At 39.7% G+C, this 72,089-nt stretch overlaps 1 long non-coding RNA gene across 3 annotated transcripts; it reads left to right on the top strand.

Annotated features, from left to right (window-relative positions):
- The first annotated feature begins 14,262 nt into the window (after nt 1-14,262).
- Nucleotides 14,263-38,457, top strand: LOC111098440. Of its 3 annotated transcripts, none has more exons than XR_005368281.1 (6): nt 14,263-14,463; nt 23,249-23,401; nt 24,162-24,347; nt 25,528-25,622; nt 36,665-36,857; nt 38,325-38,457. It is a non-coding gene; the product is annotated as an uncharacterized LOC111098440 (long non-coding RNA). The 3 variants fall into 3 exon arrangements; XR_005368279.1 differs by having other exon boundaries at nt 23,244-23,401; XR_005368280.1 differs by having other exon boundaries at nt 23,244-23,493.
- Nucleotides 38,458-72,089: the final 33,632 nt, after the last annotated feature.

The following is a 72,089-nucleotide window of genomic DNA, read 5'->3' as shown; positions in this document are numbered from 1 at the left end:
GTTATTTTAGGCCCTAGAGAAAAACTACCTAAATGCATTTTAGAAATAGATATTTTGTCTTACCATTCAGAATCCAAGTCTAGATATTGGATATTAACTTATTAGATCTTAGTTTTAAATTGTTTATTAATAATTTAGTTCTTAATTTATCTTTATTCTTCATCTATAATAAAGTTGGGGGGGAGCAGGTAACTAATTAATTGTATGAGGACTATGTGCCAGGAAGTTTGTCCTTATTATTTTATCTTCACAAAAGGCCTACAAGTACATCTTATTACAGGGGAGAGCATCAAAGCTTAGAGAAACTAACTAATTTGTGTAAGGTCATAGAATCAGGTAGTTACTGAGCTAGGATTGAAATTGAGGTCTTTCTGCTTCCCCAAATGTTTTTCTTTGCTCAACATTATGCTGCTTTAACCCCCTTTGTCTCTGGGTCATTAATCTTGAATCTGCTTTTGTTGTTGTTGTTGTTGTTGTTCCTTAAAATCAACGTGACCAGCGTAATAGGTACCTTGAGTAATGTAAATCTATTTGGGCATAGAAAAACCAGTTACTGGTGGGATTGCCAGATGAATACTTCAAGAGCACCTAGAGACAGTTGGAGAACAAAAGGAGACATGAGATAGCTAGGAGTTGAACAGTGGTAGCTTTGGCCAGTTGTTCCTAACTTTTGTGCAGGGACCTTTGAGAATCTCTTGGGAATTCTAGATCCTCTCCCTGGAAAATTCCATACATATAAAAATTTTAGTAATTTGCAGACTGGCTAAAGCTGCTCAGATTGATAGATCCTATGCTGAGTCTTTGGCATCTGTCCTTGCTATTCTAGACCATTGTTCATAGACTAGCAGCATCAGTAATCTCTGAAAGCACATCTCAGAACCACCAAATTAGAATCTACATTTCATAAAATCTCCTGATGATTCCTAAACACGTTAAGGTTTGAGAAACATTGGTCAAGGTAAGCAACAGTCAAGTAAGAATGAGGGTAGGATCTTTTTTATGACATGTATTGAAGAGGTAGAGAGTAAGTGTAGGGAATACTGTGGTTGAGTAGGAAGACAGATTTATCAGAAAATGAGGTGATGGCTGGAGACTGGCCATAGGATTGTTAACTGTAGACATGTCTCATTTTCGGTCATGATGTGGGGAATAACTGGCATGGGTTGTCTGATTCTTCTGATCGATAACCTATACTTACTGGGTTTCAAAGAATTTTTTTTTAAATTTTATTTATTCTTGAGAGACAGAGAGAGAGAGAGAGAGAGAGAAAGAGAGAGAGACAGAGACATAGGCAGAGAGAGAAGCAGGCTCCATGCAGGGAGCCCAATGCGGAACTTGATCCCAGGACCCCAGGATCATGCTCTGGGCTGAAGGCAGATGCTCAACCGCTGAGCCACCCAGGTGTCCCTGGGTTTCAAAGGATTAAAGCAGTTGCACACAGCAGTTGTTACAGAAGTCATAGTTCAAAAAACGACAGTAGATGGGAAATGATGAAATTATAGATTTGACTGTTACTTAGTCACTTAAACTATTCAATATTCAGTTTGTTTTTTCCCTCTTAAATTATTAAGGTTAATGGATAGGTTTCACATCATGTTGAAAAGTGGTTTGAACTATCTTCTTTTAATTAGGCGTCTTCGATTGATGTCCAAACACTCATCACAGTTTCTGATTTATGCCCATTAGCCCTGGTAGGCAGTTGTAGGAAGTAGCTGAGCAAGATGTCTTGTACATCACAGTCATTCAGTGTTCTCTCACTGGATTGGAACATTCGTAGATTTACTTGTGGGGACTGGCCTAGGCAAGATTCTCCCTGGGACTGGCTTCATCAGAATTCTTAATTAGAACTCAGTTTGCCCCACCCAAAATGAGAATGGTGGCCTTACAGTTTTGCTGTAAGTGGATTTATTCACTTTTTTTAGTAGCTTTTAAACTATTAATCAACTGCTGTATTAATTAACGTATTAATTAACTGCTGTAGCCTGAAGACCGTTTGTGATATGATAGCATATAAGTATCATAAGTTCTCTTAAGATCACTCCTTGGGTAGGAAAAAGATTTGAGACCCATAAAATAGTATAACTAAGCAAGGTAAAGTATCTCTGGTTCAATTATTTCTAGGTGCAATGGATTTCTGGAGGACACAGCATGCTTTTTAATAGCAATGTAATTTAGTCATTTCACATACATTCATTGAAGACTGGCTCTGCTGCAGGTCTTGTGTGGTAAGAGACCTGCAATTATGACAAAGACATGTTCCCTACCCTTAAAGAAATACAGTTGGGTAGAACAAGTGTGATGAGAGGGGAGGTATCGAGTACCCTAAAAGAAAAATACACTGACCCAAATTTGTTGGGACAGCAAAGCCTTCCTAGGAGTAAGTAAAGGAAGAAGGAAGTGACTCAGAGACTCATATTTGAGCTTGGAAGGGTAGAAGGGTGCCCAGGCAGAGGGAATGGGAGGTACAAAGGCTCAGAGGTGAGAAGAAGAATAGCATTTTCAGACAACAGGAACCATACCAACCCCAGTATAGTGCCTTGCCTAGGGGTCTGGAATAAAATCTTGGAGCTTGGATAAATCTTTCAGGTCATCTAATCTAAGCCACCCAAGATGCCCTACAACTCATTGTCTCTGGAGCACCTCCTGTGATGGAAAGCTTCCCAAGAAAGCCTATTCTTCTTTTAGCACCTCTAATGTAGTCCTTCCATAGGAGGCAAAGGAATCCACATTCTGCTTCTCATCACTGGTCCTTGTTCTGGCCCTTTTGGTCACCAGGACAATTCAAAGCTTCTCCAGTGGTTAACGGTCACTGGCCAGTGACCCAGCCCCATCCTTTTGGGGACAAAATTCTGAAAGAGACAAGATAGAGTCAAATTGGACAAGCCATACATGCCGCAAATACTTGTACTTCATACATTTAAAAACTTACAATATCCCTAAACTGCAGTTTTATATAAGCTCTCATTCAGTCATATTTCATGGGGGAGGTGTGGAGACCAAATATTTGGCTTAAGGAGCTCACGTTATTAAGATCATATTAAGGATTCAATTTTGTGCAAGCCTTCCTGTAAATTTCCCCTTCTCATCCACTCAGTCTCATACCATGCCACTGTTGAGTTGGCTTGAATTGTCAGCACACCTGTACGTTTTTAATGATTATGGCTAACCCTCAGTGCCAGCTGGAGAGAAAGGTCACATTTCATGGTGGTGTAATTGGAGAACTGTTTCTTAGGAATAGACGAAGCAAAGCCTTGCTGGAAAGTTTGAGAACATAGATGTATTCAGAAGCCACTACCTTTGGTAGTGAATCATTTCTTAAATAACTGATTGGACCTCATTTTTTTTTTTTTATTGTGGCTGCTCCCTTATATAGCTAGAGGATTAAGTTAACAGTCAGAATTAGATATGTATAGAAACCCAAGAAGAACGTGGCTTGTAAGAGAGGAAAGAGTTGAAGGTAATTGGGTCCGGTGTGAAATATGGGATCCATAATACACTTTCACACCTCCACATATGATTGAAAGGATGATTTTCCTCAGCAAGTGGCCCTGAATCATCTCTGTTAGTTAAAGCCATGTTTACTGGTCTAATAATAAAAAGGTAACTTTTATTTATTTCTATAGTCAGTCTGTTCCCTAACATGGTCTGTTGATGGAATGCAGACACGGGTAAGCATTGTTCCAGTGCCTTTTAGACTTAAAGTCCCTAAAAGATTCTATATATTCACATTATAATATTCACATTGCTTAAGTTATAGAAATGAACTTGGTTTGAGAAGAGATGAAATGACATCTACAAGATGAAAAATGAACAGCGTCCGAGTTTAGAAAATTCTGGTTTCATTTGCGGCAACACAGTGAAAAAATCCGAGATCTAATCTTAAAATAAAACTTGGCTCTAAGAGACACGAGTAATAAATCAGCAGATTAAAGTTGTTTACACCTTTGGCGTTTTTAATCTCATATTTCTGCTTTAAATAGCTTTCCTGGCAATTATATACTAGTTTTTTTCACCATGTAATTCTAAAAGTTGCATATTGGACACATTTTTGATATTTATTTTACCATTTCTTTCTCAGTCTCTGACTCTAAGATGATTATTGGTTAATGAAAATTAATAAAATACTGTTTGATTTACTCTTTATATGAATATAGTAGGTGTTTCTTTGATACTTTGAAGTAATAAATATTTAAATTAATTCAACACATTTAAAGAAATATTATTTGGGTCTCCAGTGTGTTAGACATGGTGCTACATCATATAGAGGGTATCAAACCGAAGGGAACATTCTCCAGGCTCTTAGGGGCCTTCCAGTCTTGTAGACAATTTAGGACAGATACTCAGAGGCATGTGATGGAGAAGCCATGAAGGAAATTCAAAGAGAGCACTGTGAATTCAAAGGAGGGAAGGGTAATATCATTATTGCTAAAAATATATTTTTTTCATATTGTGACATCCCCATCAGATACTTTCTTAAAGAGACTTTTTTTTGACCTCTCTTAAAATGGATCTGATTTCCCTGCTGTTAAAGATCCCAATATGCTTCCTTTAAGAGGAAGCTATATTTCACACACCATAACATCCGCCCATGTAAGCGTACACCCATCTCTGTGTTTCCTTGTATGTGTGTATTTGTGTGTGCAAGAGGTGTATGTACAGGTATGTGTGCATGTGTGCACCGGACTACCCTACACCTGGACTTCCCTGAGCACCCTGCTCTCCCTGCAGCCCCCTCTGGTGGGAGCTCTACTCCTCCCACACCTCCTGTGCCTGGGGCTAGAGACACAGCTGGTGTCTTCCTAGGTCACCACTTCCATTTCTAGGCCATTCATTCTCCCTTCCTCTTCCCTAAAATCCTGCACCTTTGACTCTCTTGTCATCAGACAATCCCACCCACCGCTATCTTTGTTGTAGTCTTCTGTAGATGCCCTGGATCATCCCTGTCCACTTGTTGAAGACTTTCACTCTGCCTCACTGTTATTCTCTCTTTTCTTAATCCTCCCTTGTTTTAATATCCAGATGGTACTTCCTGTATCCTGGCCCCTCAGCTCCCTGAACTCCTTTCCTCCAGGGATCTCATTCCAGCACAATTCCCCTGACCCACTCCCTCAGTCACTCCCTCCCAGGGTTATGGTCTGGAGTCTAGACATGTAACACACCCATAATTTCAGTTTCAAGCATCCCACCATCTGATTCCTACTTCTAATCTTTCTAGTTTTCCTCCTCTAACAGCCTGACACCATCACTCCGAACTCTCTTGGACCTGCAACCTATTGATCCTACTACTTTTTCTCTCCTCCTCCCTTCTATTCCTGACTCATCCTAAAACCCATCCATCCTATCACCTTATTCTTCACCCTTCCTTTTAATCACACACCTCCCTTCCCAACTCAAATACCGCACCCAGTCGTTATAATCATTATCTTCCACATACTCTCAATTCTCTTGCCCTTCTTACTTCCATGTACTGATGGGGCAAAACCCTAATCTTGGTTAAACAGAACTCTCTGCCTATTCTATGCGTGTACCTGTCTGTGCATTGATGTGGCTGGAAAACACACATGCAGACATAATGGCCATGAACCTTATGTGAGTATCTAATACTTTCCAGAATTCATGCTACATTTCTTCATTTATTCATCCTGCTTTTCTGGACAGCTGTATTCTATCTTTCCTTTTCTTTTCAAACCTCTAGCTTGTCTGTATCACCAGAGATGGCTTTGATTCCTTTTTACTGAAAACATAGAAACAGAAGGTAACTTCGCACAGATCACCAGCACATTTACCTGCCTCCCCGCACCTGTAGCGACATTTCTCCCTTTGCTCCTGTTACTGTACAGAGAAAATGCCCATTCTCCCATCTAAGGACAGCTGCTCCATGTGTATGCTGAATTCTGTTTCCTCTCATACTGCTCAAGGACATGCTTCAGCAATGCTATTTCTCATATCAATCATTTCTCTGCTCTCTTGGGTTATTCTCTCCAGCATATAAATATACTGTCAAAGAAACTGTTTTCCTCAAGGATGCCAATGACCTCACATCACGAAATTCATTGGTCAACTTTCAGTGGCTACGCTTGACCCATCAGAAACGTTAGAGCGATCACTTTCTTCTTGAAATTTTTTTTTTCCACTTGGCTTCCAGGATCTTCATATTCTGGGTCTTTTCTTGTCATTACTTTCACCTCCTCCTGTTTCCTTTGCAGATTCCTCTGCATCTTCCCAACATCTAATGGGCTTAGCTCTTGGTTCTCTTATCTCTGTCACCTGCACCCATTCTCTTGGTGCTCTCACCTAGTTTCATGACTCTACATATTGCCAGTATGTTGACATATTGAGATACCCCTACGTCTCTGGACATGCAGTGCTTAAATTTATACTTGCAACTTGAACCCGTTTACAGACTCCAAATTTGTCTATCCACATGCCTCTTGGGCATCTCTCCTTGGATGTCTAATAGGCATCTCAAAGGGAACATCCCTACAAGTGTACTTCTGATCCTTCCTCACCAAAGTGCTGCATGTCCAGTTTCTCTCATCTTGGTTAATGACATTTCTATCCTCCCAGTTGCTCAGGCCAAGATGCTGGGAGTTCTCTTCAACTATCTCATGCCCCACACCCATTTTGTCAGCAAATATCATTGGCTCTTTCTGCAAAATATATTGAGACTCCTGATACCTTTTCCAGCTTCCTCTCTGAAAGTTATGGGCCAGGCCATGACCATCTTTTACAAAGATTGTTGGAATAAACTTCTAAGTGAACTCTCCACTGCCACTTTGGCCTCCCATTAGTCTATGCTTGAAGACATCGTTCAGATCCCTTTAAATTTTAAGTTGATGTTACTCCTGTTCTAAAAGCTTCCAGTGTCTCTGCCTCTGTTGCAGAAGGAAAGCCAAGGTCTTATAGTGGTCACAAGACCCTACACAACCTGTCTGCTCCTGTTACACATTGACCTCTGACTGCTATTTTTCTGCCCTTCAGAAAAAATCTCTCTCTCTTCTTCAACTACACCTCAATGCTCTAGATATCCTTCTGGCTCAAGACCTTTATTCTTGTATTCCATCTGCCTAGGAATATTACTTTCCTTCACTTGCTTCCTCACTTCTTTCAGATTGTTTGAACATAATCTTCTAAATGAAGTCTTCTTTGACTGCTAAGACAAAGCCTACAGGGTCCCTTGGAAGACTTATTATCTTGCAGATGCCCTCTCCAAAGACCTGATTGTCAAAGCTGGCCTCTCCTGTGAAACTTCTCCTTCCCCATCATGTCGCAGGGGATTATTCAAAGGAAACCAGATAGAACTGAAAGACTGACTTGAATTGCGGGAAAGCAGATATGGGGTTCCACAGGAGGAGGACAAAAGGTTAAAGTGACTGAGGTGGGCATAGGGTGAGAGGGGAAGGCAGGTCCAGAAGGAGAGACTCTACTTCCCTAGAGATTGGATAACATATGTGAGTGGGCTCCTGTTCCAAAGATCAACCCAAGTCCTCCTTTCAACTCATAGCATACCCCTACATCTCTGGGCATGCAAGATTTGTCATGCTTTCATGAGCCTTCCCTTGCAGTTATAAAATAAAGCTTCTTCAGGGATGGTGGGGGAAGGGAAGGCAGTGTAATTCATTTTACAAAACACTCTGAAATTCTTGCATGAAAGGTGCTAAGCATGCAAACTGTTAGATTTTATTTTTAAATTGTGCAAGCTATATATTCTCCCCATTAAATGTTCACTTGCCGGTTTTTCCCTTTCTGCCTGAAAATAATTAAACTAAATCTTGCATTATCCAATTACTAAGATAAATTTGAAATGTAAAAATAATTATTTCTTGTTTATATGAAATATTTCCAATCATTTAGAGGATAATATTATTCCTAACGGCTTCCATATCTTTGTTTCTAATGTAAGTATCACTCAGTTATAGACTGCTATTTCTGAATCAATAACAGAACAAAGTTGTAGGGTGCGATGGTGTCCTCTCTCTCCCCCAACCTGTCCTGCTTAGTTGCTCAACATTTATCTAAAGTTAGAATGTCTCTGCCTTTACGTTCTTTGTATCATCTTAATATATTTGAATTAAAAAGGATACTCTTCCATTGGTGGGAAAATTATCTCCCCTTTCCAATACTTCTGATACTTTTTCCCTATTAAGAAGTCCCCATGGAATCCACCCTGTCACTTCTTGACAATTGTCTCTTGCTTAGTCATACATTGGACTATAACCAAAGTGTGATCACTCTTTAAGACCAGGATGAAATTGGGGCATTTATGAACCTGGGCTTTGCAGTGTGGACAAACCTGATTTCAAGCCTATTTTTTTTTCATTTGTTATGTGGAGGATCTTGGGCATGCCATCTAATTGTTTTGAACCTCAGTTTCCTTTGCTGTTGAATAGAGATACAGGCCTTAGAGGGTTGTTTAAGGATTAATGCCCTTCAGCTGAAGATCCTGGGAAAACACCCGTAGTTAAACAGGTTGAATTTATTATTCGTTGCAGTAGAGGAGAACATATAGCAACTGTAGGAATGTCTCATAAGAGGGCATTAGAAAGAACCTGCTAGAGAATTTGGACTTTGGGTGGGTGACTTGGGGAAAGGTTTGCTCTAGATTAGATACTGTCAGAAAGCAGAGGCAGTTCTATGGTTGTGTATCTCAAGAAAACTTATCTATAGAGAGTATAAAGCTGTAACTGGTAAACGCGTAGCAGTCATTCATGTGGGGAGGGAGGAGGTGTGGGGATTTTAGCGCGGCACAGTGGCTTTGCTTGTGTCTGTGCTTGGACAGGGTTATAAAGTGACTTTGCTTTGTGTCGTTTTATCATGGTCTCAGAGCAAACTTGTCTGAGGTCAGTATTTTGTGAGATGGTTTATGCCTAACAGGAGACTAACAAGGCCTAGCTGGGAGTGCTAGGCTAGCTTCTGAATGTCGGGGGCTGTGTTTTTTGCTTTTTTAAAAACATAAACCCTTGGCATGGCCTCTAGCCCCTGAGGATTCAATACATTGTGGCAATTTTCATCGTAAAAATCTAAATTACACACTCAGCCTTCTCAATTCCAGAATAAATAATTCCAATTCCTTCACCTGCGCCCCAGGGTACTGGAGGGTAGTAAAGATAACTGATATTTCTTTAAACCTTATGCAAACATCATGCTAAACAGTTTAATAGATGATCCTATGTACTTTTTACTGTAGCCTGATGAGAGAGGTATTATTATTTTTCATATTCCACAGATGAAGAGATTGGCGTTTAGGGAAATGAAGAGATTCCCCCAAGGTTGTGCACACATGAGAACACAGAGGGAAGGACAGACCCACTCCCAGAAGTTATTCTTTAGAACCTCGATTCTTAAGTATTATGTGACGATACCTTCTATTTTCTGATTCATTGTCAATGCCCTAATCCAGGGCTTCACCAGCACCACTTACACTTCTTATCCCTCATCTGAATGACAATTAATATGTATTCTTTGCACTTATTTTACAACAAACCCTTTCTAGTATCCATTAGCTGATAGCAGCAAAGCATGCAGCTTTAATTCAAGACAGCCGGATTGTGCCTTCAGCATTAATTGCAAGACAAATCTGGTATAGTTTTAAATTGGAAATTTTTTTAATCTTCTCTTTGGACCGGAGGAGAATGGTGATCCTAGATTGTGAATTCAAAACACATTATGGTCCCTGTGCTACTTTTTTTAAAAAACGAGTTTACAGTGTTCCAGCATAATAGTTTTTGGACTTCTAACAAAATGGCAACACAAGGCAATATGTACCAGGCTTAAATTGGCATTTGCTCGGCCTTATTATAATGTTGCTGTATCAACATTCAGTTGATGAGAATTCAAATCTCTGGCATTCCCAGTTCCATGCATTATGTCTGTTTCTTAGAGGTCTTTGTGGAAATAGTCTCTGCTACAGAAAATAGTTGAAAGAAGAGAATGAAAATATTTTTAGTTAGCATCTCCTCTGTGCAAGGAATTGTCCCAGGTGCATTTATGTTCTCTCATTTATTCTTTGCAGAAACCTAGAGAAGGAAAGAATTGTTTGTGGTTGAAGCCATCATCATCTCACTCTTGGTTACTGAATTATTAGCTTTCTAATTGTGTTTCTTTGCTTTCACTTTTGCCCTCTTCTGGTTAAGTCTAAAGCTTAAATTATCTTTTAAAATTGTGATTCAAAGCTCATCACTTTCCTGCTTCAACACTCCCAAAAGCTTTCCACCACATTTGGAATAAAACCCAAATTCAGTAGCCTACTCCACTGGTCTTCTTTTCTGCTCCTCTAACTTGATCTCAGTCACTGTTTCTCTTGCTCACTTTTCCTGTAGTCACACTGATATTCCTTCCTGTCTTTAACACTACAAGTTTGTTCCTACTGCAGGATATTTGCATTTGCTGTTCTCTCAGGCTTGAACCCTCTGCTTCCAAGGGTTCTTTGGAAGAACTCCTTCTTAGGCTGAATCCTTCTTGCTGTCCAGTTTTCAGCACAAATGCTTATTTTTCTTTCTTTCTTTCTTTCTTTCTTTCTTTCTTTCTTTCTTTCTTTCTTTCTTTCTTTCCTTCTTTCTTTCTTTTCTTTTTCTTTTTTTGTTGTAGTGAAACTGCCTCTGATTATAGAATTTATAGTAGTTTCCAATTCCCAACCAGTCATTCTACAATTCACTGCCATGTTTTTCTTCATAGCACTTCCCTCTCTTTAAAATTATGTTGCTCGTTTACCTGATTATTGTGTTTCTCTACTGTTGGGAGAGTTTCCAAGACAGCAAGAGCCTCATCTGTCTTGTTCACCATTGTATCCCTGGAGTGTAGTTTGGTGTTGATTGAATGATCAAACGTGCAGTTTTACAGATAAGGAAACTGAACAACTACAGTAATAACCATCATAATAGCAACTACAATCACCATTTATTGAATGCCTTCATAGTGCCAGACATTAAGTGAGGAACTTGAAAAATATCATTTTACTTCTTTATTTAATCTTCAGAGCAAACCTCTGAGGTAGTTCCATTTTTGTATACTTCACAGAGAAAAATGCTGCAATGTGGTCAAGCTCATTCATTCCTAGAGGGAAACTTGCTTGTCTAATTTTTACTGTTCTTTACACTGTAGAGAATGAGAGAGCAAGGCTACATCAGAAGCACATGTAATGTAGGAATGGAAAGAGAGGCAAAATCTACTTTTGGTATGACAGAAATGTTGTAGCACATAGAAATGGTAAGTCTCAGAAAGTGTTTCATGCAAAGAGACCAAATGTGCTCCAAGCCAAGTTAGCAGAGGAGCAGGGCCTTGTGTGTGAAGCCTGGAGTGAACAGGTTCTACATCAATGATAGATGAGTTGGTGCAAGACTATGGTGAAACAAAGCCCTGCTGAGCCATGTGTGTGGGTAGTTGAGAGCAATGGAAACCCATCCACTGCTTCATCAAGGGCTAGCCACTATCTCTTGATTAGCAGAACAACATGCTCAGACTCGCGTAGGAGAACTCTTTCCAAAGTTATTCAGGAGCAATTCCCACATGTTCCAGTTTCCTTTCCTCAGGAAAGTGGGATGATTTCAAGGTTCTCAGAAAAAAAGTCAGCTCTTGACCTGTTGGGTCCTGGTGTGGCCTAGCATTCTCACCATGTTGGCTCTTGCCAGATCTTTAGGCACCGTAAACCTCATTCTCAGCCCCAGAACCCAATCCCATCTCTGCTCTTTGGTCTCAGGCTGACCTGGGCTTGACTCTGTCCAGAGAGTTCTGTGCTCATCCTGGTTGTCTTTAGGGCCACTCTGGTGGATCCTTTAAAGATTCAGATCTCCTTGTGGGAGGTTGTTGGGAAGTTTGACCCCTTGGTCGCATAAAGACATGTTGTGTGGCAATGGGAGGAAGGGAAAAGGTAGGAAGGAGAAGGAGAAAGTGTAGGCTTTCAGTGTGCCCATTACAACTGTCAGGATGTTGCCCACTTTTTAAATCACTGGGGCTTCATGGGATTGTACAACTTAGGAATTGTGTAGTAGTTTAAATAGAGAAGTTAGTGTCCAAGTCTAAATGGTTGGGTGGCTTATCAATAGCTCTGGAAGCTGGAGAGTCAAAGAGCAGGGGACTGGCACATTCAGTGTCTGGTGAAGACCTGCTTCCTGGCTCACAGAGGGCTGTTCCCTCATCTATTCTCATGCAGTGAGAGGGGTTGAGGGAGTTCTCTGGGGTCTCTTATAAGGGCACCAATCCCATTAATAAGGGCTCCACCCTCATGGCCTAATCACTTACCCACCTCCAAATGCTATACCATTGAGAATTAGGTTTTAAGAAATGAATCTGGGGGAGGGGCCCACAAGCATCCAGTCTATAGCAATTATTTACCAAGAACATGAAGAAGCCAAAGGCATTGGTGAGAAAGCCAGAATCTTGACTCTTATTCTGGGTTTGTCCAAGAATGTAATGGCTTATGCAATAACCAGCTTGAGAGACTAAGTAGTGACTTGTTATGTTATTGAAATAGTTGAAATAACCACATTATAGTAACCCCAGTCCAACTATTTTAGGCACTTCGATACCTGTAACTTCAAAAAGTAAAACCTTTCAGGATGGTTATCACTTCTTTTAGGGCAGCAGGGACAACTTATGCTTCATTTCAATTGTTATAATATTCCTGTAAAGTCAGTATTTTTATTTCCATTTTAAGATGAGGACATTGCAATTCTGCCTCTTATATGATTTGTTAAGGGCAGATTTGGGATTAAGTACTGGTTTGTCCAATGGAAAGCTTGTATTCTAGACCTTGCACTCCAAAGCTTTTCTCTTTGAACCATTCTCCACAATCTCCAACCTTTTTCTTCCTTTCAGTGCCTTAGCATAATTGTACATTATTGATTTTGATTTTAATTTTCTATGGGTTGTCTTATCTATGTCCATGTTTCTTAACATTAGCACTATTGACATCTTGCAGCAGATAAATCTTTGTTGTGGAGGGACACCCTCTATATTGCAGGATGTTTACTAGCATCTTTGGATTCAACCTACCAGATCCAAGTAGCATTTCCTCCTACCCCAATTGTGCAAATAAAAATTGGTTTTAGGCATTGCTGAATGTTCCTTTGGAGGCAAGATCTCCCCATTTGGGAACCACTGCTCTACACAATTAAGCCGAAAGCTTCTTGGAGGACAAAATATCTATCCATATCTCAAAAATAACCACACAAAACCCCACAAAAAACCCAAACAAAGAAAACCCCCAAAACCAAACAAAAACAAACCTTGTGTATGTCTCTGTCAGTGAGGTCACTCAGTAAACTCCAGAAAACCCATTCTGACTCAACGTGTCCCAGCTTCCATTACTACATGGTTATGGGACTTGGAGCAAATTACTTAACTTGGTAAGACTCTGTTTCCTCATCTGTAAGCCAGGGGTAATAACAGTTTCAAGCTCCCTGTTTTGAGACTTAAATGAAACGATGTCTGAAAAGCACTTAGCATAGTACCTGGACCCTGGAAGGCACTCAAGTAAGAAAGATATTTTTATTTAAAAAATTAATATTCAGTTTCTTGCTCAGTGCCTGGCACAGAGGAAGTGCTTACCAGTTCCTAATACATGAATGACCGAAATGTTTAGTTGTCATAGCTGCCTGCGAGAGTTATGAAATACAAAGGGTCAAGGAAACACATTGCCAGCAGTGTTACTCATTCATTCAGGAAAACCCAATATCGCGGTGGTACTCTTGCTTTAAAATCACTTATGCCTGTGCTGGCTCCCATGATCAGTAATGAATTTTAAGTATGGTAGCAAATGCCTATTTTATTGGGGCTCACAGGAAGGGAGCACGCACAGAAATCTACCAGATGACTCCATCTTCAAGACTGCCAGGGCTGTTTACTGCGAATTTGATCACAGAAGTGCTCTCTGCAAGTCGGGGGTGCAGGAGGATATGCTGTTGATTCTTCGAGAGGGAGCTCTTCTGAAATGAAACCAAAATGGCCAGGAGAAAAGTGAAAACTTCGGGCAATCCTCTTGTTGCTTCATTTTCTCCCAAATCAAATTTTTAAACATCATGCTTAACACAGGCTGATCAAGTTGACTCCAAAAGTACTGTTGTGTAGACATAGCTTAAATTCCCTGGCAGGGACGTCAGACTTCTGGAAAATGTGCCTTGAGTCTTTTATGAATCAGAGATGGAGTTTCATATTCTGAAAGGAAAAGAAGGACATCAATTAGGGCCTCTGGAACAATATGAGAGCAGGACTTCAGTTGATGGAATGGGGAATCATGTTGCCTGGGTTACAAATCAGAAGGGTAATAGAGCTAAAGCTTTGAAATCATACAAACCTGGTTAAAATCCACTTGCACTTACTGGCATTAAGACTTTGGCCAATTTATTTAATCTGTGCATGTGTGTATAATGGTAATGATAACAATGCTTAATTCAGGAGGCTATTGAGAAGATTAAGGTAATATAGGTAAACTGCTCAGCATGGTACCTGCTGTATAGTTAGTGCTCAGTAAGTACTGGCTATTCTTTTTGGATATTCCATACACATCAGACAAATACCTTCTTTATTCTGGACCTGTTTATGCTGTTGACATGTGAGAAAATTAGACTTTATAAATCTTTTCCAAAGAGTTTTAGAGTCTTGCTGGGTGATTGTAAGAGAAATTAAGACATAGGGTGCTTGTTGGGCTAGCATAGTGTGTGCATGCATATGTGTGTGCATGCATGCTTGCAGGTGTGGGCACATGCACATGTGTGTGGGTGAGGGAAAATGGGCTTTCTAACCTTTAGATTTAGCCAGAGAACCCATACTTTGGGATTTTCCCATGTATTGGAATAAGGAATTCTGCTGCTAATAAACACGTTAGAATCACAGGATTATATGATTTTTTATATCTTAGTTTAAACATTTTAATAAACATATATGTATACACATATTCATTTAGTGTGTGTGTATAGTGTATATATTTGATTTTTTTATACTTCAGTTTAAAAATTATATTAAACATATATGTACACATATATCCACTTACTGAGTACATATATAGTATATATGTATATATAGCATGTGTGTATTTATATATGTACACATAAAGTGTGTGTATATGCAGCTAACATTTACTGAATGCTCTCTATGTGCCTCAAATTGTATAGGAACTTTCTATAGAATATCTTATTTTATCTACACAATACCCCATGACACCATAAATACTGTTACTGTCTTCATTTTACAACTGGACTGAGGCTTAGCAAGATTAAGTCAGTTGTCGTCCAATGTTACACAGCTAATAAGGAATTTCAGGCCAAATTTGACAGACTTCAGAGTCTTACTTTCCTCTCTTAACTAATTGTTCATCTGCTGTAACATTGCCTCTCATCTTAAAATTCTGAGTGGACTTGGTCATTTAAAAAAATAAATGAAATCTACTAAATCCTTATCCTTAGCTATCTTATCTATTCTGGTACAATATTTAAATCCAGAGCGGCTTGTACCGGTTCAGTTTGGATGGAGCTGATTTCCTCATTAGCTATGTTTGTGCGCTTACCCCAGTTTTCCGGTGTAATCCAGCTACCTAGCAAATAGTCATGGAGTAAGTATCATGGAGCAGGTATTGAGCTGGATACTGAAAGTATGGGAGTATGGAAACCATGTGCTAGTTATAAAAAAATGGTTTTCAGAGATTTCAAACTTTTTTTTTTAAGCAGTAGGACTTTAAAAAAATAATAAATTCTGACCTGGGTTCCGGCATATAAAAATCAACAAAAGTGGAGGTGCAGAGGTAGTCAGAGCACAGGCAGGATTCTGGAGGACTGCTCTCAGCGCCTGGGCCAGTTAGAGTCCCCAGGCTTCCCTGTGAAACCCTGGGGCAATCTGGAACAGAACTTGAAACCACAGACCTACAGCTAAGCTTTGGCTTGCCATGCTCAGATACCGGCTGTCATCAGACACTTCCTGGGTCTCCTCATACTTGTCTGGTGAGCACTGCTCTGGTGACCAGGAATATGCAGATGATGGCCATATGCAGCCCTTACTGTTGATGGGTTTGCTCCTTTTTTTTTTTTTTTTTTTTTTTTTAACTAACGAAAAATAATCACCTCCACGGTTATACCTGTGTCCCAATGCATAGTATTTTTCAACATGCTGATCTGAGGTCAGTTAGGCTTTAAGATGATTATGAAATTGCCTTCAAAACTCTTTTTAAACTCTGCCTTTTTATTTTATGTTCACACCTTAAATTAAAAACATTTCCATAGTGCTGGATATTTGCCAAATGAGATCCATACTCACATCAGTGTTCTTTTAAAGCAATAGGATTGTATGGGTAGCGTTACTTCTTTATTTTTAAGGAATATGTCATCAAGAGTAATGTCTCTTACATTAATTAACACTTGTACATGTACATTACATTTATAAGTGACATAGCAGACTCCTATCTGAGTAGAGACTCATCAGGATTGCTCTCATGTAACCCCCAAAGCAGTCCTACGTGGTGAGTGGCCATAATGTCTCTAGCTTAATGGACCAAAAAGTTGTGTAACATGCTGAAAGTTACAAGCTGGTAGCGGAGCCATCAGAACATGACTGTAGAAAGGGTGAGACACAAATTCATGTTTGTCCACTCTGCATTCTCTGCAATGGCCAAGAACTATCCAAACCACAACCCAAGAACCCAAGTTTTTGGTCATTAGATGTGTCATAAGTCACCAGCTAGGGCAAAATTAATATGCAAATAATAGGACAGTTGATGAATACTATCAAGTTGATTCTGACGGTGTATCTCCCAGAAATGAAATGATGTGATTCCTTACAACAATCCTGAAAGGCAAATATCAATGAAATAATCAAACGCAACTGAAATACCAAAGAAATATTTTAAGTTTCCGTCTCAGCGAGGCCTTCTCTGTCCATGCTGCTGAAAATTTGCCCCCCTTCCAACTTGTGGCATTTCATCCCTCTTCCCTAATTCATGTTTTATGTTTTCTCCTTAGTACTTAATGCACACTAACATCTCTACACTTGACTTTTCGCATCTTGTTTGTTGACTGTAACTGACAGTAGATATAAACTCTTCGAGGGCAGGGAATTTTGTTTCTTTTAATCCCAGCTGGATCTTTGGCACCTAAAAGAAGTCCTGGTGCACAGTAGTTTCTCAATTAATATTTGTTGAAAGAATGAGTAAGTGAGTCACGACAGTTCCATATAGGGCTCAGCCATAGCATGTTTCATTTTAGCCTAACCTCTATAGATGTCTGATCAGATTTATGGTGAGATGCTGTGACATAGAATGGGACATCGAGTAGAGAATTGCAGGAGCCAAGTGCAAATTCTGCTTCTGTCCCTTAGGCTGTGTGACCTTCAGGGACCAGTCAGTCCCTCAGGTTCAGTTTCCACCAATGTGAGGTGAAGACGATTAATAGCTGATTGCTATGGGAACGAAGTTATTTAAGAGTCTTGCCAAAAGTATGTGCTTAATTAATATAAGCTGGATCTGAAGCAATATTCTTATAAGAGTATTAAAAGCTTCTCTCCTTTAGAAAACATTGATTTTAGCTGAGGGATAAAAGCTAAAGGCAGTGTGACATTTTTATTCTCCTGAGGGGGCCCTAAAACATTTTAGCAATTTCCCTTCTGGCAAATGCCGGAATAAAAACCGGCTGCTTGGCACACCCGCCTGCCCGGTTTACTCAGGCCCACATGAGCCTGGAGAGCCCTGGGGAATCAGGGTAGTTTCGCAGATGCTAGGCAAGTGCAGGTGCCCTGTGGGGGCTTCCATAGCCAGTGGAGGCCAGAAGGACACGGAGCTGAATGTCAGGTAGTGCCCTAGATTGAGTCAGCTGTGAGTGGGTTGGGCACTTAGCAAGTGCAGATTAATGCTGCATTTAACGGCAGATTTTTATGCCTCCGGTACATGCAATGCTAGTATTAAAAATGGAAACCCAAGTGAAATCAATCCAGAATGTTGATGATGTTCAAGGTACAGAAATATAATGGTTCATATTATCCGTGTTTTCAAATGAATCTTTATATTTCATTCCTTTGTACAATGCCAGTGATTAGTTATGAGTTGTGGAGAATAATTAAAGAGTACTGTTCTTGGTGAAAGACTCTATGAACCAAGAAACGACAGTGGTAGGGAGCTGGATCAGGGCTGAGGTGAAGTTGAGAGAGTGGTTTTGTTGTCTGTGCTGGGGGGACCCATCATGAGTCTTTCCAGTTGTGATAAGATGAATGAGGGGACTCCATTAACCCCCACAGGCTGGATTAATAGAATAAATTCGATTTCCTTTGGTTCTAGAGGAATAGATGGCTTTAAACTGTCTCTCAGGATTGTTTGTTACATTACTTTGAGGAGGGTCTTTCAAAGGTGACAATGGGAAGGCTGACATAATTATGGATGATGTAAAGAAGTGTTCTATTTTAAAGAAAATGCTTATAAAGACATTTAAGAATAAACTTAGCAGCATGTCTTTAAGATGTCTTTACATAACGTGATGTAAAGGAGCCAGGAGTGAAATTGCAAATGAACTGAGACAGTTTTTCAAAGATTGTTTTGCCCCATAGCATTTCTCTTGTAAATGTTGTAAGAACAATAGCTGAATGAGGAAGGCACAGTTCCAAACCTCCATGAGAGGGCTGTAGGTTGATGACTATCACCGGTTTGATGATACGGGCCTGGAGCAGGTAGAGAAGAGGGTAGAAAGAAAAAGAATTCTACAGGAGTTGGAAAGTCTAGATCCTACCTACTCTTGTCACCATGTGACCTTGGTCAAATGTCTTCACCGCCCTGAGCTTTGGTTTTGTCTCCTATAAAATGCCTACATTGTTCACATCCATGTGTCACAAAGACCTTTGTGAACCTCAAATAATGTACTGAAAAGTTGTAAAGTGAGATTCAAATACAGAGGAGAACAATATTGTTCATAAGGTTTTTAAAAAAAGATTTTATTTATTTATACATGAGAGACAGAGAGAGAGAGAGGCAGAGACATAGGCAGAGGGAGAAGCAGGCTCCATGCAGGAGCCTGATGTGGGACTTGATCCTGGGACCCTGGGATCATGCCCTGAGTCAAAGGCAGACACTCAACTGATGAGCCACCCAGGTGTCCCTGTTCATATGGTTTAAGTTGCTGTCAGCTCTTGCCTCTTGCTACAAGTCTCAGGTACTATTTATCCAAGTAGAACCATAGACAGAAAGAGAGACAAGAGAGGACAGACAGACACCCAAGCCGCTGGAGCCTCAGATGGCCACTGGAGCCTGGCCAGGACTGAGCTGACAGTGTCCAAGAAGAAAAGAACTAGGATGAAGAGTGGTGTGGTATCACTCCACAGTGGATTATTCTTTCTTTAAGCATTTGTTTATATCATTTGGAACACTTCTGCTTTTGCAGGTGATCGGTTATTATATTTTTAAATTGTAAGATTCAATACTAGTATGCATGGAGGCACCTTTCTAGAGCAGTAATATAAAAAGGGGGCAGGGAGGAAGTAATATGGACTGAGTATGACACTATAGACCAAGCATTTGCATGGCATATATAAGTTTATTTAGCCCTCATTAACAGTCATCCACCTGAGGGGTGCCTGGCTGGCTCAGTTGGAAGAGGATGCAACTCTTGATCTCAGGGTCATGAGTTTGAGCCTCACATTGGGTGCAGAGATTACTTAAATAAATAAACTTAAAAAAAAAGTCATCCACCTAAGAGGACTAGCAATGACAAAACAAAGGGAAGTGTGCTTTTTGCGAGAGATGCAGGCTCCCATCATGCTCCTGGGCATGTGAAGCTGTGGCATCGGGACAAGGGGCCAGCCAAAATGCAGACTGGTTTTATTCTCCCCAGGCTTGAAGCCTTCACCCAGAGATTGCTGAACCATGCCTATGCGCCATGCATACATCGACTAAAGCTCCTATGTATCTCTTTAAAACAAAATCACTGCTATTTTATGACATGGAAACATTAATAGAAGTACTTTTGAGTAGATAACAATGAAGATATTCTTTAGAATGCATAAATTGTGATAAAACTAAAAAAAATAAGAGGTTAATAAATTCTGGGTAATTTCCTCACATGGGAGAGAAGGGAAACAAAATAGGGAGGGAATACTTAGATAGAAGTCATTGTCAATATTCTAGTTCTGTAGTTGGGTGTTGGGATCAAGGGAATTCATGTATTGTTAGAACAAACCAACAATTAAAGGAGATGAAATAGAGCCTTGCATGAAACACGGGTGATGACATGTGTGAACTGAAGATTAGGATTACTGCAATTCTGTGTATCTGATTATTAGAAAAATAAATTAGGAAACAAAGAAAGGAACAAATAAAAGAATAATCAACAGAATGAATGAGTGAGCAGATGGATATGCTCCGTACGTTGCACTTTCTTGTAGCATAGTTTTTTATAGGTTGATCTCACGACAAGGCTCTTTCCTGGTGTAATTTACTTAGGTAGGTAAAACTGAATTTATGGAGATAGTAGGATGAGGAAGGATGTTGCAATTAACTAATAGGGGAGTTTCTACTCTTCCAAAAATGTGTTAATCAGTGTTGAAATGATGACCAACCCTCGGTGTGCCTTTCAGTGTCCTAGGACTGCAACTACTAACGGCAATGGCTGATGGCAGTGAACTATGCCATCTGAAGACGTAGATGTCAGCTGTATTTCCAGTTTTTTTCCAGTATGAATTTCTGAATGCTCTGGCAAAGGAGGCAGGCACTCTTTTAAGTCTTTTTATAAAGCTGACCTGATTCAGATTTTACCTATACTCTTAGTCCCGTTGGAGTAGCATATGCACAAACAATTTACATCTGTGAAGATGCGCAACATAGTAAACCAGCTGAAAGTGTGTGATGAAAGTCTGGAGAGGAAAGATGAGCAGCAGGGGCCGGGCAAGTTTTCAAGGGATGTTGTGTGGGGATGAATGACTTTTCTGGGGATTTAATTGATCTAGTCTCATTTTCAAGATTTATATTACCAGCTGGGTATTAGTTCCTTCAGATAAGATTTGTGTAAGGAAGTTGGGAGAACTTTAGAGAAACAGAAAAATCTGGTCCCCACTTCTCTGATCAAAGAGGAGAATCATGATTATTTAGGAGTGATTTCCTTCTACTGTAAATTGGCACTGATTAGGGGCGCCTGGGTGGCTTAGTTGGTTAAGTGGCTGCCTTCAGCTCAGGTCATGATCCCTGGGGTCCTGGGATCCAGCCCTGCATTGGCAGGCTCCTTGCTTAGTGGGGAATCTGCTTTTCCCTCATCCTCTGTGCCTTCCCCCACCTCTTGTGTGCTCTCTCTCCCTCTCCCTCTCTATCCGAAATGAATAAAATCTTTTAACAAATTGGCACTGATTAGTTTCTACTTCTTTCTTCTGTGGCTCATTTTCCTCCCCTCCCCACCTGCTTTCTTTTCTTTTTTTTTTTTTTAATTTATTTATGATAGTCAGAGAGAGAGAGGCAGAGACACAGGCAGAGGGAGAAGCAGGCTCCATGCACCAGGAGCCCGACGTGGGATTCGATCCCGGGTCTCCAGGATCGTGCCCTGGGCCAAAGGCAGGCGCCAAACCGCTGCGCCACCCAGGGATCCCCCCACCCGCTTTCTTTTCCTCCACCTCCAACTCTTCCTCCTCCACCTCTTTTTCTTCTTGTATTCTTGAGGATCAAATAGATTATTTTTGAAACTGAGACTGACCCATAATTCTTCTGAAAGTCTCAAGAAAGTGTATCAACTTTACATGAATTTTAAAAGGTATTTTCAAGCAAAACCATGAAGAACTTGGCTGAATTATCTAATTTTAATATTTTGGCACATTACACAAGCAAATAAAGGTCTCATTTTCATATACACAGAGTCTCTCTATATAAAATTCCACTTGTCTGTATATAGACACACATATGTGTATATCTATAAATGTACATGCAATAACTGAAACTTTATTCTGGCAAGTAGTAGTATGCATAATATACTATGAAAGCTGTATTACCAGCTAATGCCAGCTAATGTTTATTCTTGAACAAATCTGTACAAAAGCAGCTAGTTATCTCTTTGGGTTAAAAAACACTGAAATGCATTCAAGACAACTGAAACAATCATGCCTTAGAGAAGAAAAGAGCCCAAAGAACAAGTACAGAAAAGATAGAAATAGTCACTTTATTTAGTTCCTTAGTTTACAGTTTTGAAATACCCAGTAGGTTATAGTTTATTAACTTTGGGAAAAGTTGGGGAGTATTTGGCAGTTATCTGATAGAGCAGCTTTTGTGACTTCTCTATAAAGTGAAGAAACTTTCATTTGATATATTACTCATTGTTGATTTTACTGAAACTGTTATTTATCTAATTATCTAATCTTCACAGAATAGTTTCCATTTAAATGGTAAAAAAAAAAAATTGGAAGGGTTTTACTCATGATTTAATCTTGCTCTTTCTTGTAAATGTTACCTTATTTAAAAATCACCAACTTCATCGATTCTTTTTGTTCAAAGGGTGACCAGTGAAACAAACATTATTAGAATTAGCAATCATACCAAAAACACTAGCTAGAATAATTCTACCTTAGGTGATAAATGGTAACTTTAATTATGATTTCTTTAGAACATGTCTGTCAGATAACATAGAGTATGATCAACATGATACTTGATAAGTCTGAAGTAAAATTTTTCTCCACATGGGGAGAAATCACTCTATTTTGAGGATTAAAGGGTTATGAATTCAGGGGCACTTTATCAATATTTGTGAGAATTGAAGAATGGGGAGGACTGTTCTAGAAACAGGTTTGTGAGGAGTTCCTGACTAAGCAAGATTTAGGAATTAGCCATTCTCAGAGCCCCACTTGAGTTTAGATCAATCCTTGCCCAGTTTTAGAGTCATCTGGTCAGGGGCAATGGTCAGACTGGCAGTGGAGGGGAGTCTCAGAGATGAGCACTTGCCTATTCACTGTACTGACATGACTAGTTCCCCTACGCCATTCCTTCCCTGGCCTATGAACCTATGAGGAGGAGTTTCTTCATATGGATGAGTTCCTCCTCTGCACAGATGTTTTGCATGCTGCACTTTGCCCTGAGAGCTGATTATAAGAAGAAAAATACTTAGCTTGAGTGTTTTCCCACACATGACTAGTGCATCTTTAAAAATCCTCTGAATGATAGGGATCTTGCAGAAGGAAATTACTTTTCTACAGAGTAAAGCCAGTAGGTAATGTGCATCTCCATTATGGGAAACAAATTGGATTGTCCTCAGTTATGGAGTGCGGAGAGAACATGGCAGTTTCACTAACACTCTTGTATTATAATGTGCAAGCCTAGAATTGTGGTGAAGACAGAAGATGATCTGAGTATGAACAAGGCTCACCACAACTTGGAGCTTGCCGATGATAGCTTCATTTAGGTTTCAAAGCCAGAGATGAGTTCCAGCCACAGCTCCCTGCTCTGCTCCTGAGTCCCACGAAGTGAAACCAGGTCAGCCACTATTTGCACCAGTGAGCAGATGGCTCAGAACTAGGAAGGAGGTTTGACAGTGATGAAATGTGCAAGGAGAAACTAGCAAAAGAGTGAGTTGGTGATCCACACAGATTGGTGAAGGGTGGAAAAAAGATGTGGGTAGCTCATTTACTCATTCAGCAAACATTCATTAAGCTATTTGTAATGTATCAGACACAGGTAAGTGCTAGGGGGTCAGAGACAAAGGAAGCGGATCTAGCCCTTTTGGAGATCCATCTGAGAATTGTGATTGTAGAAGCAAGAAGGATGAAGGGAGATGGAGAAATATCAAAGATGACAATGTAATGTGGATAGAAGCTATTCTAGGGCTTTTTAGGGTGGTATAGAAGATTAAAGCTAGAGGGTAGATCAAAACTGGTTTTCAGAGTGGGTGATGTCAAAGCTGACTTCAGCTAAAGTCAGAGGAAGGGTGATGGTGGTAGAGTCCGGGGAAGGAAAAAATGGGAAGAGCATTTCAGAAGGACTATCATGAAAAAACAGGGAGGTGTATGCAGGGGAGAGGTGTGTGGTGGAGAAAAGACATGTTCAAGCTAGGTGACTGGAGAAAGAGACCTTGAGTGGGAGCATTTAGAGGAAGGGATTTCAAAAGAAGAGGGGACTGTACAGGTATAGTTATTAGGGAGTTAGTCTCCTAATTATATAGGAAATAAATAGTTTTGTGAATTGATTCTTAAAAAGAATGACTAGAGCTTTGTTTCTAACCATTGGCGGCATACAGGTGTTACCTGGGGGAGCTCTGAAAGCACAGATGCCTGGGTCCTCTCCTTCCCCCTTGGAAACTGCCCCAGAGATCCTGATGCAAGGAACCTTGGAGGCAGTGAGGGAATCAAGGCTTTTAAAAATTCCCCAAGTGATTCTACTGTATAACCAAGATCAAGAATGAGCTTTGCGCCCGTGTTTTGTCGTGAGTAAAATAGTAAAATATTACCTAACTCACAGCAGAATAACCTTTAGAATAATAAAAGGTTTGGTTGGTGTGGGGCATGGTTATCAACTAGGAGTGATTTTGCCCTCAAGGGGACACTTGGCAGTGTCTGAAGAGATTTTTGATTGTCCTGACTGAGGAGAGAGTGCTAATGGCATCTAATGGGCAGAAGGTGAGGATCCTACAATGCACAGCACAGCCCCCCTCAAAAATAGTGAATTAATCAGCCCAAATGACAATAATGCTAAGGTTGAGAAAGCCTTTGGTTGCCAGTAAATAAATCTCTGGACCTGGATTGCCTGGGTCCAGATACCAGCTCCACCACAAAGCAGCTATGCAACCTTAAGTAGGGTACTACTCAACTTCCTCGTGTTTTGTCATAAGTTAAATGAAATATTACTTAACTCGTAGGGATTGAACAGTTAACTCATGTGAAAGCAGAACTGTCCCTGGCAAGTCCCCTACTCTTATTTGGGAAGTAAGGAATTACTACCCTATAAATCTCAAGCTAAAATTTTGGAATTCCCCTTGCTTAGAGCTATGGGCTCAGGGGGCTTTAATGTAGGGAACAAGTAGAAGTAATAGTAGCCACTGTTTATTGAGAGATCACTACGTGTTAAGCACCATGTGGAGTATTTTATATACATGATCTCATTTAGTCTTTAGAATACCTTATATGATGTAAGTACCACAAATCCCATTTTACAGAAACAAAATTGAGGTGTAAAAAGTTGTGGAACTTGCCCAAGTTTACAGAGAACGTAGAAGGGGTCTGTCTGGTTGCAGAGCCTGGTCCCTTAACAGGGTTCTACAGAAAGCAAAAAATATGGTATATGGGAAACACCAAAAAGGAAGCGATCAGCCTGTCAGGTGTTTGGGCTCATTCCTGCCTGGGTTTTCACTTCTGATCTGCTCTAGCTCCACCTGATTTTCCCCAGATCCTGAGTTGCCATGGAAGCTGTCATTACAGTATTAATCTTTGTGGCCAGTGGTCTTCAAACTGACACGTGGGCATTTATTTAAACATTATATACATATTCCACCGGACTTCGTATTACATATGTTTTGTAACTGAAGGAAAAGCTAAGAAAATATTTAAAAAGGATAAGATAAAATAAACATACAAGTTCTAATGTTTTCTTACTGCGTCACTCCGTAGGGTGAATGGATCCATTTTGGAGACCACCACTCTAGACAGTTCCTACTGCTCCTGTTACCTGTACCAAGAGCTCTTTTCTCCTTTATTTCACAAAGGTAAGGTCATATCTATTTTCCAAGTAGTATTGACTTGGAAACTAAGTGAAAAACAAACAAACAAACAAACAAAAAAAAAAAACAAAGGAAAACACACAATCTCTTAAACTGACTTGACCAAAGCCCAGCCACAGTTAGCATGGTTGGGGTTGTTTACAAGATTCCAGCACCCTATTTTTTTTCTGCATCTCAAAGTCCTTGAGAGATAGAGCGGAGGTGGGGAAAAAATACAGGTGGTGGTAGGGAATCTTATTGGCTGTACCTGTGTATAGCAGACTTACTTTTGGATAACACTCACGGACTCTGCAAATGTTTTGAGGTCTATACTTTTGTATTTGTTTTCTTTATTTTTGGTTTCCTGTTAAGATGCCCTTTTGAAAGATTCCAGTACAGTCTTACTAAAACTAATAGGAAAGGGGATTTCTTCTACCATGATTGGTTGGGGATAAGCAGAGGTTCAGGGATGTCAGCTGTGCTGGTGCTGCAGCCTTTTGACTTAGGGTACCAGGAACTGTAGCTGGGATTGGAGCCAACCCGAACAGGAAAAACCCAAGCGAAGGAGTGAAGCAAGCAGAGGTGGCAACAAGATTTCCTCTTTCAGGCTCCTACTACTTTGTCAGAAATCCTCAATTCACCCTTGCTCATCTATTTTCATTTGAAACTTTCAAATATTAGTCCCCATAATTCCTGGAAAGCAAATACTGGAAAGATAGAAGTTTGGATTTCAGTTCCTCTTAAGAAGGCAGTTTTGTTGTTGTTGATATGGTAATTGAAAAAACTTGATAGTTTTTCATTCTTGGGAAGTTAAGAATATATAAACAAAGCTGAGGATCAGAAAATTCTGAGGCAATAGTTATTAAAATGAACTGTATAAAGATATTTATGAAATCAGACAAGCAATGAGAGGGAGCAAAATGATTAGTTCTCTGCACGTGTAGTCATCTTTTATATCAGGATGAAGAAGCAGATGGTCTTGTTATCAGTTTGCATATTTGTCTGAAAAAAGCAAACACCACAGGTGTAAGACCCACATTCCTTTCCACATGGCACGCAAGTAATAGTCTGGCTCTGAGTTTGTGATTATGGATGCTTCTTTAGAGCCTGATATCATTTCACAACATTCCAGAGTGTGCTGAGTCTCTGAGCAAGAGACTACCTCCTTTTACTAACCACATACCACATCCATTTGTCCAGGAGCTTGATGTTGCCCTTGGAGGGAGTTCTCTAAGGATTCTTTGACTTTATTCACTTAGAAATAATTATAGAATGATTACCATTGCCAGGCACTGTGCAAGGCACCTGTTTATGAAAAACTTGATCATGAACCCAGATCCAAGGTGAAGAAGACATCATAATTATTGCAATTCCTGCCTTATGGAAATGTTGTCATGGCAGTGTTGACATCCTATAGAGGTACTTGGAATGGATACTGCATAGCTGCCTGGTGTGTGTCTGTTTCTTGAGAGATTCAGCTTGCTTCCTCAATTTTAAAGAATATGGTTACATGTAACTGGGAAAATCCTTGTCTATAATTACAGCTTTTTTTTGTGGAGACAAAAAAGCATATAAACCTTGATTATTATACCTGTATACCTGCAAATTGGCCTGGATTTCTTATATATCATGTGTGAATGCTTTCAGAAGGGAATTTTATCAGAAAACTACTCAAAGTTAAAACTCAAATTCAGGTGTCAGCAGCACCTGAGATTTGGGAACAGTGACTGGCTATCGACCCCTTTGGAAGGCCAGTATACAAAATGGCTGCTGGAGAGCCAAATCCAACATACTGGTGTATTTTGCTTGGCAAATTGTGTGTGTGTGTGTGTGTGTGTGTGTGTGTGTTGTGTTTGAGTGTTTGTAGACAGAACAAACGTTCTCTAGTTTTCTACAATATTTATCACTCACTTTTATCTTATTACTCCTTAATTCACATGTTTATATTGGTTGACTGTCTTATGGATCTTTCACTTAGCTCTGACAGACATAGGAAGGAAAAAGAGGAATAGGAACAAACAGAGATAGTAAAAGAGAAGGCTGGAACTGCCTACGATGCAAAGAATTGGAACCATTGAGTGGACGGCTTGGCCTGGAGCAGAAGTCCACTAAAAACAACATGGGGTCCCAAGAGGGAGGGAGAGTAAGGAGCCAGAGGAAAAAGTTACTGATTGCTGTTAGATATTCCAGGCATTTTACTCTCCTTATCCCATTTAATAAACATAAAGATCTCCCACAAAGGGGTATTCTTACAATTAGGTTAGAGTTATGAAGGGGAGGTTTGGAGGTTAAATAATTTGCCCAAGATGATAAGTACTAGCTATAGACTGGGGTCTCAAGCCCAGGGCTATGTGACTCCAAAGCCAAACTCTTCCCACTTTCCTACCACACTGATTGTCATCATAATGGTTTCTGTTTTTGTTTTTGTACCAAGTCCAATCCTGGAGAAAATTAAAATACTTCTTGATCACATTCTTTTTAATGTAGATTTAAAATAGTTTTATCATGTACTATAGAATAAATGTGTATTATTGCAACTTAAATTATCCCTTTTATTGAATAAAGGATTTCCAGTGAAGAAGTTGGAATTAGTTTTAGTCACTAAGAATATCAACCCCTCAAATGTAGAAATACAGGCCAAAGAGCAGATCCAGGTGAGTTTGAGCAAGGGCTGCTCAACATATACAACATGAACCTTCTGGGCTAAAACTACAGTTAGAATCGATAGTATATTCCTGATCTTTTAGAGCAAAGCCATAGCTAATGCTGCATAGGAAGAAGAGATATGTCAGTGCTTCAACTGCAGAAATATCTTCTCAGTAAAGCCACTGAAGAGATGTTAAGAGTAGAAAGAAAATGGTCTATGATAGATCTAACATAGGTTGCCAAGGAAAGAGAGAGAATGAGAGAGTTAGTTAATCATAAGAAAAGTATCAGTGTAGGGGAGAGGGTGTCTTATGAACAAAGCAAGAGAGAAATAAAAAAGAAAGGGGGAACAAATAAGTCCCATTAATAAATCCGTAGGATGATGGAATTAATTATGTCTGAAATCACCAAGATAGAGAACTTTCTTTTAATGTGTGATTAACAAGGCACTGTCATAAAGGAAAATGTAAATAATTAGGAAATAATTAAGAGCCTGTAAAAGGAGCTCTTGATAAAAGGTAGTTAAAAGACCACTTAGTGTGTTTGGACATATGTAAAACAGGAATGTGTGTTTCTATTAAGATGTTGGTGACAACAGTAGTTAACAGTATTTGTTAGTCTCTGAGGACTATTATGAAAATCCATAAGAAGTGAGAAGTGGTAACAAATTTGTTTTACTGGTGGGCTTTATAGTAGTATAGGAACTCATGAGAAGCCTGTTTTACATCAAGCATTTCTTCTGATAAGTTAAATGACCCGAGCAACCCATTCGTGCTGGGTAGTCCTAGTTTGCCCCTCTAGATTAGCTTCTACCTTCTATACCCTGCTACATGCTCTGGATTGCTGACCTGTATAAATGGCATCAACAAGATTCCCCTGCTCTCTGTCTTCTACTTGAGCTTGGGTAATGGAGGCAGTAGCAGGAGAGAAGAGGGCAGAAGAAGAGTGTAGTCGGGAAGTTAATTCTTCTGGCCACCTCCCTACTGGTTTGTCAGTGTCTTTAGTTCTCTACCAAGGGCCACAGTTATCAGTGTTGTACTTTTTACAGCTCTGGATGAGTTCATGCGACCATCCAAGGATGGCAAGACCTCCTAGTGCTTGATAGCTCCAGTGGGCTTCATTTTGATTCTTCCTGCATCTTTGTATCTTGTCCCTTTATAAAAGCCCTCCTTAAATTCCCTATTTGAATGTACCCTCTGTTTCCTGACTGCTAACTCACTGAACTTCAACTTTGACCTTGTGTAGCAGATCAGGTCAGTCTACTTTGCAGAGCCCTTCTAAGAGCCTACAGAAAGGATTTTAAGTAATTTTTCAAATTATTATAAATTATTCTAATAAAATAGTATAAAAGATACTATTGGCCAAAATGCAAATATGGAAACTGCCTTGAATGAGATGAAAGCAAAGCCATGTGGGTGTTTACATTAGAGAGTCTATAGAAGAGGCAGACACAGGACACCCAGCAGGTGTTTGATGGCAGACTTTGCCTTGTCCCTTTGGTTAATGTTGGGTTGGCCAAAAAAAAAGATTTGGTGTTAGGCTTCTAGGACATGCCATGGCACAAGGTAGAAGGTAAGATTCCAGATGAAAAAAGCACAAGCTACTGCAAATGGTTCATGCTGCTTCTTGTAAATTGTGCTAAGTCCCGGTGCACACAGAGAAAGTCTTACTTTGGAAACATCTTTCACCTGAATGCATCCCTAGAAAAGACCTTAAAATTACATATCAGCATCAGGTCAACACAAGTTAACTCCTTGTTGAAGCTTGGTTGGAGAAGAGAGTTCATTTTCACATGGTATGGACAATCGTGACTTCCAGTTGTCTTTAGTTGCTTTCATTTGGCAAGATTCCAGACTACTTTCCACACATAGGGAGAGAGGAAGAGGAATCACAGGTCTTTGGAGTGGAAACAACTTCAGAAACAAGGATAGCTCCTTCAAGGGAACCTCACAGCATGGCTCAACAGGGAAGGAATGGGGTCTGAGAAGAAAGGATCCTCCTCCCCCAAATGTTTGAAAGCCATAGAAGGAATCAGAGGCAGCATCTTGTAAATACTTAACTGGTCCTTAGCCAGAGCAGCAGGGACAAGACCTCTGTTCAGTGTTTTTGGCCACTTGAGGTAAACCATGTAAATTGCTGCTTCTTGCCCTTCCCCGGTTCCCTTGGCCTCAGGGCATTCCTCCATTCTGTCCATTCCTCTTACATTATAGGGCAGCTTAGATTTTGTTTACATACTGGCCCCATGTTTAATACGCTGAGCTTGGTGCAAAGTTATCTCTAGGAATCATTAAATATAAAATATCAATTTCCCAAGTTAAAAGGCATCCATGAAAAGGAAAATCCAGTTGTGTTTTGAATGTGCTGAGTGAAGTTGCTTCCCCAGGCAAAGAATTTCAAAGTTGCAAGACTTCCAATCTATATGCTTTAATTATTGCAACATGTAGAAAGGCTCTTGGAGGACCAATACATCAGTGTTATGAGATGGGCCAAGTCATTCAAGGCCTCATTAGCTCCCACCATTTTTCACACCGCAGGCAGGCCAATGGGCACACATTAAAATCCTTGGGCTCTTTCTGAAAAAAATCATAGTAAGATATATCCCATGGGATCCTTGAATTCAGTGCTTTCCTAAGGAAATGGTAGATAGAAAACTGAGAGAAAATTTGCAAAGGCTTTTATATCTTATAAACACAAAACTACATGAATAAAAGCATTGCCGCTGTGAACAACACAACCACAAATATCTGTATATCCATATATCTACATCTCCCCTCCCCTATTCCCCCCCTTTTTTTTCTCTTCTAGAGAAACAAGGGCATAAAAAGGCAGAGAGATTGCTAGTTACTGAACAGAAATAGTGTTAGATCCAGCATTCCCTTCTCTGAGGCAGTGTTATCTTCATGTCTTTCCAAGTATAGCAGCCTCGACAGAATGCTGCTCAAAAATGAACAGTCTGTATGCAGGCAACACTTTTGCTATAATCCTCTATTTAGTAGGAAAATAAGAAATTGCTTTTGCATGATTTGGTAGCCTCTGCCATAATATCGTATTACTGAAAAACATGCTATAGTTTCCTTTCCATAGCCCCAAATTGTCTTGTTTAACAATTTAAGGAGGAATTTAAACTAGGTCTTAACTCAAACTTAAAACAAATATTAACCTAGTTATGATTTAAAGCCAAATAATCTGTCCTAATGCATTTCCCTTGTGGGGAGGTACGGGGCAATTTAAAGAGATTTTACAAAAATAATAAATTCTACCTAAGGGAAACGGAAATCTACAATTCTTTTAACAGTGATTCACATTTCCAAGGAGCTGAAGTAGGGAGTCTCTGTTGGCAGACTCCATCGGCTGCATGACCTGACATGGGTAGAAGCAACCCCACAGGATATATTTCTAATTTTGATGTAATCTGAGATTTTTTTTTTTTTTGTCTTTAAACAATAAGCGAATCAAGTCACGGCCGAATGGATGTAATGCTCTGGTATTTTAATGTATTACAATTTATGGCAGTGTTTACTTCAGTCCTTGGCTTGCTGACACTAAAATTATCTTAAACAGGAATTATAACATAAAATTAGATTAGATATACTTCAACAAGTTTATCTCTAACAATAAATATATACAAATTCTGAAATGAAGTACCCTGCAATTTTCAGCCAGTGCTTAAAGTAATTACACATTCTGTGGTGATAACACATTTCGTTTTTTATTGTGCCACAAGCTGGTGAGATACCTCTACCACGCATGTTAATGCTAATTAGCAGATAAAGTGTAAATCTGAGGGAGCCTCAAATTCTGTTGCTTTGCCAGTTTTCTCTTGATTGGAAGTTGCAGGCCGAATTTCCTCTCATTCCGACTTGGCCTATTCAGGCATCGCCTGAGATGTCTTTCTTCGGTGCATTTTAATCCATCAGATCTGTTCGTCATTGAATGCCTTTCTGTTTGTTTTTCATCCAGCAGACTCAAACAGTTTCCTCTATAACTGCCTTTTATAATCAGTCATAGGAGAATTTCAACTCTGCAGAACAATAGGTGGGGATGACATGTTTACACCACGCTCCCTCATCCCTGTCGAAGAGGTGTTTTTGTTTAGCTGCTAATAAAGTGGCATTTTGAAATGTGTTCCTGAAATGAGCGGGAGGGAGGTATGCTCTGTAGCAAGCTTTGTTTCCACTGATGCATCCGGAGTCTTTGGACTGGGGAGCACACCCAGTGACGCTCACTCCAACAAACCTTCAGAGGGATGCTTATGTGGGGGGGGGGGGTTGTTAAGGAAGGGGACTGTCTACTCTGTTCTCTGGGGTCACAACCTCCAGGATTTCACAACTTTAATTCTACTCTGTTGACTCTAAGCACAGCTTCAAGCACATTTTGTAACCTCTCTGCTACAGCTCCAGTCTACCTTTCAGGTTGGTGAGGGATCACGTAGGAGGAGTTTTTGCTTTGAGCAACTGGGCTTAATTTAACTTGAATTTATATTCTGGCCCTACAGCAAATATCTTTGGGTTCATAAATTAAGATGTACTCAGCAAGACCCTTCCACATTCCTTTCTTTATTTCTACCTGCTTTTTTGATTTCTACCTTGACATCAGGTACATAACAAAAAAATCCCTCTTGCCACCACCATCATCTGTGTGTCCTCAGTTCTGTCCATGCTTGCTAAATTCATTGCCTCCTGAGTTCTTGAGTGACCATGTGTGAACCACTAGGACCCCAAGGATGTCATAAGTTGTGTATAGAGAAGAACCAAAAAGTCTGGAAAGAAAAATAGTTCAGGAACATTTGTAATTCATGTGTTTGTGGAAGAATATTTCTGCTTCAACATCTTGATAACAATGGATGAGGATTATCTAAGTGTTGTGATTGCTCAAGAAATTACCTATGAGGTTAAATACTTATGCATGATGATAAAAAAGAATTGGTTGCACTGTGGTGTTTGTATTAGCTCAGGCTATCATAACAAAATGCCATATAGACTGAGTGGCTTGAACAATAGAAATTTATTTTCTCACAGTTCTGGAGGCCGAGAAGTCCAAGATCCAAGTGCCTATAGATTTGGTGTCTGGTGAGGACTCTCTTCCTGGCTTGCAGCCAGCCACCTTCTTGCTGTGTCCTCACAGGATGAAGGGAGGAAGGGGAAAGAGAAAGGGAGAAGGGGAGGGGAAAAGAGAGGGAGAGAGTGCTCTTTCTTGTCTCTTTCTTTCAGGACACTAATCCTATCAGATCAGGGTGCCACCCTTAAGATCTCATTTAACCCTAGTTACCTCTGTAAAGGCCCTACTGCAAATATAGTCACATTGAGGGTTGGGGCAGAGGACACAAACATTTAGTCCAAAACAGTGTTTCTTAAGACACCAAAGATGTGGATTCTGAATATAAAAAAAATCATTTTTCTGGACATGTGGTATGGTATTTAATTGTTTAGAGTTATGTTTCTACCTTTATGAAGCTTTAAAGAAATAAGTAACCTTAAATTTTGTCGTTAATAAAGTTCCAATGTCATTATAGAAGATTTCAATAATAGGGCTAAGGAAAAAGAAATTATTTTGAAAACTCACCACCCAAAGAATATCTGTTAATACTTTGGTGAATATCCTTCTAGAATTTTCTGATGCAAGCATAGGCGTGCATGTGCACACACACACACACACATATTCTGTTTTTCAAATATGGATTCATATTGTGTTTGCATTTTAGAAATCTGCTTTTTTTGTCTACCAATATATCTTGAATATTTTTCCATGTCATTAAATGTTGTTCTTTTATAACATGTGTTTCCATTTTTTTTTTTTAATGAAAAAAAAGTGGTTTCTGCTGCAGAATTTCATGGTCAACTTGTTTAAATTTATGGCAAGAACATTTTTAATTGAAAGTGTATCAGAATGACATGCCCAGTCCTGGAGAGGAAGTAGAACAGCAGGGAGCAAAGCCCTGTAATCCGAAGACCTGCAAACACACAGAGGACAAATCACAGAACAAATCAATACTCAAAGATGTGGAAAAGTAACTGTACCCCAGTTTCAAGCAAAATTCATTCTTTCTCTTAGAGACATTATTTGCAACAAGCCTGGAACTCGAATAAAGTTTGTGTTCACTGATGTGATATGAAGTTGATTTAATAACCAAGGACCTTGCAATTTACTCAGCTGGCAGAAAAAAAGCTGGTTCTGTGGTATAACAAATGTGTGAATCTATTGGATTACGTGGGAAAGTGGCAATCAGCTGCTGTTTAAATACTTGTAGGGATTAGTTGCCTTCTCTTAAAATCAGTTTCATAAAAACACCTTGTAAATTCACTTTCTGAGCAGCCCTTGTGTGTTTGATGCAAGAATGCTAATTTGGTGATGGGCCAGAAAGTGACCAGCAGGAATTTAAATGACAATGGGAACAGACAAATTGAAGCTAAAGATAGCCACCAGTTAAATAACTGTGACTCGAGAAATTAAAATGTGGGAGAAAGAAGAAACCAAAGGTGAAGGAAGAACTATGACTCTGGTTAGTATAATTTAGAAAAGATGATTCCAAATGGGATATCCAGTCATGTGTCTGGAATATTGTATGCATCTGGCAGGGGTCAAATACTTTTGGGACCATGACAAATGGTGCACTTTCAATTGAGAGAAGAAGACATGATGGTGAAGAGTCTGAAAACCATGGTATATTAAGAACATTTGAAGAGCTATGGGCATTTACTGGGGAAAAAGAACCAAATAGTCAGCTACATTTATTTCATTTGAGGTCTGGTGAAGTACGTGCTTATTCTGTTACACCAGATGGTTCAATGGGGACCATGAAAAGAAAGAAAAACTTTTCTTTTTTTCTTTTTAAGATTTTATTTATTTATTCATGATAGATAGATAGAGAGAGAGACAGAGAGAGAGAGGCAGAGACACAGGCAGAGGGAGAAGCAGGCTCCATGCTGGGAGCCCGACGTGGGACTCAATCTGGGGACTCCAGGATCACACCCTGGGCCAAAGGCAGGCGCTGAACCACTGAGCCAACCAGGGAACCCCAAGGAAAACTTTTCTAATCAAAGTTTCTCACAATGATCTTGTGCTGCCTGGGTGACCATTCTGAGGTGTTTGAGGCACATCTGCATTTGTTGCACCTGCAGGAGAAGATCTCTAACTTTCCTTTCAATTTAGGTTTCCAGGGCCCGACCTTCATGCAAATTAAATAAAAGCTCTTCAGTAGACATGGGTGATGACCCACCAAACGTTTGTGTTCTTGCAGGATGTGGAGTGGTTGGTCTGGGCAGCTGCTCAGCCAACAGCTCTGTTTGGTTTTTGTTTTTGTTTTTTAAGATTTTATTTATTTATTCATGTCAGAGAGAGAGAGAGAGAGAGAGAGGCAGAGGGAGAAGCAGGCTCCATGCAGGGATCCTGATGTAGGAGTCGATCCCGGGGCTCCAGGATCACATCCCAGGCTGAAGGCAGCGCTAAACCGCTGAGCCACCGGGGCTGCCCCAGCTCTGTTTTCTATTTCCCTTCTAGGTGTGGCCATATGACACTTCTCACCCATGGAACTGGCCTGGCAGGGAGGGGACTCACTTCTGGGAAGGGCTTTTAAGGTACAGGTTGAGATTCTTCTTTTTTCATTTCCCTGTCTGCCAGTTGGGTGCAGAATCCTTTGAAGCCTTGGGAATGGTGAGCTACAGATGAAGGGAGCAGGTCCCTTAGTCACCAGTCATCGAGTAGAACTACATACCAAACAGGAACACCAGTTTTGGACTGCTATTTGAGAAATCAGCATTTAAGGTGTTAAGCTGTTAAAATTGGGGGGTTTATTTGTTACAGAAGCTAATCTAAAGCTTTCGTTTGGGCTGATTCTGGGTGGTCCTCTGTGCAAAGAGGGAGAGAGAAAATAAATCAAAGCATCAAATAAAATAATATAGGGTAAGCACAGATATTGCACCTGGACAACTGGGCATGAAGAACTTCACTTTGCCTAGAACCAGAGGGAGGCAAGGAAGACAAATAATAATAATGATAATAATTATTATTATCAGCTAACATGTGTCAGCACTGTATATGGTACATTACATTTGATCCTCACAATAACTCTGTGAGGTAACCAATAGTTTCCCTGTGATAAAAATGAGTAAACCAAGATTCAGAGAGGCTAAGTAATTTATCCAAGGTCAAACACCAAATATATAGGTAGACTGGCATTGGAATGGAGTCCTTATAAAGGCATCATTAAGTTCTAAGCCGGTGACTTAAAGAAGATAAAACTTTAAATCCTGGACCATATTAACTCTAGAGGGAGAACTGTAAGCAGGAACCTTTCTGTTTTGCAACAATATTAGAACTTTATGCCACAGTGTATTTTGCCCAATCTCTTCTGATAACATAAGATTACTTGACTTCTTGATTTTCCTGTAACTTGGCTCTTGCAGAACTTCTTAAGATCCTAAGAAATGCAGCCTCAGTTAGAGCTCCGCAATGCACTCTAGAAGGGAACTCATCTGGATTCCCTTCACCGGGTAGAAAGTGCAGCCCTCAGCCAGAAACACTACCTCTGATGCCAAGGATCCCACACAGCATCCAGACTATTCAGTCCACCGACTCTCTACTATTTATCTTAAATCGGTAAGAGCAGCTTTCTCTGTGTGTTGAGTTGTCTTGAGCTACACAATTCATTTATGTCCTTGGTACCTTTACTTCTGATAATAATGATGCATAGATCGTACCATTTTGTTGTTTTATTCCTGGGTTGTCCTAGGCACTAGAGGAATTCATATGAAATTATTGCTGAAACGAACTGAATTTTCTTGGTCTGACATTACTTTCTGAGGGAGGCGTAGAAACTACGTATTTAATAAGATTCTCATGCACACTAAAACTTGAAAATAAATGCTTTAGAGGATGGTAGAAAACACGTTTCTATAAAGTCTTAGTCTTTCTGTTTAAACACACAATGTACTATTTTCTGAGCACCTGTCCAACGATTGGGCAAATGCTTCTATTCCATTTACTATGTCTAGAGATCTCTCCCAGGAGCTAGAGATACAACACCCTCCTGAAGCCTCCAGTCTAGTTCAGGAGGCAAAGTCAACATATATAGTGCAATGTAGTAAATTATTGCTTTGTTTTGTTCTGATAGATCTAGTAAATTACTGTGCCGTGATCCACTGACTTCCCAGTTAGATTTTCCATTAAGGCAGTAAGGATTATCTAAGGAATCTTTGTAGGGTTTCTCAACTTTGGCTGCCATTAGTGTCACCTGGTGAATAAAGACAGCCTTGACGCCCGGGCTGTATCCGGACCAATTAAATCCAAGTGTCTGGATCGGGATCAGTGCTTTCCCCCAGATTTTAGTTTCAATTTCAATCTTAGCAGGATGTTTCTCTCCTACGCCTTCCCAAGTATCTGTACTTTGGGTGCGAGGAGGGTGCGTATTTCCCAGAGACATCCATCATCAGTGGGGCAGAGTTTCCATTCAGATCTGATAGAAGTCCACGTACTTGGCTTTCCATCTGGGATTCGAGGTCCAACTCTTTAATTAGCGTCCCCCACGTCCGCTATTGTAGCTCACTGTAATTATAACAAGTTGGCATGGCTTGCGTTTGAGCAAACCTTTGAGTGATGTAGGCCTGCCTTCTGACATTAAATTAGAAAAATAAATTTGCCGAGAGCAGAATGGAGGGGCTGCCACAGAGCCCTCAACCAAATAGTCTGTCTTTAGAAGCATCACCTCCTATCTGTTTGTATAAAGCATTTCAGGAAGCACTGGGGCTGGGATGATGAGAGAGGTGTAAAGCTATTCCACCGGCCGCCCACAGGTAAGACGTTAATTACACTGGGTGAGAGCCCAACACCAGTTGAAAACTAGATCCATGAACACCAATACGGGTGATTTTCCACTGAAAAAATATTTTTCCATCCTGGGGGTTATGCTGCCGACCCGAGACAGTGATTTAATAGTAGAGCCATTTAGCATATACTAGATTTCTTCTTTGCCGAGGACTTCTCAAAGACCAGGCTCAGCCCAGGACAGAATCTCTGGCTCGGAAATGCAAGGCTCTAACGTTCTCCATTGTTTGTGTGTTTCTCCAGATGCCAGTCCACTGCGGCCTGGGTGGTCCAAGCTTGCGTTGCAGGCAGCTGCAGAGGTTCCAGCAGGCTGGAAGCCTCTGACGCAACCTTCCTTGTGAGGACTGATTGGCCAAGAGCTGGCAGCCAGCCACGGGTGGTGTTTTTTTTTTTTTTTTTTTTTTCTTTGCAGTGTTTGCACTTTTATGTTTAAGCTGCTACCTTTGCTGAGCTGAACGGAGGCAAAGTGTTTGAGCTTTATTTTCAAAACCGAGGAAGGTTAGTGAGAAGAAAGTGGTGTCTCAGGTCTCGTGTAGGTCTCTAGTAGAAGACGATGGAAGTTTACTTTCTTTGGTGAGCATTTATAGATTCAGGCATCTCGGAATTTTGTGACTTCCTAATTTCTACTTTAAGCTTCTTAAAGCGTCAGTGGTTAAAATAAAGAATGATGCAAGGAAGCGGTGTGCTCCTCTTCTTTTGCACTCTTCCACATGGCTCATAGAAGACTCAAACCTAAACAGTACCTGATCTAAGGTGAGCCCCACTTTGATTTCAGAGACAACCCAAAGTTACTACATCAAATGTTTTGTCTTTATGTGTTTCCACTATCCGTTGAGGCTAATTGGGCTTGAACGAGGGCATGGAAGAAATAGTGTTTTGTTTAGTGTTGTCTATGTTCTAGGCACTTTAAACAGTCCGAACCAGCTGGTCCTCACAATAGTCCTATGAGGCAGGCATGCTCGCTATCCTGATTTTTACAACAGAAGACACTCAAACTCAGAGATGTTAAGCAACTTGGCCAAGGTTACAATAAAGGGATGCCAGGAACTGAACTCTGACCATCGAGACTTCATGTCCAAAGTTCACCACTGCCATTATTTGCCTTCCTGGCCCAGTCTGATCTTGCAGCTGCTGATTCACAAGGCCAGTGCTCCAACGGCGAAGCCATTTTAAATAGAAGGAGAGCACTTCTTGTCTGTCTCCTTCACTGGCACACTCCCAGAGTGGGGACTAGAGTCTGATATTTATTCACTAGATGCTCAGTAAATATTTTCTAAACGAGTGAACACTTTTCTTTTAACCTGAACACTTAACAGTAGTATTCTTGAAACATATAAGCTTTGATCTCAGTTATAGTACTCTTTTGTTTTTTTGTTTTGTGTGTGTGTGTGTGTGTGTTTGTTTTGTTTTGTTTTTGGTGGATTTTTTTCTTCTTCTTTTCTTTTTTTTTTTCTTTCTTTTTTTCTTTTTTTGGTGTGGAGTTTAGAATCCTCTTCTATACTTTCTGAATGATGCTTGGAAGGAAATGAGAGACTTCATTGTTTTGTTCTAACTGGTGTGGTGAATGTCAGTTACTTAAAGCCTTTTCTGTTGCCCTGAGGAAACCAACTACTGGACAAATACCTACTGAGATGGGTTGTGCGGGGTGTTGGGGGAAGGAATACAGTTTGTGTCTTATCTGATTTGGAAACTCTTGTCTTGATATTCAGAGGCAAACTGGTAAAGTCCTGGCATCATGCTAGTTGGTGAAAATGTTTAAATGTAAGACTTATTTAAAGAGACATTGCTTGTACTAGAAATGCCCAATGCATATGATACCAGGTTTGTCAGCATGCAACATTTCCTTTTTTATTCTGTGGAAATACAGTATACCATAGGTCTCAAGGGTTGAGAAATGTGTGATAGCCCTGGATACCTAAGTTATTTCAAACCACTCTGGCATAATGGTGCTTACTTGTGCCCGGGTAGATTTATGTAGGGGAAAATGGAAGGTAGGAGAACAGTTTAAATTATTTGTGGCTTTTTAAAAAATATTTTATTTATTCATTAGAGACACACAGAGAGAGGCCAAGACATAGGCAGAGGGAGAAGCAGGCTCCCTACGAGCAGCCCAGTACAGGACTGGATCCCAGAACCCTGGGAACATGCCCTGGGCCAAAGGCAGAGATTCAACCACTGAGCCATCCAGACATCCCAAATTATTCATGTTTTTTAAGAAGGGAAATAATCTCTTTGAAGAGTATTTTCCTTCAGACTCTTCTCATACAATATGAAAACGTCGTTATGGTAAAGATACTTCTAGCAATTCATTAGGACTACTTAATCTAATCTCTTTTTATGAACTATTTTTTGAAATAATATTTAAGAGATTACATAGAAAGAGCACATTAATAATAATACCAAACAACAGATCTTTTTTTTTTTATACCAGTCTTTGGTACGAAAAAAGGCTTTATCTGTATTATCTCAGAGATGGGTATTATTAATCTTCAGTGTGAAGACTGAAATTCTGAGAGGCTGAAGATAACACAGCCAGCAAGTGGTAGAAATTGGCTTTTCATCCAGGTTTATCTGAGACCTAAGTTCATGGTAGGCCCTTATCTGGTAGTGACACTATTTCCTGGTGATACAGTGAAAGCTTTTTGATTACTGTGGTTTCTCTACTACTGTCCTTTCTCAAGTATAATAATGCATCTAGTGGATATTCTCTAAATATTAGTTTGTGTAGTTACTAATTAAATTACTTGGTCTCTGTATAGTGAAGGAGGCCATTTAGATGAGGATGCCCTATTGTATTTTGGTAGAGGACCACCAGATCCAGGAATCGAAATATTGCTTTGTTAAAGTAGGATTAGATTTGGGGCCAATGAGGCAATGCACGTGTTATGGTTAGGCAGGAAAGCATATAGGAGGATGTCCTAATTTATAACAAAAGATGTGACTTGAGAATGTTCCACAGAGGATATTCTCTCTCTATGTTTGGTCCAATTTGGAAAAAAATTTCAGTATGAGACAAAAAGATAACATGGTGAAGAAGAGCGAGAAGTCCCTTCTGACGCCAGATGTGTAGGGTTTTCTCCCACACCGGGCAATTCTCTGTGATACCAGCTTGGTGCCCTGCAAATCTGTTCAATCCCGACGCTAACTGGAGTTAGCACAGACCCCACAGGCTAAGGGCTCAGTCACACAAAACTGACTCTCTGCTTCAGATGCCAATCCCGACTGCAGTGTGGCCCCACTTACCTGTGATTTCGATTTCCGCAGTCTCAACTGCCCACCATCACTCAGGCCAGGAGGCAGATGAGCCTCCTTCTGTCGAATCCTCAGGAGGGCAATTGTAGGCTAACTCTAGTCACAGGGCCTGCGTCGTTCCCTCACTTCATCTCATCACCCCAACATTTTATCACCTCATTGAGTCACAAGAAGGGGGGAGTACAGTATAAAAAGGTACTTCGAGAGAGAGAGAGATCACGTTTACACAACTTTTATTATTGTACGGGCATACCTTGTTTTATTACACTTTGCAGGTACTGTGTTCTTCACCAATCAGAGACTTAACAGCCACCGGGTGTGGACAAGTCTACTGGCTCCAGTTTTTTTCCAACAGTGTTTGCTCACTTTGTGTCCTCTGTGTCACATTTTGGCAATTCTCACAACATTTCAAATTTTTTCATTATGACTGTGTTCGTTTATGGTTGTCTGTGATCAGTGATTATGACTCGCAGAAAGTTCAGATGATGGTTCAGCATTTTTTAGCCACAAAGTATTTTTGAATTAAGGTATGTAAAAACATTTTTTAGAGACGTAATGCCATTGCACACTGAATAGACTATAGAATAGTGTAAACATAACTTTCACATGCACTGAGAAACCAAAAAATCCATTTGCCTTGCCTTCTTGTGATATTTGCTTTATTGTGATGATCTAGAACCAGACCTGCAGAATTGCTGTGGTGTGCCTTTATATTGTTACAATTGTTCTATTTTATTATTGCTGATCTCTTACTGTGCCTAATTTATAAATTAAACTTTATCTTAGGTATATACGTGCAGGAAAAAAACATCATATGTGTAGGGTTCAAAACTGTCTGAAGTTTTAGGCACCCACTGGAGGTCTTGGGACTTATCCCCTGTAGGTAAGAGGGGACTATTGTAGTAGAGTCCCAGGTCACCCACAACATCTGTCCTACTTAGCTACAAAACGGAGGTTCCCATGACGCCTCTCCTTGAATCTGATTATTTGCTAGGACACTCAGAAACAGTTTTCTTACATGTCAGTTTATTGTATAATATAGGATACAGATGAACAGCCTGATGACGAGATACATAGGGTGAGATCTGGAAGGGTCCCAAGCCCGGGAACCTCTGTCCCTGTGGGATGGGGTGGGCCATTTTTCAGTACACGGACGTGTTCACCAGTTCAGGAGCTCCTTGAATCCCATATTATTGGGATTTTTATAGAGGCTTCGTTGTATAGGCATGATCGCTTATTAACTCCATTTTCATCTCCTCTCCCCTCTCTGAGAATGGGATGTGGGGCTGAAAGCTCAAGTTCCTAATCATGGCTTGGCCTTTCTAGTGACCAGCTCATATCCAGAAACTATCCAGGAGCCCAGCAAAAGCCACCTCAATAGGACAAAACACACTACTGTCACTGAGGAAATCACACCCCTGTTTACAGGGGTTTTACGAGCTCTGTGTCAGGAAATGGAGGGTGGCAGAGACCGATATATATTTCCTATTACTTCACTTTGGGCCAGACCTTTTTTTTGTTTTGTTTTGTTTTTAATGTCAGTTACAGATTGAAATTCAGCCTCTCTTTTCCTATTCTCCATTGTCCACCACGTGTCACATTCCAGTTGGCTGCTACTGTTCCCCCAGTTTATCTTCTATGTATATTAATTTTCAGTGGTGTCAGGTATTTGTTCCTTTCTGACACCTACTTTGGCGCACATCTTACTTTGGGACTGTGATGACTATAGATCATGCATTATAAAAGGCGTGTTGAGCAGTTAGAGAAGCTGCTTTAGTAACTTCATTGTTTCCTGTGTGTTTTATAACCTAATTTAATACAATATTAAGGATACTTTATTTATTTTACTATGCCAAGATGTATTATTTACTCCATACTCAAATATCCATTTTAGGGTTACTTTATGCATTTGGAGGGCCATAAATTTAAAACTGTTCAATAGAATTTCATTAATTTTGGTTCTTTGAAAATTGAATAACAGTAATTCTTCTGTAGTTCCCAGACTTAAAGTAGTATTTAAAACTAATAAGTTAATTTTTCCAAATGTGCTTTATAATTTGGACGTTTTCTAGTTCCTACATGATTCTTTTCCTCCCCTCCCCTTCATTTAAGTTAATGTAATTTATTTTATATGTGTTTTGATGACAGATAAACATATGTTAAAAGAAATTATTGTTGTGTTATTACTCCATGTATTTTATTAGTGTTCACAGTTATTAATAATAATCATCAATACTTATAATAGAAGATATAGTTGGTGAGTGCTTTTGACTCACCAAAATGGGAAATGATTGGAAAATGACACTAAGTGAGAGATGATTGGTAAATAGCAGGGTAGTAATGTCAAGATGGGCCTTATAACTCCAGAATATTTTTTTCCAATATACCACAATGCTTTTTTTGAGAGTTAGATTATATTTATGTATAGGTAAAAATAGGTGAATCTTATGGAGAACTACGAGATCAAGATCACTCATTTATCTGAGACTCCCTCTTTAGTAAAAATGTAACATTTAGTTTCGGGCTCACTTGCATATGGTGCTAAGTAGACATAACCTTGTCTCTCTAGTCCTTTTTGTTTTTTAAGATTTTATTTATTTTATTTTGAGAGGGAGAGAGAGAGTGAGCACGAGTGGGTGGGGTGGGGCAGAGGGAGTGGGAGAAGCAGACTCCACAAGGAGCAAGGAGCCTGATGTGGGGCTCCATCCCAGGGCCCTGGGATTATGACCTGAGCCCAAGGCAGATGCCCAACTGACTGAGCCACCCAGGTGCTCCTTGCCTGTCTAGTCTTAAGATTAAGCACTTCTTAATTTCTCTTCCCACCTCCTTTAGTTTTGATATAGTAAAAATCAGAGAAATTGTAGTCTGTGCCTTCCTGTGATTTTGAACAATTTTCATAACCTTTTTTGAACTTGTTTTCCTCATTTAATATCATACTACAGTGAGTGGCTGTGAGGATTTGATGCAACATATAAAATGCAATCACATGTGATATTATTATTGCATTCAGACTGTATATTATTTATGAGGTAGATTTATAAGAGTTATGGGATTAACAGTTTTTATGTTCATCACAGAGCACTTAATTGTGTCACTTCAAGATCAAACAGCACTCCAGAGCTTTTGGCCATTGGCTTAAGGGAATCAGAGGTCATTCAATGAGCTTTTCAGTTAGTTCATTGATATCTTAAAAACTGCCAACCTTATTTTGGTTCAGATGAGGAAATCAAGCTCAGAGTAGTAGTAAGTGATTTGAAGTCACAGAACAAGTTAAGTTAGAGAAAAAAAACTTAGGTTTCTGTTTCCAAATTGACGGGCAACATCCTTAGTGAAATGAGCAAGGATCTGGAAATCACATGGTACTAAGTATATCCTAGTTCAGAGATAACTCAATTAACATGTTTATTTTCAGGGCTTTCACACCTATTCCCAGGGTGAGGACTCACAAGTGTCCCACATGAAACAATGTAAGGTTGTTTCTTTAGGGTAAAACAAGTTTCCAATTGTCTTAACCTAGACATTCTGGTCCACTCTTAGCTGATGTAACTACTGCCAGGTTACTGCCTCAGTGACAGGGTTTCCGTTATTCCCTCCTTTCCAGGAAGAGAATTAATTCCTGTTACAAAGGACTTCACTAAACCCAACCACCAACCATCTGAAGAAAGTGTAACCAATGTTAGCACCTTTCTCTTCATATTTAGTATAAAAAAGTGGTTTCACATAGAATTCATAAAATTAGCATGAAATAAATGTTTGGATTCATCCATCAGCATTTGCCCATGCATTGAAACTATTTACATGGGTGACTGAGGGATTTGACGCAAACAGCTTTAGGAATCTCGATACAGAAACTCTCATGCATGATTAGCAGTCCTCGATGTTTTAGAAGAATAAATAGAAAATAATGCTAATTTGTTTCTGTTTACTTTGAGGCCAAATTGATAAAGTTCATGAGTAAGAAGGAGTGATTCATTTAGCAGTATTCAGAAATTGGTACTATTTCATTAAAGTGTGTAGAAGTTTTTCCTTGTAGCAGTGTCTGTATTTGGGGAGGCCTCTTTTCAGCAATCTTGGAAGCTGGTTCTCAGTTCTTGCTGCACTTACCTCCTTTAATAATGGCAATGAATGTTCCTTCACTATGTGTCTTTAACAGGATTGAATGCAAGAGGCATTCAGGGTAAAGGTAATAGACTTTAAGATCATGATTATTATGAATGGCTTCAGTCTTTTAGATAGTTCTATAAAAGGTTTTTCTGTGACAGGTGAAATTCCAGTCAACTGAAAAGGTGATCTTTTAACTCAGGTACTATGGGACATATCTTAAAGGTTTTTTTTTTTTTTTTTTTTTTTTTTCTTCCATGAATCTTTGCAAAGCATGTGAGTCTGTATAGGGGAGAAACATCTCTATAGAAAACACGTTCAAGTGACAGGTTTTATGGTCTAGACATTCCAGAATTTCATAAGATTTACAAGGCTCCAGTAAAATGTGGTAGAAAAACTCATAAAACTCCAGTGGCTTGAAATGAAACATTTCCACGAAGTGGAAATCAACCTGCTTTGATTAAAACACAGTTCGAAAGGAAGTAAACCAATGTGATGCAACAGATTTAGTTAAAATGGTGCTTTTTTTTCTTGACATCATCTCTGCCACTGTCCTCCATTTCCTCATCAGTAAAAATGGCATACAAGGAAGTTATTTATTTATTAGAATAATTAGAAGTTATTTATTTATTATTGTGATGATCCTGAGACTGTTTGTTCTTATTTGGTATATTAGGAAAGAACATTGCTTCCCTGTAATGGTAACTTGTTATACATACAAACACACACACACACACACACACACACACACACACACACACACACACTTTAGACCATGGGCATGTTTAAGTCAAGCTGAATCCTTTCCCATTGAATTTATCATGTGCAGTGAATTTGGAAACAGGTGTAGGGGATACAGTTAGTTTTGGTTCTTCTTATCAGCACCATATATAATTTCTTTCGGGGGGTGGGTATGTGTGTATGGATGGTGGCAGTTATGGCGAGATACCCATCTTTTACTCTTTATGCATGTTACCTTAGTTGACTTTTTTCTTATTTTAATTTCAACAGAAAGGATCACTATATAAGGTTGACCAAAGAGAGAGATGCCATCAGAAGATTTAGTAGGTTGAGAAGGAAGCTTGTCAATATATTTAGGATTGTCAGGCTCTTGGAATTTTTTGCACACTAAAAAGTTTCAGGGATTATTGTGCACCAGAATGCCAATTACTTAAGGAGCGAAATACAGTTTTCTAGTAAGTAGAGTCCTCTTAAACTAGCTTGTCAAATCAACTCCTTCATCTCCAGGTTTCTTATGAGCACAGAATCAGAGCACATATGCATGGTCTATAGTGTGGTTCTTAAATTTTAGTATGTCTTAGAATCACCTAGTGGCCCTGTAAAACATATATTGCTGGGTCTTATCCCCAGAGTTTCTGATGTAGTAGGTCAGGAGAGGAGCCTGAGAATTTGCCTTTCTAACAAATTCCCACATGATGCTGATGCTGTGGCTTGGAGGTCCACTTTAAGGACTATTATTCTATAATAGTAACATGTTGCTTAAATTGTATTAAAGTTTAGTGAATTATTTCGCCTTTGTCATAGAGTATAATTTTCCAATGATGAGGATACTTGTGTCCACCAAATGTAATTATTTTTCACCCCAACTTTGCTAAACACAAAGTTTTATTAATACCCTTTCTACCTCAGACATAAGACAATATTATTGTGATGTGCTACTTGCTAGGTACATTATAGCATCATTGAGATGATCATAACTCTCTCTAATAATTATGAGATCCCAGTTATGCTCTTCTGAGCACATTCCTCAGGTGCTATGCTTTGGTTGGTAACTGGATTTCCTAGGTAGAAGTTTGAGAATCTGCATTTTCTCATTGACAAATAGCTTACAAGCCACATCCTTAAGATGAGGCTATTTCTCTGATAGGCAATGTCTTTTACTACAGGTTCTTGCACTTGCTTCAGTTCCAGAAGGTGGCATTTTCCCTGACCTTATCCCCCAAATCAAGTAGGGTGGACCTTTTATAGTTTTTCATGTGCAGTTATGAAAAAGTTATGACAAGTAATGGTATCTCACATTTATTTAGAAGTTATTATGTATCAGAAGTTACCCTAGGCACCTTGCATGTATTAACTTATTTCATCCTCACCACAACCATTTGAGGAATGTACTTTTATTATCCCTACATTAACGATGGAAAAATGAAGCCAAAGAGAGGTGAAGTAGTTCACCTGGGGTCATGATAATACACCGGTAATCCAGGATTTGAACCCCAGAGTCAGATATTTGTCTATTGCTTGTTGTTGGCTGCCTCAATATGGGTGGTGGGGAGGGGGGCTTATCCCCAGTCATGTTTCTATAGGGTAAGGCCTTCATTGCCACTGTGCAAGTTGGTCCTCCAAAGGAGCCAGGATAGGAGGCTGAGAGCAGATGAAATTGTGGTGTTCTCCATTCATCAAGCCGCCTCTACACTGTGGCCTCTACCATCTGACATGTGCCTCTCTGATGTCATACAAAGGCTCTGGATAGGTTAGTGCTAGTTACAAGGGAATTCTTGCTCTGCTTTCCTGGGAGAGAAAAGTAACATTTTAGGTCTCTTCCTGGCCTCCCTTTCTCTGTAGAAGCCATTTTAGTACATCCCTACTGGTGTCCAGCTATTCCTGTGACTGGGGTGGTGATGATAAAGTTAAATTCAGGGTGTGTGCATGAATGGTGGAATTAGAAAGCCTAATTGTGGACACACGTCTAAGCAAAGCATCTTTGGTTGGGTTCACTAAGTAGAAGAGCCTGAGGCAGGGATTTGAGTAAATATGGTTTATTGAGAGAGTGTTCTTTAGGAAACCCTGTAAGGGAGGAGAGAAGCAGAACAGGGAAAGAGAAAGACATGGCCTCAGATCAGGTTCAGGTGCAGGCCCCTGCACTGTAGGGAAGTGCCCAGCACACAAAAACCACACAAAGTTACTTCTCCTTGACACAAGATGGTTGGGATGGGGTGGAGGAGGGGGGTGATGGGCTTCTCACTTCTCAGGTGAAGTGATTCCATCAGCTGAGGACAACTCGTTGGGGGGAGGTGGTCATCTGTGAGTTGTTTAGCAGTCAACTCTCACAGCAGCTGAGGGCATGTGCCCTGAGCCCTAAAGGGCATCTTGTTGTGGTACCAAGCTCTGTTTTCACATTGAGTTTTAACAGAAATAAATATTTATATCTTCCATTTGACCCCTATATTTACTCTTGACTTGTGAGAAAAGAGATATGATTATCACTCTAAAACTTCAGCAGTAGGCAACCAAGTTTTATTCTGCATTAATACCAGCTTGAGATAGTTTATTTATAGAATAATCACACGTTTACTTAAGTTTTTCATTATAGCACTGTAGGACTGAGTTTGTCTGGAAGAAGGAAATGAAAATAATAATTGTATGCTTTGGTTATTTTTTTCTTTCTAATAAATGAAGGGTATGACTCCTGGTTGAGTATTGTAAAAAAAGAGTATAAGAGAAGTCAAAGTAAACATATAAATGGTACTTTTGGCTAATGTTGAGATTGCTCCAGCCATGAAGCCTCCATGAAGCCTTCGTAACATATTGGAGGATATCCAGGCTTTGGCGAAGGACAGAAATAGGTTCAAATGGAGATTGTGCCTCAATAAACTATTCAGTTTAAGTAAATTACTTAATCTCCCTGAGCTTCATTCTATTCATTTGTTAGATTTTCGAGAGACTCAAGATGTATCTAAAGCTTCGCTAACACGTACCTGATGCATAGTAGGTGCACAAAACATCGAAATCACTCATTCAGTAAAGATTTATTGCCTGTGCTATTTTAATATGTGCTGAACGATGCACTAGGCACTGGGGCTATCAGTGTGAATATGATCCAGTTCTTTGCCCCCAAGAACTGTTAGTCTAGCGAGAGAGAGACACATGAGTAAATAATTACAGTGTTAAGTGAGACAAAAGAGGTGTAGCTTTGGGAGACCAGATGAGGAAATAATTGCCTGAGGGGCAGACCAGAAAGCCTTTGCAGGGGAGAAGAAAATGGAGTTGGATTTCACAAGATGGGAACAAGCTTTCTAAAGGGTAGAGGAAACTGCCAGGCATGGATGCATGGAAAGGTTTATGGCATTTAAACACTTTGTGAAGAGTTATCAGCAAAGTAACGTACAATGAGGAGTGTCTCAAACCCTGCTCTTGACCAATCTGATGTTCGTACCTGTTGCTACAAATCAATACCCACACTCCATTTTAGTCCTATAAACTTTTGAACTAAATGATTATGTATGACCCCTCTTTCCTATCCCTAAACATGATTTCTGTAGGTATCCATAAATCCTCAGTAAATGAGGAAGATTATGATGATACATTAATGCGAGTATATTGGAAGCAGCCCAGGTGTGTCAAAAATTGATTATGCATATATTTTTAAAAAAGATTTCATTTATTTATTCATGAGAGACACAGAGACAGAGAAAGAGAGAGAGAGAGGCAGAGACACAGGCAGAGGGAGAAGCAGGCTCCATGCAGGGAGCCCGAAGCGGAACTCAATCCCAGGACTCCAGGATCATGCCCTGGGATGAAGGCAGGCGCTAAACAGCTGAGCCACCCAGGGATCCCCTGATTATGTATATTTTGTTTAATTGGCATTTACTAGGATACAGCTTAAATGTAATGGAGACCTAACAGTTCCATGAATACGATGTTGAATCTTTTTAAGTAAAAGATATTTTTTGGATATATTGAATAGTGATTCCTATATAGCTATGCAAGTCAGTACTTTTAGTTTGGGGATAATTTAATCTGTGAGGATTATGGCTTTAAGATATTTTATTTATTTATTTATTTATTTATTTATTTATTTATTTATTTCTTGAAGATATTTTAATTACTAAGGAGGAACAAATATGTATTGAGTACTTGCCATGTGCTAGAGACATTATAGTATCATTCAAGCTTTTCAACATGCTTGGGAGGTACAAGGAGCAGTCACTACTACTCACCTCCCTACCCTATACACTCTTCCTTACTAACAAAACTCTGATTTGTTCAGATGTGTGGTGGTGTAGACCCCTTTCCTAGCCATGGGTGATGAATGATGATTCATTCCTACCATTCCTACCATGATACTGGTAGTATCATGTCCTACCAGTAATTGATTTACCCTGGATGTGTGACCCCATCTGGCCAATGGGACCTAAGGAAATATCTACTGGTGGCTTCTTGATAAGATATTCCTCTTGGTGAAAAGGCAAATTTGTTGCATAAGAGAAAGTGCTTTTCAGCTCTTTCATGTGAGATTTTAAGTCTTGGATTCATTGTAGCCATGTTGAGATCATAGTAGGGAACCAAGACAGTTGCAGAGAAACCAACTTAGTTTCTGAACAGTTGAGCTGCAGAATCAACTCTGGAACTCACTGTGTCTGAACCACAGGATATATTAGAAAAATAAGCCACAATTGTTTAAGCCAGTTGTAGTCAGGCATTCAGTTACTTACAGCCACAAGCACCCTAATTATGCATTGCCATCTTATAGGTTAGATTACTGAAGTGTAGGTAGTCCAAATCTTTATTCAAACTCTTTCTGATATTGAACAGGGAGGCAAAACCAGGTCTTGGAATCCAAATCCCAGTCTCTGTGTCTTATAAAAAACAAGATGAAGAACGTATCTTTTCTCTTTCTCACATATTGGACATTATTTCATTCATTCCTCCTCCCTCCAGGAATGTTCAGAAACTGCCAGGTCAAGTACCAGGGTAACACAGAAGCCCAAAAACACATGGAGGTTCCATCAACCAACTTTACTGTATATTAGTTAGTTTACCATTTATTGACAATTTGATACATGCATGCTCTGTGCTAAGTACTTCACATGCATTATTTTATTCTCTCAATGACCTTGTGAGGTAAGTGTTTTGAATGAAGAAAATGCATTTCTGAAAGGTTAAACAACATGCCCAAACTCACACAACTCATAAGTGGCAGAGCCAGGAATCAAACCCACTTTTACTGGTGTTTTTAACCACTGTGCTATACTTTGTGTATCCCTTGAATCCTGTTCTACTATAAGCCATTTCTGAAAATCCTGAGAAGAAAATAAAGTTTTCCCAGTTTCTTTTCTACTTTTACAAGGCAACCACACTGCCAATAGAAGTTTCTGTAAGAATACATTTTACTTTTGCCAAGACAAAAAAGGAATTAACTTAATGTGGTGCCCAGCTGTTTGCCAATAAATTATAATATCTTAGGTTGGAAGAGATTGTAGAAACCATCTTGTCCAGATTTTCCTTCCCAGATTGGCCTCCTTAAGCAGAGGTTATTCAACCTTTGTGTAGAAATTCCACTGATCCTGCGATGGCTTGCTTTGACATAGGTCCAGTTGTTAGAGAATTTTTACTTTTTGTTGATTTTTCTTTTCTCTCTCTCTTTTTTGGTAATACTTATTTTAGAGTTTCTAGGTCAGTCATCTGTACGAGTATAAGCTTTGACATCACAAAGATCTAACATGGAATATTGTTTATTCTTGCTTAGTTCCAGTTTTGCTCATTATTAAAATGGGGGAAAGAATCTCTAATAGTGTAGGGGTAAAAATAAAGTTTAAAGGAGAGGCTCTTACTTCCAAGAGAATCTAAGTAGTTTGGTTAATTGGTACTTTAAGGGTAAAACATTTGAATCAGTGACCTCCGAGGCTTTTGGGCAGGAGGTAGCTTGCCTTACTTTGTCTCAGGTGCCCATTTGTGCCCAAGGGCCAGGAGTTAGATGTCCTATTTTAAGAGTATGCTATAGGTGTACCTCATTAGAGACTACATGTGTGGGAGTTACCTTCAGAAGAGGGCTGCAGACATGGCAGTAGCAGGGAGTAAAAGAGCCCCGTCTGGTATCCACACCTAGTTTGGAATATATGTGCCCAATAAATGTTAGTTCATTTGACTTTTTTCTTATTCCAGTTGCAAACCTTTCAAGTTCTTACAGACAGTTGTCACTCAATTCACTTCAGCAAATACCCTCTGAATGCGTACTGCTTTTGTATCATTCTCCTAACTGCACAGCTACCCCAAAGTAGGGATTGCATTTCCAGTTCTTTTAGTCTTGTCTTATAGCCCTTAGAAGAGGACACACCTTTAAAGTTTGATAGTCACCTCAATGGATTCTAATACACTACTATACTGAAATTTTTGTTCTATGATGAGGGAAGCAGAATTATTTTTGGTCCCCACAGTTTCTAATGACTTTCATTGGGTGGTGAATATTAATAATTAATATTAATATCAATGAATATTAAATTTAATAAAGGTTGCATTGGGGGAATTTGGAGGATAAGATCATACAAACAATTATTGACTGGCTCCCTGTCCTACATCTTTTGTTGCCCCAGTTGAGACCAGTGCTCTAAGCTAGCTTAACCTCTAGTCTAGTTGTCCTCAAGTTTAGTGTGCATAAGAATCTCCTGGGCAACATTTTGCTGTCCTAGATCTCATCCCCCCGGGATTCTGATTCATATGGAGCCTCAGAACTGACTTTTAAAAATGACAGTCCCGGGGATCCCTGGGTGGCGCAGGGGTTTAGCGCCTGCCTTTGGCCCAGGTCGCGATCCTGGAGACACGGGATCGAATCCCACGTTGGGCTCCCGGTGCATGGAGCCTGCTTCTCCCTCTGCCTATGTCTCTGCCTCTCTCTCTCTCTCTCTGTGACTATCATGAATTAAAAAAAGAAAAATGACAGTCCCCACATAAGATCATCATTTTGAGAAGTATGCAAGTAGGGAAAATTTAAGAAGGCTTTTGGTTATCACCATGAAAGTAACCTTACTATGGGGTCAGCAATGGCCACCTTCTTGGAATTAGACTCTGGACTTTTATTTCTTCTTTGTGAGAAAATATTTGCCTTTTACTCCGATGTTGTCCCTTGTCTTATAACCACTCCCTCCCCACATTTCTTAGAAATTGGGGTCTTGGTACTGAATCCCAGTCTATTACAACTGGGTTCATTTTCTCCATACTCATTTAAGATAGAAATTTCTGGACTTGGAATAAGTAATGGCCAGTAATTGATTAAATAAAGATGATAAGGGAAGAATATCTGATTTGGTGGGACATCTCTACTATGACAAAGTAATTCAACTATTGGCACCTTTCCTAAAGTTGTCATCCTTGAATTTTTCTTCATTTCTCATATGGCCTTTTGGGGTCCTAACTTGTTTTATCCTTATTTTTGGTTTCCTGACTTTGGTTTTTGAATCTGTAAACTGCCAGTTCTGACTCCTAGGCTTGACTCTGCACCACTTCTAGATTATGACCTAAGTCTAATATTCTATCACGTTTTTCTCCTTATAACTGATGTAATGATAATTAGGGTGATAATAACAATATTACTAAATAGCTATAGAGTATGTATTACCCACTTTACACTTAGTATGTCATTTAATCCTAATAGCAAACATAGAAAGTAGGTGCTATTCTTATCCCATGTTTTAAATAGAGAAACTAAGGTACAAATAGGTTAGAGTTATACAAATGTTAAGTGGCAGAGCCAGAATTGAGATGTAGGCTGTCTGACTTCTAGACCTGTGCTCTCATCAGATACATTTCATTGTTCAATTGCATCTCTACCATGCCCTCCACTGCTGACCAAGTGACAAAAAAGTCTCTGAAAAAGCCTCCTTTTCTTTTAATGTATGATAACATATGGAGATGGGGGACTAAAGTTCCCCGAAATTCCTCTGTGGAACTCCGGGAATATTTAATTTCAACAATATTTTCTCCCCCCAAAGAGGATTTTTGAAACCATGACATTCCCTGTTATCTCTCTTAACTAATGAGATCATCCCAATGATTCTGGGGGGCTAGCTGCATTTATCAGTGGCGCCTTTGTTGCACAATTTCCATTTTTGCTCTTGAAGATACAATAATAGATTTATGCCTGATGGACTGTGATGTGGTTTGCATCTAAGAGAAAAACAATTCTTTCCAAAAAAATACCATATCCCCAAATGATTTCATAATTGCAAACAGTGTTGACGAGCTCTTTGGCTTAAATAAGTTTATAACATATTTGCTGTGTTTTTGTGTAGATATGTTTTGATGTGCTTGCTAAGGAAAAATAATTAAAACCCCTCTGCCATTTCTAATTGAGAAGAAAGAAATGCAACCCATTAGTTGATGTCTACCATAATAAGATTTTTTTTCTCCCTCATTTCATTCCAGATTTGTTTCAAGGATTAACTTGCGTTAAATAGTTTCAGGTCTGAACGTCAGCCATGTTTCTCATTATTGGAGATCAAAATGGCTTAATTCCCTTTGTGTGTTGGTGCCACTAAAACACAAGGGAATCTTAAAACTACAAACTTCTGATAGAAGCACCACATTTTCCTAGTCAATCTGCCCAGCAGAGCTTGTGTTTTTTCTGCATTAATGGCTGGAACAATGCTTTGTACTGACAAGTCTCAGGGTTTTGGTGTCATGCACAGGCTAGGCAAGACACTCTGTATCTTCAAGTATGTTGCTGTGAACCGTACTTTTTAATGTTCCTTGATTCAACTATTGTGTTTGATCTTTAAGCAGAATGTGGCCATCCATTTGATGGGATGGTAAGTACTATCATCTAGGTTAATCCAGAGGCCTCTGGATTTGACAGATGTGACTTTAAATCTGATTCCACCACTGGTTATATAATGGGGCTGGTTTTGAAAACTTTCCTCATCTGTAAAATGGACTGATGGTTTACCTATTTATTGGCTGTAGAAAGGTGTACAAGAGATAGGGCATATTAACCCGTTGATGAGGACATGTTAAGTACTCAGTTCTATTGTATGTTACCCTGTTGTGTTGGAAGATTGGTTTCAAAGGCTTTGAGATTCTTTGAGCTCTAGCATTTCATTGTGACATTGCTAGATTGGGTATCTGGTTGATTCAGGCTAAACAATTAGACACTAAAAGAGATTTGTTGGGTTATAATGCAGAAGGACAGTAAATAGCAAACCTCTTTTCTACTCAAGATCTGAACCAATTAAGAGACCAAAATGTCACTCTCATGACAACTGAAACTGAAAGTGAAGACTGGGGCCTATGTCTATGGCTTCTTCACGGAGAATCCCTGCAGGAGCCAGGTTGACCCTTCCAGCTGCCTGGGGGCACTGGCCTCATTCTAGAGGAGCAAAGGACATGTATTGCCTCCTGACAGCTTGCTCTCAAGAGGACATGACAGAGCTCAACTCCATTGCCAGTGAAGGATGAGGGAGGGGAGTGAGGGAGTAGAGAGGAGCCAGGAGCATCATGCCACTGGTCACCCTCCACACAGAAGGAAACATCAGGAATGGGGATGAGTGCTCCTCCGACAGGACTGTCTACTTTGATGTCTATAGAGATCAGGAAACACATAGCCCAGGTTTTACTCTATGAAGACAAGTTTGTGGAAATAGATTCAGACATTTTAGAGACATTTTACTTGCAAGTTAAACTGGTTCATATCAGTGAGTTCAGTCTTCTCTTTTGAATCCACAGAGTCCTGGGAACTTAATGTCCGTGCACAAAGATAAAAGTTGAGTAAAGGATCTTCCCTCAAGTATGCTCTCCTCCATCCTTCCACAACTACTCATACTATTTATGACTCCAACAGTGAATCTTAAACAAATGGCTTCAAAGTCTTCATACTAAAGTACGTGATGGGATGGTATTAGCAGCCATACCATTGATAATGAAGTGAAGGAGGAAGGTTCAATTTCAATAGGCTTTAGCTTTAAATAGAGGTAAATTGTTTTATTACAAGACTTGGCACCCTTGCCCTTGTCCAGCTGTTTAACAAATGTTTGTCCCTGGTCACCAATGGAACCAGACTAGAGGGTGTAGATAGCTGAGTGTGAGCCATAATTACTACTGTTAAAACAACTCAAAGCACATGTCCTACTGACAGGGGTGTGGAGATGGCAGGCAGTATTTGCACAATGCAGACGGTCTGAGGTATGTTTTCAAGTTGTGCTTCGCAGGAGGTCTTAGCCACACACACACATTTTTAGAATTTTAGAATCCTAGTTTATGCATGAGGAGAGGGGTCCCACATGCACCAATTCCTCCTTTATTATGCCATCACTTAGAGGGTCTTCTCAAGATCAGGAGCCTTTGCTTCTGTGCTGAAGCTCTCCTTTAATTACTTTTATCAGAGCACTGATATCAATGCTTTTTAATTTTTTAACCTGTTTTGACTTTTTCACTAAGCTGAGAAGTCTGCAGGAGCAGGGCTGAGGTTATCTTATTTGTAGTTGTATCAGAGCCCGAAGCGCAATGTCTGACCCATGGGAGAGGCTCAGCAAATACCGTATTGAATTGAACTGAGTCTGATTCCTAAGGCAGGCAAGGGAGATCAGGCATTCTGGGTTGAGTTCTGGTTCAGTTCAGATGACACCTTCTAAGTCATGTTACCTTGCTTTTCTTGTAGATACAATTTGCAGACTCAAATGGAGTTTTCAAAGGCCTCCAAGATCCCTAAGAAATTAGTCACGCTAACCTTTCTGGCCTAACTCCATTGCCAATGGAGAGGAACACCCAGACTCACGGCTCTTAATTCCCCGATGTAAAGAGTCTGATTACACCCACTCCTTGAACCCTCTGCTGTGTCAGTCTCTGTGACTGGTTCCTGGTCTTTCAAGGAGGACCAAAACTGGGACTCCGGCACAAAATTTAAGGGGGCACCAAAACACATAGTAATCAAGATAAATAATATTTTAACACAATATGCTGAAAAATCAAAATTAATGCAAGTGTATCATGGTGAACAAAATATCAGAAGTCTAAATAAAGATATTTTTGGTGTTCTCAATTTTTCTTTTGTATTCAGATAATACTTTATTGCTTCACTCTCCTCACCTAATCTCGGCCCTGGAAAAGAGAACCATTGGGAAGTGTCTTTGGCCATGACTTTCTGGATTTTCACCATTTGATTTTTTTTTTTTTTCCCTTTTCTACATTGAGGGGAAGATGGTATGGGCTTCAGGTAGTACTGAAAGGTAAATGTGTAAACATAATCATAAAAAAGGGAAGCAGTTGTCAAATCTGAAGTGACTATATGAGAAAAGATTTAGCAGGGAAAATGCTGCATATTTAATAACTGAAGAACAAAAGGTTGAAATAAATAAAATTAGTACCATTCAGCAGTATGGCTACAATATTTATTTCTTAGATGAATCTGTATGGCTCCACTTTAATTTGCTTTGTCCTTAATTGGAATTGATTTTTAAAAGGGCTTTTTCTTAAATTGTTCTGGATTTCCGTTAAGCAGTACAGAATGCTGCTATATGCAAAGTTACTTTAAATGAGAGCAAATATGTATGGAAATCAGCAAACTCTCCAACAGTGCATTTCTTCCCTACTGGAAGAGCTTTCTTCATTTACATAGAAGAACGTGGAGCCAGAAAAGGGGAAAATACAAACATGAAATCTCCAAGAGCCTTTTGGAAATGCAGCAAAAAAACACAGCACTTGAGTGGAGAAGCCAAGTGGTTTTGAGTTTGCTGTGAAGCGGCAGCTTTAGGGGGAGAATGACCTTCTGGGGAACGTCCTGTGGCTCTGGCTGGAAGATTAGGGGCTGCCGTTTTGCAGGCTGTGGATGAGAGAGGGAAGGGGAAAAGATTGTGTAATTGTAGCAAAGCATCTTGAAACTTTTCAGTTTCATTTGTTTCCAAACAGGAAAACAAAGTGCTGAAGAAGCCTCCCTGAGAAGAGGAAGCCTCAGGCAGTTTTTTTTTTTTTCTTTTCCCCCTCTGGAGGCACAGCTGTGGCTGTATCACAGCCTTTCCCAAGTGTTTTCTTTGGATCTTTTTACCTGGTGGCAACCATATACCATAAAAATAGAAGAGAGCTGCTTGACTAGAGCCAAATTGCAGTCAAAATGCTGACTTTTATAGCACAGGGTGTGTCTGATAGGCTTATATGTGACCCTCCCTCCCCACCTTCAATCAAACAAGTTCTGGACATTCAGAATGCAAGCAAGCTTTCCTGCTGTGCTGATTGTTGGAAGGTGTAAAATCTTGCCTCACAGAGTCTGAAATGTGATACAAGTGGACCCAGTACCAGAAACCGAATTTCTAATCCCACCCCCTGCAATGCACCAGTCACAGAAATCACAGATGTGCTTGAGTTCCCTTTTGTTTGGAGGAGTCACCTCAGGGCCGGCTGCACATTAAAAACATCTAGGGAGCTTTAAAAAATCCCAATGCCAAGGCCCCACTTCAATCCTATTAAATTAGATGCCCTAAAGGTGGGATCCATGTATCCAAATTTTTCTTAGAGCTCCCCAGGTGATGGTAATGTATAGCCAGGGTCGAGAAGTCCTGACCCAGAGCTCTTGATCCCACTAACAGTCCTTTTCTTTCCTCTGGGTCGACTTTCCACCCAAACAGCTTCCTGATCCCATCACTGGAAGCGAAGACTGCCTTTCAGTTTAATTCAGTTCAATTACACACAGTTCAATTCAGTAAATGTTTACTCAACGGCTTCTCCACCTTTCATTTCTGATTGTGTTTCCATGAGAGTGGTGAGAACCATGTCTCCCAAATAGGAGGGCAGAGATACTTGAATTTATCTCATTTTTTGAGAAGCATATTTTTTTTAAAAGCTGTTAAATGCAGATAAATTTCTAAAAATAATGTATTGAATCGGCACATCACATTTTTCTGACACTCAAAGCTCTGAACAGGTATATATTTGTATGTATGCAAAACATCCATCTTTTAATATGTTCGTTTATTCAGTGCATGTTATTAAGCATTGATGAGCTGGGATAAATAAGAGTACTTCGGTCTTGAGGAGTTCCCAGGCTAGTGGGAGACATGAAATGTGATCAAGAAATTAAAGAACTGTGAACTGCTAAAGTGGCATGTATGAAAGGACGTTTCAGATGAATTCAGAAGAAGAAATTGTGCCTGGCAAGGCGAAAAGGCTTACAGAGGAAATATAGAAGAGTAGCCATTCTCCCTGAAGGATTTCAGGCAATGGGAGGAGCACATGTAGTTTTTGAAGGTGAGAATTAAATGTTTGGCTGAAGCCAGGAAGCATAGGAGGAACTTGAAGAAGGCTCTTCACTGTCTTCAGAGCTTTATTTGTTGGACCAGTGTTTCTTTTTCTTTCTTTCTTTCTTTCTTTCTTTCTTTCTTTCTTTCTTTCTTTCTTTCTTTCTTTCTTTCTTTCTTTCTTCTTTTTTTTTAAATTAAGATCTTATTTATTTATTTGAGAGAGAGAGAGAGAGAGCAGAGAGGGACAAGCAGGATCCCTGCTTAGCAGGGAGCCCCATGTGAGGCTCCATACCAGGAACTTAGAATCATGACTTGAGCCGAAGGCAATGCTTAACCTGACTGATGCTTAACCTGACTGAGCCACGGAGGGCCCCTGGACCAGTTTAGAAACACTTTTCTAAAGCACTCTTGACTCATGACTGACTCAGATTCATGATTTTACAGCTAACTCTTGGGCATGCGAAAGTTGAGAGAACCTGCTGGGTGGGATGAGACAACAGCTGCCCTGCTTCTGGAAAGCAATGGAGAAGCCTGTGAGGAGGAGCTATGAATTTAAGCTCTAGAATTAGATCAACCTGGGATTTCATAGACTAACTGTGGATTATTGGGCAAGTTCCTGAACCCTGTTCCCCAACTGTGAAAGTGCAGGTAATCTGTGCTTACCTCATAGGGTTCTTTGTTTCACTTTGTTTTGTTTTTAATGAAGGCTCATTGTAATAGGTACTGTAGAAAGTGCTTGACAAATTGCCTGAACTTGGGAAGTGTTAATAAAATGTAGCTCTTCTAGTTGAGATACTGAATTTTTTCCTTGTAGTTTCCTTAATTTTTATTTGCGTATGTTTGTGTTTCCCATTGTACCTGGCATTCTTCCCAGTATATACTCAAAGACCATCACACTGGCTGATTATAAGAAGTGCATGATTTTGGTCATACAGTATAAAATGATTTCTAGGAAGTGGTCAACTAAATCACCATCAAGGAACAACACAGTTCTAGAAAGTTCTCTGATAGGCTTATCAAGTCTTTTACCTATAGGTTAAGTCTGAAGTCCTCTGCATCTCTGCTTTCAAAATTAAAACCACCAAAAAAAAAAAAAAAAAAAAATTATCAGGTGGAGTCCATCTGCAATATCTAATCTGATCTCTCCATGTCTTGCTCATTATCTTTACATTTTAAGACTTGGTGAGGAGGGTGATATTTGAGAAAAATGTTGAAGAATGCATGGATTTTTTTTTTTTATAGCTGAGAATAGGTGTTCAGGCGGTGAGATTAATAGAAGTTATGGTATATAAATATACAAATATATTTAGGAACAAAAAGTAGTAAAATTGTTGTTTTGTTAGAACACAGGTTGTATGTACAAGAAATAAACCTCAAAATTTAGGCTGAAGCTACAAAGCTCCTTACAGATTCTGTTTTGAGAATGAAAACTTGGAAAATTTATGTATATAAAATAGCTGACCTGTCTTTGAAAACTTGGTTCCTGATTTCTTTTAAAATAATTTTACCGGGGATCCCTGGGTGGCGCAGCGGTTTAGCGCCTGTCTTTGGCCCAGGGCGCGATCCTGGAGACCCGGGATCGAATCCCACGTCGGGCTCCCGGTGCATGGAGCCTGCTTCTCCCTCTGCCTGTGTCTCTGCCTCTCTCTCTCTCTCTCTGTGACTATCATAAAAAAAAAAAAAAAAAAAAAAAAAAAATTAAAAAAAAAAAAAAATTTTACCGGGCAGCCCGGGTGCCTCAGCGGTGTAGTGCTGCCTTCAGCCCAGGGCGTGATCCTGAGACCCAGGATCGATTCCCGCATCGGGCTCCCTGCATAGAGCCTGCTTCTGTCTCTGCCTGTGTCTCTGCCTCTCTCTCTCTCCTCTCTGTGTATTCTCATAAATAAATAAATAAAATCTTTTAAAAAGATAATTTTACCTCATCTTTTATTCTGTGATTTTTATTTCTCTTTGTGTTTATTTATTTTTTCCCCTTGTGTCTTATTGAGGACATTTGTGGTAAGGTCCCAGTCTTGGCTAGCTAAGAGTTCATCTGCTTCCGATGCCTGTTCTTGCACCACCTAAAGTTACAATCTGTTCCTGGAAGAATATACTCATTTGCACAATAATCAATTGTGATGTAAAAAAGGAGGGTTATAACATCGGTTGGGGTATGAGTGGCTGGCATGGAAGAAGTCTGACAAGGAACAGATCCTGTTTCTGTACATATGTCCTTAATAATAATGAAGGGGTAGGGGGTAAATTATGCTAGAAGGGAGCAGAGTCATTTTTGAATAGCTAGTTTTCCGAGGGAGTACATATGATGTCAGCAATTAATTAAGGCCCTAAATTCTGTTTTTCTATAAAAATCCTATTTTAGTTGCGGTATCTTTGACGCATCTGCTGGCATAAGCAGGAAATATGCCACAAATAAAAACTCAAAAATATCTCTTTCTTGTAGAACTTGGAAACAGAAATTCTGAAATTGAAGGAAACCTACATAACATCAGAAGGATCCCCAGATCCTTTCTAAGATGGAAGGCAGTAAAGTCCATGCTAAATCCAGATACCCCTAAATGCAGGCCCTGAGGAGTTTGATACAGGAGGGAAGACAACTCCAACAAGAATCAGGTCCAGGATTTATAACTGGACAGTTTCAAATCCATGTTGGATGATCCTTCAGTGGTAAGGACATATCTGGAAGAAATGGTAAACAATGCCAAAAGTGAAGAATTTATCCAAGCCCAAATAATGACAGTAAGAACTTCAAAGTTTTAAGATACTGGAACAGAGGGGGGAAGGTTGATAGGACCAGACATCGCAAAGTCTTATTTTCCAACTTTTACCTAAAATGAGGACAAATGGGTTATAATTAGATCTTAGGTGGCCTCTTTCCAAATAATCTAAGGTATATCTAGAATGATAGATAATTTGAACTGAGAGGGACTTGATTGCACATGGAGGCCCACCTCCTAATTTTTATGAGGAAATTGAAGTCCAGTGAGTGATCTCTTAGCCAAAATCACAATTATGGTCTGGTAAGAGCTTTGTCTGGGTTATTTTGATGCCCAGCCCTTTCTTTATACATAAATCCAAAAAGCATCCTAAAACTTAGCTGGGTGAGTCCCAAGGTAGGAGTAAGGAGGAATGGGCATGTTACATGACCACTGTGGAAAAGTTGACATGTCAGTGTAAACTACCAGGAAGAGCAACTAGCCAAAAATCACAAAAGAGAATCCAAATAGTACTGTGGCCAATTAGGTCCAGTTTTTCTGGTCAGCTTCAAGATCTGGGGGAAACAAAACAAGGATTTTTGTTTGGAAATGTAGAGTGGCATTGAGAGTTTCCTCAAAAGCAGAGGAGGAAGATCCTTCTAAGTCAAGGCAGTAGGAATGAAGGGAAAAGAGCTCAGATGTCCAGGAAGCAAGACACCAGAAGAAAAACAGGGAAGCAAGTCCCAGGCCGGCCAGTTGCTATGGAAGGTCTGGTGGTTGTGATGATGGTGGTGGTGGTAAGACAGGGTTTGAGACCCTCAGGAAGAATGGAAACAGACAGAGCCATCAGGGGGTGGAGTGAGTTGCAGAAGCAAGAAGCTGTCTCAGAATACTGACAAAGCATCTTAAATTCATCCCTCTGTCATGTGTACTGGTGGGATATCAACTCACTAATGGGATATGAACCCAATGATTTCTTATTGGTTCCACAAGCAAGAAAAAAAATCAAAGTTTTACAGGTCAGAGTTCATTTTTAAAAGTAACCCCCAAAATGCCCATAAAAGGCTTCTGTTTAGTGAGAGAGACATATCAAGGAAATATAAAACTGGAAGCCTTTTTCCCCTTCACTATTAAAAATGGCGTTTAAAACATTTGTCTCCTGATCTCCTCGCTTCATGATTATAACATACAGTTAAAAATGATCTTCAGACATCTTCATTATCAAAAAATGTCTCAGGGTATATGCCGATGGGCAGGATCTCTGCAGAAAATATTAAAAACAAAGAGCCAGGTTTCTAGAATGGTGGCTTTTATGAAGACACTGTCTATTGAAGTTCTAACCTCTGCATGGTTGCAGAGAGACTGAGACTTCTCAGTGGTTGCCAGCACTGTAAGTGATAAGAGGCAGTAGTAAATGTAGTATGGGTCAGCATGGAATGTAGATTAAGTATGGGGCATAGACAGTGATCACTAAACACTATAGACTAAGGATACATAGAGAAAAATATGACCTGGGTTCAAAGAATTGCCTTTACTTCATGCTAAATTTCATTAGATACTTTGGTTAAGGCTAATTTAAGATAAAAACATACCTATAACTGTATTGTTTCTCTAAAGGACTTGTTAGTATCACTAAACACACACACCCATATACCATAGTTAGTTGGTTAATAAATAATAGTTTATTTCTTAAATAGGTTCATTTTCCTCCTCCCTCAGTGAACATTTTTGGTTGTCTACACAGAACCTTGAATTATAAGACCCCCATCAAAGGCCTGTTGGAAAGTTCCTTGAAACCAGGTGGATTAAACTGGTCCTGGATGTTTAGTTGCAGATGCCCACTGTGGGCAGACTGAGGAAGCAGCCCTCTACCACAGATGTGCTAGAACAAGGTCAGGACATTTGAAAAAAAAAAAAAAAATCTTGCAATTACACTTTTCTACCACTAGATGATATGCATGTATAAGCAAGATAAAAAAATCTTCCTACTTTCCTTGTCTTTGTCAATGGCCACAGTGGTAATAGGTAAGTTAAGGTATTTAGAATTCAATTACAGACATTATTAGGGAAGGTAAACAGGATGTGAAAAGGAAGAACTGTCATTAGTGATTAGGATAATACATATGAGAATAACAAATTTATTGAACACTTACCCTTTAAGTCTGGGGCCATCAAACTACTGCCTGTGTGCCATATCCAGCTTACGAACTCTTTTGTAAATAAAGTTTTATTGAAACACAGCCACACTCATTGGTCTGTGCCTGATTTTGCTCAACAATGGCAGCTGAGTAGAGACAGAGGCTGTACGACCTACAAAGCTTAAAATATTTCTGCCTGGTTTTTTAACAGAAAAGTTTTCTAATGCCTGGTCTAAATACGTACGGTTACACTAACTCATTTAATCCTTACGGCTCTATGGTTGTGGGTATGGATATTATTATTTATTTTACAGGTAAAGAAAGTGACTAAGGACACAGTGAATCCTGGCACATACATTAGATGACTATAACAGGCATCCATGACAAAGGCTATAACTATTGATGTACCAAGTGCTTGATACTGTGGGTTTGTGTACCAAGATGAATGATAGTTGGCTTCAAAGTTGTGGGGAACCTAGAAAGAAGAAATTAACATTATTGCAAGGTCAGGCTGGACTCTGTGATCTATATGTAGAAATATAGCTGGGATAGAGTAGCTGTCCATGAATACTTTTTCCAAAGTGACACTTATTCAGAACATATTTTAAGAGACTATTTTGACACAATAATTCATAAGACTGAAGATGATTCATCAGATGAAACAGTGTCTAAATTGTGATTGAAACATCAGTGGTCAGGTGGAGAGAAACAGAAAGGAGTCAAAGGAAGGCTTCTTTTTAAACTGTCCTAGTTTTCCACAATCAAAGGAAGTCATTGCTCCTCCTGTGTTAGAACCTGGGTCTACCGCAGGATATCTGTTGAAGGTGATGGAAACTGGGGTGGGGGGCTGGGGAGCAGAGTGGCATTCAGCTTTAGAGTTTCCTAGACTCTTAGTCACTGTCAGGGATGTCTTTTCTAGTAATTTATAATGAGCAGTGATGTACAGGGATAGCCCTTGGTCGTTTATTCCACACTTGTAACTATTGGTCTTTTTCCTTTTTTTACTGAGAAGTTTGGAAAACTACCTTCCTTAGAGTCTTAGATTGTGAGGAGGAGAGGGGAGGATCTGGAACCAGGCCACTAGACAGTAAGTTTAATCCTCTTCTCACATGAAGTGATGGGGCCATATTGCCTAGGTCTTTCAAGGGTTTTCCACATGGGCATTCCTATTCTCATTTTCCTTTGCCCCAGGGAGACCTCTCCTCTTTGATTCTTCCACATTGATGTTTTCCTTCTGAGATTTGCTCCCTGTCCTTACCAAAAATGAAGCCTTGGTAGACTGTTCCTTCCTTTGTTGACTCTAAGAAACGTGAAAGTGTTATGTTTGCTGTCTCCTTGGAGTGATGTCAAGATATGAGTGGTAGAGGATCAGAGTGAAGGAGCAGGAAGGAGAAACCCTGAGGCCTTGCCGAGGGATGTTACTGTTTTCTCACAAAGAATCTGAAATAAGCAAAGCTTCCTATGGTAAGAATTCATTTTCTTCTAAACATCATCCTATCTGGGTTACATAAGAAATGTGTATTCTTTCTAATAAAATGGCTTGGGAAACCCCCTCTTTGTGGGTTTTTTTGGGGCGGGGGTGAAATAAAAATCCCAGTTTTATGACACCAATGGAACACTTGGTCCATATTTTGATATGGAATGAATGTCCCAAATCCAGCTCCCTTTTCTTTCACACACAGGTATGTATGTATGTATATATGTATGCATGTATTGTATTGTATTGTATTTATGCATCTAAGCTGAATTTTGGTTGAGACAGGGTATGTGTGATGGTGTCAAGCTGAAAAATTGGTAAAGATAATCTGGGTATTGGAATTTAGGAAGGGGAATCAGAAATAGCTTTGTTAAAGGTAAGTGACTTAGGTTCTAAGGGAAGTTGGATATGCAAAGGAAGGGGCATTTGAGGCTATGAGATGGAGAGTCAGAAGTGTGAGCTTGACAGTAGGCACTTGGAGAGGAGATACTTCTAGTAAAGACTAAATTTAGGAGTTTAGGTTAAACTTCAAACTGGATCTCATAGTCCCAGAGAGAACCAGAAGCCTTGACTAGAGAAGCATCACTGACCATAAATTCTTCAAGTGCAAGACCATCATGTTTATCTTTTCTTTTCTGTGCTTAGCTAAGTGACCGTCAACATGTGGTCAGGGTCCGACCAATTTCAAGTCAATAAATGCACAGAAGTTATATTTTAGGAAAAGTTCTGGGGTCTAGTTGTGGGATGAATTGGAGAGGAAGACAAAATTGTGAAAAAATAGGGGGTAAGTCCAAAGATGCACACATCGGTTTCCTTTACTAAACACTCCTTGTGAAATGATCAAATTTTAAGTCTCATTGCTAGCACCACAACTATAGTTGAAAATAGCTGAACATGAACCAGTCATTGCACGAGTAGTAGTTGTAACCAGAAGTAGGAAATGTTTCATAAAAAGTCTATTTGTTTCACTTTGGCTACCTGGCTATGTCTTACTGTGCCTAGTTTAGAATATTCCACAAATGCAACATGATGAAAAAAAAATTATCAGGAAAGTAGATTTTGTGCTCTCCTCAGTCACAATCTTTTTCTGATTGGTATGAGGAATAGTTTATTTAATAAATATTTCTCTTTAATCATAGCATCTTCAGATCTGTTTTTGAGAGTTAAAGAATTTTTTAAATTTACTTTTTATTAAGCAAAAGCCAAGTAAAAACAAAAGGTTTAATATGAGTTATCAAAACAGATTTTCTTCAATTCTTTATTCTGACCTGATACTTGGTTGATGTGTTTAGCTAGAAGGACTCTCAAAATCTCAGTGTTATTGGGGTTGAGAAATAAGGGCTGAAGTCTATCCCCAGTTACGTCAAGTGGTGTCAAATTTGGCTTGCCATTCTTACTTCCTGTTGACTCCAAGAGAAAGGCTGCAGTTGGCGTCCCACAGTGAAAAACATGAAGCTCTGAGACCAGTCTGAATTACTAATCACTACATGTCCTGTTCAGTCTAACCACTTTCCAAGCGATTAAATGAACCGCCAGGTCAGTGACTCAGCTTCCGAGGGGGTAGCCAGCAGCCCAAGCTCATCTGCACATCCTGGTTTTAATTCCCAAGGTTTGATCCAGAGCTGCCTCGGAAAAATGATTTCCCCTTGGAACTTGTCTCTTTAGAGATAGAAAGATGGACACAGATGATGAAGTCTATAGTCTACTGGAGGAGCGCCATCTCACCACGAGTCCTTTGAGAGAAAGAGTTGCAAGAATGTCATCTTTCATCAGCTGGTGTCACTGTTTGGAACCAATCACAAGTAGTTGGGTGTGGCAGGGCGAAGTCGTATGAAGTTTGAAAGGGGAAAATATATTAAGTAGGAAACATTAACTTTTCTTTTTTGGCTTCACTATCAGTAGATACAGTATTCCCTGTTTGTTTCAGTAACTTCCAAAGGTTCTTGAAGATGTCAGCATTTTATAGTATATTTACTGGGTTTTCTAAGTGATTGGATAAACTTTGCTGCTTTTACGAAGCTTCATGTCCAGTTACCATAAAAAGCAGCACGTAGTCAGTGGTGGAAATAGGGGTGGGAGTGTAGGGGCCACAAGGGAATGCAATTCCAGGAACTCCCAGTCTCACATGCAAATTAGATTAAACTGCTCTGTGGCCAGGGCTCCCAGAGCAAATAATTCCCATTCCCACCTCTTAGCATTGTCTCTTGTGGGAATACAGAAATCACTTTCAATTTATGTCAGCTACTGCCTTGTTTTAAAAAAGTACATTATATGCCTATTATATGCCTGTTTGTCCACCTTGCTTAAGAAAACTCCTTACGAGGTAACATTTTTAAATACTTAAAAAAAAAAAAAAAGAAAAGGATTTTGAGATCTTTAGAAGAAAGTACTGTAAGCATATCAAAGTCTTATTTTGTCAGAAAGAAGTTGAGTCTTTTGAATGGCTGGTGCCACTGCATGCTTCAGGCGGCTTTCATACTTGGCATAAAACTTTTAGTCATGTCTCATATTTTCTTTGTTTTGATTAGTTAGTGCATGATAACTTGACAACACTCAAATGTGAAAGCTTGAGAAAGGGAGGGTGACAGGGAGGGAAGAAGCCCTCCAGCCAGCAATTCTTTTTTTAATTTTTTTTAAACATGAGTATTTCTTAAACACACGGACTGAAGAGGAACCTGAAGAATACATCCGAAACCACAACCTCAGTTCTCTGAATGTGGCCATTTCATTGCTATCTGGAAACGACGTGCGAGCATGTGCGCTGTCAGAGAGCAAACATGTAAATCACTTCTTTCCCAGGACACTTTGAGCACTGCTGCTTTATCTACGCAGATGTGCTGTGGGCCTTGCAGATAGCATCTGTTTGTTCTATTTATGGGGAAAAAAGGCATGTATCTGTGAGCTCAGCATGAGCACAACTTTCTTTGTGGATATTTTATTTCATTATAATTAAAATTTTTTTTGCATTTTGGAGCCAAGAAATTTGAGTAGTTGGCAGTTCTAGGTGTCTTCTGAATTCCTTCTTGTGTTCATTCCTCATTTGCAACCCCTGCCACCCCCAAACTTCACAGTTAAAATCAGAACTGGAGAAATGAGGTCACAAGCACAAGAGCATATAGCATTTATTATTAGTTTCATTCATCATTATTGAATTGTCTACTTATTTGCTTATTTATTTATTGAGGATCTATTATAGTCTAGGCTCTGTGCAGCATTCTAGAACCTTGTGGTGAACACAAATGCCAGTTTCTGCCCTCCATGTATTTTATAATTTACTAGGGAAAGACACAACAATAAAAATAATCAGGCAGAAATATACAACTTCATCCTTGACAAATACTACATGATGCCTTAAGAGCTTATAATAGGCTAGTGAGTTGGTCAGAGAGGTAACAGAAGGTTTACTTGAGAAAATAATGCCAAAGCAGTGATCTGAAGGATAAGTAAAGCCTAATGAGGTATATCAAGGAGGGAAAAGTCTTTCTGGCAGAGGGAAAGGCATGGGATAACACCCTGTGATGGATATAAGCGTGAGAGTGTGAGAACCTTAAAGAGAGTCGATGTGGCTGGAGTGAAGGGGAGGAGGAGCAGGAAAGAGATGGGCTGAGCAGTGAGTCAGAACCACACACTGCAGCACCTGTGGCTCATTTTGAAGTTTTGCTTTACAGGTAATGAGAAGTCCATATAGCAAACAATGGGAGGAGGCAAGATTGGGTAGGGAAGACCATTGGGGACTATTGCTATCTAAAGTAGTGAGGGGTGGAAGAGATGAAAAGGAGTAGATACATTCAAGAGGTACTTAGAATGTAAAAATGTTACGAGGAGGAAGTGAGTAAGTGGGGACAAAGATGACCCCAGATTTCTGAGTGGAGAAAACAGATGAATGATGGTACCATTCACAGAGATGGAATGTTGGAAGGTGGGGTTAGACGGGAAGAGGATACATTTATCTTAAGAGGTTGACTATATGGGTCTGACCCTCAAAGGCAAGGTTTGGACTGGAGAGAAAGTATTTGTGAATGAATTGCTTATAATGTTGATACTAACATGATCTATTCCTCTTCAGTATCTTTCTAGAACAACACCTCTGTAAGTAGGAGTAAGTCCATTGATCTTGGACACCGTGTTAAGTGAATTGCTAAACAACTTATTTTATATGGCAGGGATTTGAGGGACTTTTGGGAGGCTGGTTCAGGTCTCATGTGGATGAATTAGGTGGTTGTATAATTTGAAGGGTATCCAAAGTTACCTCTGTATGCAAATATCTGTATTCTTCCTCTTACTGCCAGAGGGCCTAAAATTGCTGGCTATCATGTTGCTCTTTAACTGGTTCCCATTTTATTTGGGTTACAATGATACAACTGTAGTGTTTGAAGGTAATATGAAAGTTGTATACTACAAACTTCTCACTCAAAATGAGTCTACTTTACAAAATCTCAGACATATGGCCGCAGCTTGAACATATTTGTGATGGGGATTCAACATTTGATAAGGCAGTGTAGATTTTTAGTTGTGTTCTCCAAATTCCTCCTTTTATTAGATTTTCCCATCCAGGATGACATAGGACAGTTCTCCTTCCCCTTTCACACAGCAGACAATCAACTAGTGTTAATTCATAAATCATCACTATTCTTAGCTAAACTGCCACAAAGATGAATGATTTAGATTCAATTGTCATTGAAACCATTAAAGCCCTTGGACATACATCATCTCCCTTAGAGGTCACAATGATCCTTTGAGGTATGCATTATTATTCCACAAAGGGATGAGGAAACTGAAACTCTGAGTTAAATGACTTACCCAGTGACATGTTACATAAGTAAAGGGCAGAGCCAGGATTTGAATTCAGGTATTCTGACTTCCATCCCTAGTCTAAGCTACTTTGAGCATCTGGGGAGTTAGGGCTCTGAGCTGACTTCTAAAAGGGACACTTTAGTAGGGACTATTGAGCAATCAGCTGATGGCAATGAGGTGGAGCTTAACCACCTAGACCTTGTGGGTCAAATGATGCCTGCCACCTTGACTTGCTCAGCAAATATTATAAAAAAAGTAATTACAGATGTTCAAACTGGTTTTTATTTTGAATACCTGGTGGCAGGACAGGAACTGTCTGGCTCTCTACTTTCTTCTTCACCACACCCTTCACCCTGTGCATATCACCTACCTGCACAGTCTGAAGGCACTTGCACTTAGAACTTTGTATCCCTTTAAGAACTGGAGAGAACTCCAATCTTCCAGTTTTTTTAGATTTCACTCCCTGTTAGATTAAAAAAAAAAAAAACCCACTTGAACATGTATCCCAAATATTTTATCTGTGTATTTTTAGATTCAATACAAATATTTATGTAGATTACTATCTTTATTTTAAAATATATCAAATATATCTAAAAGACCATAAAGTTAGAAATGGAAGTCCTAATATTTTCGTTTCTCACCCCAATGAATCATCTTCATGGATCATCTCCTTATGCTCCCACTAAAGGAACCACTGAAATGGAGTAGGGGAACAGGGGTAAGAGAGGCTAGTTGGAGTACAACACCTGGACAATGTATGGAAACATTTTAGATGTGCTGACAATGTGTTTTCCTCTCTGCGTTGCCCAGTTTCAGCTCATTTCCAAGGCACACACACTGCTAAGATCTCCCTGGAGGTTCATAGTGAGTGAAGGGCTCTTTGCTTTGGTCTGCATTGTTTGTCCTTGGTTTTAATTGCCACTTGTGTCCCAAGCTATGTGGTAATAGGGCTAATAGCTAACATTTGTTGACTGCTTACTATGTGCCACTGTGCTAACAGATTTATGCACATTACCTCATTATTCTTATTACAGCTCTGAAGTTTTGCTACCCTTGTTTTACAAATGGGAAAACTGAGGTGTGGAAAGCTATGACTTACCCACGGGTATAGGGCTAGTTTAGTGGCACAGCTGGGATTTGAACCCCAGTCTGTTCTCCACCAAATCATTCATCTGGACTGCTATGTTCTACTGGCAGTAGGATTAGTGCTTAGATTACTGATAGTGATCTGGGTGGATTTCCATCACTTGAAGTGACTCAAATGGGAAGAATCACCAGCTGCACAGACCAAAAGGTTGGGTTCACAGCAGGTGTGGATATATGAGAGGAAACAGCCAGATTTATAGAAATACAAACGTGCTTATGCAGTTAAAAATGAAACTGTCCAACCTAATCTGGGTCCTTCTTTATTTCTAGATAATTTGGTCTCATTGTAACCCATAGCTCCAGGTAGCAAATATATGTTGAATACTTTTCTGAGTGAGACTGTTGGAGGCTACAGTGGTTATGTAGGGCATATGAGTTCCATTATAGGCTGTATGTGGTACAACCTTATCTTCCTGTGCTTGAACAAAAGACACAGACATGTCAAGGAA

The sequence above is a fragment of the Canis lupus genome, chromosome 13 (assembly GCF_011100685.1).
Source record: "Canis lupus familiaris isolate Mischka breed German Shepherd chromosome 13, alternate assembly UU_Cfam_GSD_1.0, whole genome shotgun sequence".
NCBI classification, from domain to species: Eukaryota; Metazoa; Chordata; class Mammalia; order Carnivora; family Canidae; genus Canis; species Canis lupus.
The sequence above is the reverse complement of the archived record's forward strand: the minus strand, read 5'-3'. Positions and strand labels throughout refer to the sequence as shown.